The sequence below is a fragment of the Pelophylax lessonae genome, assembly GCF_965119305.1.
Source record: "Pelophylax lessonae genome assembly, chromosome: 13".
Classification (NCBI taxonomy): domain Eukaryota; kingdom Metazoa; phylum Chordata; class Amphibia; order Anura; family Ranidae; genus Pelophylax; species Pelophylax lessonae.
Genome location: NC_138780.1, coordinates 507361 through 568707, shown reverse-complemented (window position 1 = coordinate 568707; position 61347 = coordinate 507361). Strand labels below are relative to the sequence as shown.

The 61347-nt window shown below is 52.9% G+C and overlaps 2 protein-coding genes across 2 annotated transcripts; one reads left to right on the top strand and one right to left on the bottom strand.

The window, feature by feature from the left end:
• Positions 1 to 23672: 23672 nt before the first annotated feature.
• On the top strand, positions 23673 to 44416 carry KCNJ10 (potassium inwardly rectifying channel subfamily J member 10). Its single transcript, XM_082275003.1, has 2 exons — positions 23673 to 23928; positions 42878 to 44416. The coding sequence occupies exon 2, from the start codon at positions 42878 to 42880 to the stop codon at positions 44012 to 44014; it is 1137 nt and encodes a 378-aa protein (XP_082131129.1). The 5' UTR covers positions 23673 to 23928; the 3' UTR covers positions 44015 to 44416.
• A 4182-nt stretch (positions 44417 to 48598) lies between these two features.
• On the bottom strand, positions 48599 to 59156 carry F11R (F11 receptor; the record flags this gene model as incomplete). Its single annotated transcript, XM_082275872.1, has 9 exons — positions 48599 to 48746; positions 49925 to 50042; positions 50763 to 50772; positions 50997 to 51104; positions 51179 to 51278; positions 54323 to 54525; positions 54604 to 54759; positions 58471 to 58581; positions 59087 to 59156. The coding sequence occupies 9 exons, from the start codon at positions 59154 to 59156 to the stop codon at positions 48711 to 48713; spliced, it is 912 nt and encodes a 303-aa protein (XP_082131998.1). The 3' UTR covers positions 48599 to 48710.
• Between the last annotated feature and the right edge of the window lie 2191 nt (positions 59157 to 61347).

Below are 61347 nucleotides of genomic sequence, written 5' to 3'. Positions count from 1 at the left end.
ATATACATATATATATAGGTGATGGGTGTATACAGTATATATATATATATATATATATATATATATATATATAGGTGATGGGTGTATACAGTATATATATATATATCAGTGATGTGTATCCTATAGATGAGGATGGTGATGGGTGTATACAGTATATATATATATATATATATATATATTGGTGATGGGTGTATACAGTGTATATATATATATATATACTGTATACACCCATCACCAATATATATATATATATATATATATATATATATATATATATATACTGTATGCACCCATCACCATCCTCATCTATAGGATACACATCACTGATATATATATATATATTACACACACTATACACGCATCATCACTACATATATAAATATATATTTTTTTACATGTATCACCACTATATATATATATATATCTATATCACAATAAATGTCAGGGGTGTCCAGACACAGGAAGTGCAATGATATCAGGGGTGCATAGGCACAGGAAGTGCACTGATATCAGGGGTGTCCAGACACAGGAAGTGCACTGATATCAGGGGTGCCTAGCCACAGGAAGTGCACTGATATCAGGGATGCCTAGGCACAGGAAGTGCACTGATATCAGGGGTGCCTAGGCATGAGAGTGTGGTGCCCCCTTCCCAGTATATGACAGAATGACATCAGCAGAGGAGCGTCATGTGACTGAATGAATGGGAAGAACATAAACCCCAAATGTAAGAATAAGAGGCGGAGACTTCCATCGATAAATGGTGCCTGGCCCTTTATATTTCATTCTGACGTCACTCCGCCGCCCCCTGCTGGTCACACAGAAATACTGATATAGAGCAATGCTGCCATCTGGTGAACAGAGCCGAGAACTGCACCTGATCAGAAAATAAAGATGTCGCCATCTGCTGGACAAAACTTTATTATAATAAAATAATATTACCACAAAACTATACTGCCATCTTCTGGGATTAAACAGAAAGCAGAGCGATTCTGACATCTGGTGGGCAAAGCTGGGATTGCGCCACTCCAAAGAATAAATAGGCTTTAGAACAGCTTTTCCCATCCATTAAACCTCAGAGGGAACCCCAAAATATTCATCAGATTTCAGGGAAGCCTTCCAAAAACCATTGGTGGACAGCAGGAAAAATGCTGCTTACATTAGTGACCAATGGGAAGAATGCCACCATTACAAAGATAAAAAGATGATTGGCGTCACAGATGGCTCTTGTAAGTAGCACTGACCCATGACCTATGCCGGCTCCGTCAAGGAACCCCTACCAACTTCTGGAGAATCACCTACCAACCAACCTCTGGAGAACGCCTACCAACCAACCTCTGAAGAAACCCCTACCAACCAACCTCTGAAGAAACCCCTACCAACCTCCGGAGGAACGCCTACCAACCTGAGGAACGCCTACCAACCTCCGGAGGAACGCCTACCAACCTGAGGAACGCCTACCAACCTCCAGAGGAACGCCTACCAACCTCCGGAGAAACCCCTACCAACCTCCGGAGGAACGCCTACCAACCTCCGGAGGAACGCCTACCAACCTCCGGAGGAACGCTTACCAACCTCTAGACGAACCCCTATCAACCTCCAGAGGAACGCCTACCAACCTCCGGAGGAACCCCTACCAACCTCCAGAGGAACCCCTACCAACCTCCAGAGGAACCCCTACCAACCTCCAGAGGAACCCCTACCAACCTCCGGAGCAACGCCTACCAATCTCCGGAGGAATGCCTACCAACCTCCAGAGGATCGCCTACCAACCTGCAGAGGAACGCCTACCAACCTCTAGAGGAACGTCTACCAACCTCCGGAGGAACCCCTACCAACCTGTGGAGGAACCCCTACCAACCTCCGGAGGAACCCCTACCAACCTCCAGAGGAACCCCTACCAATCTCCGGAGGAACGCCTACCAACCTCCAGAGGAACGCCTACCAACCTCCAGAGAAACCCCTACCAACCTCCAGAGAAACCCCTACCAACCTCCAGAGAAACCCCTACCAACCTCCGGAGGAACGCCTACCAACCTCCAGAGGAACCCCTACCAACCTCCAGAGCAACCCCTACCAACCTCCGGAGCAACGCCTACCAACCTCCGAAGGAATGCCTACCAACCTCCGGTGGAACGCCTACCAACCTCCAGAGGAACCCCTACCAACCTCCAGAGGAACCCCTACCAACCTGTGGAGGAACCCCTACCAACCTGTGGAGGAACCCATACCAACCTCTGGAGGAACCCATACCAACCTCTGGAGGAACCCCTACTAACCTGTGGAGGAACCCCTACTAACCTCTGGAGGAACCCTTACCAACCTCTGGAGGAACCCCTACCAACCAAACTCTGGGGAAACCCCTACCAACCTCTAAAGGAATGCCTACCAACCTCAGGAGGAACTCCTACCAACCTCTGGAGGAACCCCTACCCACCTCTGGAGAAAACGCCTACCAACCTCTGGAGGAACCCAGGCTGAAAATGGCTGCTTTAACCAGGTATGTCCAGATTGCAGATTTCTGAACTGTCAGTAATTTGTTCATTTAATTCTGGACAATAAAATTATCTTGTTACCTTCACCATGCTAACCCCCACAGTAAGCATATGAACCCCATTATGCCCCATCATTGGTGTCAGTGAGAAGAATAGTGCCCAATCCTTGGTGTCAGTGGGAGGAATAGTGCCCCATCATTGGTATCAGTGGGAGGAATAGTGCCCCATCATTGGTGTCAGTAGGAGGAATAGTGCCCCATCATTGGTGTCAGTGGAGGAATAGTGCCCCATCATTGGTGTCATTGGGAGGAATAGTGCCCCATCATTGGTGTCAGTAGGAGGAATAGTGCCCCATCATTGGTGTCAGTGAGAGGAATAGTGCCCCATCATTGGTGTCAGTGGGAGGAATAGTGCCCCATCCTTGGTGTCAGTGGGAGGAATAGTGTCCCATCATTCAGCTTCGGGTGTGGCTGCAGGAAGGTTCTCTGGCTGTGTGTCTGGAGCTGCTCCAGGTGATCTGTTTGAGAGGGGAGTCTGGTAAAATCTCTCCCAGCTCTGCTGGCCCCTATCTGGGGAGGCCATGCAGGCCAGCAGGGCCTCTCCTGCTGGAGGCTCTCAGCCATCCCCTGGGCTGATGAATGACATACCTGCTCCTGGACAAGCCATGGCTGGGGATCTCTCTGCCCCTGGTGAGGATGAGGATACCGAGTCCATTCGGGAGCGAGTGGTGGCCGGGATCAAGGTCCTGAATAGGGAGAGAGACCAGCTCTACAAACTGAGAGCGGAGTTGAAGCGTCTGCGAAAGCAACGTGAAGGTTTGCACAGCCGCAGCCGTGGATCTATGGATCCGGAAATCCAGTTGGCAAAGGTCCGGGTTCAACACCAGGAAACCATTGTGGCCATGATGGAAGGTAAAGAGGGGCCCTTTAAGGAAAAGTTTTGCAATGACCGCAGATTTGCAAGGATGGCAAAGATGGAGGTGGACGAGGAGACCCCCAGTTCTGACCCCCTGACCCCCCAAGGTGAGGTAAGCAACCCGTTGCCTTCTCAGGGCTCAGGAGGCATGCTGACAGTGATCCAGGCAGTGGAGTCTCCATTACAGGCGGATCAGCTGGTGTTTGGTGAGGAGAACTTTCCTGATAATGTGCCTGATAAGGTAAAACCTAGCAAGTCCCAAGTGACTGATAAAACTATTTTTGTGCCATTTAACACCTTGGCTAATACTGATGTTTTGCCCAATGACACCCAGGCTGGTAATTCCATATCCAGCAATATTTCAGCTGCTGATGTTTCCACTGAGGAAAAATTGCGTTTAAAAAATGACATTGCAGCAAAGGAACTACAAGAGCCAGAACAACCCGTTAACCCCCCTTTTGCTGAGTCAAAGGCTGTTTGTCCAGTCACAGCTGCTGTCTCTATACTGCAGCATCAGGACACCTGTGGTACTACAGCAGAAACTGTGATAGTGAATACTGATTGTGACATTTCTTCCAGCACAGCTGTTCCTAATAATAATACTAATGTGTGTAATGGATAATCCTGCTGGCTCAGTACAAGCAATTAATAATAAGGATAATAATAATAATGTACCAGCTAAAGTTACATCGGTGTGGGGTCTTGGCCCTGATAAGCCCTCTTTTGCTCAGGTGGTACGCTCTGCGCCTGGTAATGTTATTAAGCCAGGGCTGCAGCCAATGAGGAACCCTGCTTCCAGGCAGAGATTTACACCACAAACTGCCACTTTGAGCACCCCTGGTTCCGGTCTTGGGTCTCTGGCTTCTGCTGGGGGTCCAAGACGTAATGTCGTTATACTTAAATGGGAAGGTGGTGCAGTCTCTCCAGCACGGCGTGTGGTGGTGGATATGATTTTGGAGATGGGCTTTGGGGCGAATGACCTTTATGCCCTAATACACGTAGCTGGGAGCCGGGAGTACACAATCAGCTTCACCAGGCCGGAGGGTCTTGACCTGTTCTGGGAACGATATGAAGCTCGGTGCAGGTCAAGACCCGAATGGGAAGATCTGGCACCAGTTGCTGTTTCGCAGAGATCAACGGTTAAAAAAATAACCATCATCCTCAATAATGAGAGTGTTCCTGCTCGGGACCTAGAGGTCTGGTTAAGGAACTATGGTGAGGTTTTGACAAGGCTAGAAAAAATCCTTGATGAACGTGACATCTGGACCGGGGGTTGGTCAGTAACGGTCAGGTTGGCCAGGGATGGGAATGTTGTCCGTCACCTGCCCTCCTCGGCTTTCATAGGGAGGGATAGGATGACTATTTTTTATCCTGGTCAGCCAAAGCTATGTCACCGCTGTGGAGAAAAGGGGCATTTTAGCTCCTCCTGTTCAGCCTTAATATGTTCAGTATGTCGGGGACAGGGTCATGTGGCCAGGGACTGTACCCAGGCGATAAGGTGCAACCTGTGCCTGCGCCTTGGCCACCCCTACAGCCGATGTCCGGAGGCCTGGCACAACATGGAGAAGGAGGTAGTAGATGAACTGTTGAGGCTGGACGGGATGGAGGATGAGGCCCCTGGTGTACCATCCTCCTCAGCGGTGACTGACCCCCCAGGTCCTGTTCAGGATCCCTCCCCAGTTTCTGTGGCCAACCCTCCTGTGTCTGTAGGTATTCCTTCTGTGACTGTCTCTGTGTCCCCCCAGCCTACTGTACCCGCTCCTCTTGTGTCAGAACCTTCTAAGTCTGTGCCCCCCGAGTCAGTCTTGCCCCATGAGTCATCCCCTCCTAGGTCTGACTTAAGGGAAGGTCCCCCCCCACCAGGAGTGGTAGAGGGTACCAAAAAGGGTGCTGCGGTTTCCTCTGTAAAGAAGTCTTCTGTGAAGACTTCAAAAAAGAAGAAAACAAGAGATAACATCTCTGAATCTGACCTGCAGTACCTGGAGGAGAGAAGGAGGGTTGTGAGGCGAAAGAGACAGGCGGTGAGGACGGGACAGGGACAGGATGCCCCAGTGTCTGTCCCCAACCGTTCTAGGGCTTCTGCATGGGATATCTCCACATCTGGAGCTTCTTCTGAGCAAAATTCTGATTCAGAAATGGAATTGGAGGAGGCCTCAAGAAAGAGAGAGGCTTCTGGTGATGAGCAGCAGAGGGGAGCTAAGAAGCAATCCACCCAATAACCCAAATGGCGGTTCCCCCTCCGTTAAAAGTGGTGACAATAAATGTTGCCAGCATTAAGTCGGTAAGAGCTCGTTCTATGGCCTTCTTTTTGTTCAGCCAATTAGATGCTGAAATGTTATTTTTGCAGGAGACTAGGCTCACCTCCTTGGCAGATATTCATATGGCCAAGAGAGAGTGGAGGTATGGTCCATCTTACTGGTCTCTTGCGGCCGAGCCTTACGGCGGGGTGGCGGTGTTGTTTAAAACCGGCATGGTAACTGTCCGGCGGGTTATTGAGGTGGAGATTGGGAGATGTATGGTCTTAGACGTTCTTGTGGGAGGGCAGGACCTGCGCCTAATTAATATTTATGGGCCACACACAAAGTGGGACAGGAAATGCCTTTTTACAAGGATCAAGCCATTTCTTTTTACATCCCGGCAAGTGGTTTTTGGAGGTGACTTTAATACTGTGACTAGGCCCAAGGACAGGAAGGACTTCAATGACAGGCTGGGATATGATAGCGTTTTTTTAAATAGTATGGTTAGGGATGCTGGTCTTGTGGATGTGCACATTAAGCACCTTCCGGATGACACAGGGTTCACATTTCATCGAGGTAATAGTCAGAGTAGAATAGATAGGTTTTTTTTGAAGGAGGCCTCTGCTTTCTCACCCCCAGTGGTGCAGGCAGTGGAGTTCTCTGATCACTGTATGCTATCTGTGGTCTTGAATGCTTCAGACTTCCCTCAGAGGGGCAAAGGCATCTGGAGATTAAATTCGACTCTCCTTGAGGAAGAACATGTTAGACAATCCTTTGAGGAATTCTTTCAGGCACAGGTGACCATCCTGGACTTTTGTAGCAGCAAGGCTGAGTGGTGGGAGCTGACCAAAAAGAGGATTGCTGGATTCTTCAGGGGCCTAGCCAATAAAAAACAGTTTAATAGATACATGACCTACCAACGTTTGCGGAGGAAGCTGGATATTCTTGTCTCAAGAGGAGGAGATCCTGGGGCAATCTCTGAAGTGAAAATCCTCCTCAGGAAGTGTCAATATGACCGGCATACCTCTTTGGTTCTGGAGAGGGACTATGGGAAATACCACTCGCCTGACCCTTACCAGAACTGCAAACAGGGTGTAGCTGTTAAGATGGTCGTTGGCCTTAAGGATAGTACAGGTTCCTTGACAAAGTCCAGGTCAGGGATCCTGGAGGTCGTGAGGTCTTTTTATGCTGAACTTCTTGGGAGGAAAGAGCTTGACCGAGACAAGATGGAAAGCTTTTTGGACTCTACTCCAGGTCTAAATTGTGGAGATGTCCTCTTGATGAATTTGACAGAAGAGATCACAGTTGAAGAGGTGACGAGGGCAATTGAACAGCTTGCCATCAAAAAGTCACCTGGACCGGATGGTCTGACGGCTGAGTTTTACAAAGCCTTTAAGTCTATTCTGGCCCCACATTTGGTAGAGATTTTTAACAGTTGTCTTGCTGAGGGGGTGCTTCCCCCTTCCATGAGACTCTCAGCTGTGATTCTTCTTTCAAAAGGTAAAGATCCTTCGATGATTGAGAATTGGCGCCCCATCAGCCTTCTCAATGTCGATAGAAAGGTGCTGGCGAAGATACTTTTCTGGCGCCTATCGGCAGTAGCAGAGTCTTTGCTTTCTCGCCATCAGCACTGTTCGATCCAGGGTAGGAGCACCTTCACAGCGGTTTTAGCTGTCCGGGAGGCCTTGGAGCAGTGCAGGGCTGCAGGCTGGGGAAAGTATTTACTGGCATTGGATCAGGCAAAGGCTTTCGATCGTGTCAACCATGAGTACCTGTGGTTGCTCTTTAGTAAGTACGGTCTGCCGGGTGGTTTTGTCGATTGGTTAAAAGTCTTGTATAAGGGGGCAGAAAGCTTCCCTCTTGTTAATGGTTGGGTTGGACAGTCCTTTGAGGTTGGTTCTGGGGTGCGCCAGGGTTGTCCCCTGAGTCCCCTGCTCTATGTGTTTGCAATCGACCCCTTCATCAGGAGGCTAGAGAGCAGCATGTTGTGTGGGGTACCAGTGGGAATCCCGGGTGAGCCGCCTTTGAGGGTTGTTGCCTATGCGGATGATGTGTCAGTGATTGTCACTGGGACAGATGAAGCGGAGGAGGTGGTCTCTCTGACATCACGGTACTCTGAAGCATCAGGCTCCAAGATCAATCAGGAAAAGAGTGAAGTTTTTTGGATGGGAAAGGAAGGTGAGGGGTTTGATCTCCCGGACACCTTTCCAGTGCCCCAGGAAAATATTAAGATATTAGGCATTGCATTTGGACCTGGCGATTATGGCCTCAAAAACTGGGAAGGCAGGCTGGAAGTTGCCAATACTAAGGTGGTCAACTGGAAGAGATGGAAGTTATCTCTGAGGGAAAGGGTTGATCTGATTAAGACTTACCTGATACCGATCTTCTTGTATGTCAGCCCTGTCTGCATCTTGCCAGTGTCTCTCTATGCTAGGATCTATAGTGTGTTCTTCCAGATGCTGTGGGGGAACAGACTGAACCCCATCAAGAGGAATGTCACCTATCTATCCAGGAGGGAGGGTGGCTTAGGTATGGTCAACCCCGTTCTTTTCTTTTCACTGCTATTTCTCAAGTTTAACATTGGTAGTATGCTTACAGTGGAACCTCCTGGATGGGCAGGCATGTTTAGATCTTGGTTTAGGCCTTTTCTGCGACTTTGGGAAGAAGGTGGCCAAGTGAAGAATCTCAGGGGTCATCGTGGTCAGCTCCCAGCCTATGTCGCTCCGTGTCTGAAGTTACTGCGGCAGTGGCGACTGTCGGCTGAAGATCTCAGATCCGCTCCGAGGAAAGTCCTTATGAGCCGAGTCTTGAGCGAAGTCTTTCATGACCCACTGGCCTTAAGGGATTGCCCAGGCCCAATTTTGAGGGAAGGGTTAAGACTGATTAATTTGGCTAGAGTCCCCCTTAAATTCAGGGATCTGGCCTGGTTGTGCTTCCACGGGAGGCTCTATGTTCGGGGCAATTTGAAATTCCGCAGTGGGATGGATCGTGGTTGTCCTCGGGAGGAATGTACAGGTGAGGAGGAGACTATGGACCATTTTTTGCTTCGTTGCCCTTTTAACATAGAGGTATACAAACAGGTTGGGCGGGCCCTCTGTGTTCCTTTCCTCTCCAGGCTGGGTTATGCTGAGTGGGTGTACGGAGCATTCAATACTGGTGGGGGCTTTTGTTTGGATACACTTTTTTTAGTTAGTTTAGTAGTCCGTTATTACACATGGAACGCACGGTGTCAGGTCACCCTTCGGCGTAAAATCCTTCCTGTTCAGGTGGTGGTGTGTGACATTCTGCATGAGGTGGGGAAGATTCGGGCGCTTGAGAGAGACAAGTGGGGTCAGAGGGCTTGGTTGAAGGCGTGGAGGGGTTTCAAGCCTCCCTGACTGCCAGGAGTCTCTTTCCCGGGTGTGGCTTTCTGTCTCTTATCACCCTAGATTTTTTCTTAATGCTCAGTTTTTGATAAATGGCTGCATACATAGGTGATGGGTTGTGCCTCTTAGGCCCTCTCTGCTGCTTTATGTAAATAGTTTTCTAAAAATGTTGGAAGTGGATTATGTATATATTGTATATATTCTGCACATGGATGTGTATTCCTTTGTTTTCTGTTGGAATATTGTACTATAGTTATTTTTTTACTTTTGTATAAAATATGTTGCTTGATTCTTTTCAATAAAAGATCAATAGTGCCCCATCATTGGTGTCAGTGGGAGGAATAGTGCCCCATCATTGGTGTCAGTGGGAGGAATAGTGCCCCATCATTGGTGTCCGTGAGGGGAATAGTGCCCCATCATTGGTGTCAGGAGGAGGAATAGTGTCCCATCATTGGTATCAGTGGGAGGAATAGTGCCCCATTATTGCTGTCAGTGGGAGGAGTAGTGTCCCATCATTCAGCTTCGGGTGTGGCTGCTGCAAGGTTCTCTGGCTGTGTGTCTGGAGCTGCTCCAGGTGATCTGTTTGAGAGGGGAGTGAGGTGAAATCCCTCCCAGCCCTGCTGGCTCCTTCCTGGGGAGGCCATGCAGGCCAGCGGGGCCTCTCCTGCTGGAGGCTCTCAGCCATCCCCTGGTCGGATGGATGGCACCCCTGCTTCTGGACAAGCCGTGGTTGGTGATCTCTCTGCACCTGGTGAGGATGAAGATGCTGGATCCATTCGGGAGCGAGTGGTGGCCGGGATCAAAGTCCTCAATAAGGAAAGAGACAAGCTCTACAAGCTTAGAGCGGATTTAAAGCGCCTGAGAAAGCAGCGTGAAGGCTTGTTCAGCAAGAACCGCGGATCCATGGATTCAGAGGTCCAATTAGCTAAGGTCCGTGTGGAACATCAGGAAACCATCGTGGCCATGATGGAAGGCAGGGATGGTCCCTTCAGGGAGAAGTTTAGCAACGACCGAAGGTTTGCAAAGATGGAGGTGGAGGAGGAGACCCCATGTTCTGACCCCCTTCCCCCTCAAGGTGAGGTAAGCAGCCCATTGCCATCTCAGGGCTCAGGAGGCATGCTAAAGGTAATCCAGGTAATGGAGTCTCCAGTACAGGGAGATAAGCTGGTGTTTGGTGATGTGGAGGACTTGCCGGATCATGTACCTGATAAGATAAAAGCTATCAAGTCTCAGGTAATAGACAAAACTGTTTTTGTGCCTTTTAGCACCTTGCCTAATAATGAGGGTTTTCCCAGTGACACCCAGGATGATACCCCTGTGCTCAGCAATGCTTTGCCTGCTGAGAAAATGTTACGTTTAAAAAATGACATTTCTGCTCAGGAACTACAAAACCCAGAAGAGCCGATTAACCCTGCTTCTGCTGAGCCCAAAACTGTCTCAGTAATAACTAACCAGGACTCTACAGCGCAGCAGCAGGAAGCATTTGGTACTGCATTAGAAACAGTAACTACACCTAATAACATTGCAGGTGTGGTGGGACCCACCATTGTATGTTTAACTGATAATGCTGCTGATTTAGGCCAAGCTGAAAATAATAATAGAAATGTACCTGATAATGTGACATCAGTGTGGGGTCTAGGCCCTAATAAGCCTACATTTGCACAGGTGGTAAGCTGTGCTCCTGGCAATATCATCAAGCCAGGAATACAATCAAGGAGGAGCTCCGCTTCCAATCGGGGTTTTCCCTTGCAGGCTGCCACTATGAGCACCATTGGATCTGGTCTTGGGTCTATGGCTCCTGCTGGGGGTCCAAGGCGGAACGTAGTCCTCCTTAAATGGGAAGGTGGTGCAGTCCCTGTAGCACGGCGTATGGTTGTGGACCTGATCTTGGATATGGGTTTTGGGGCTAATGACCTATATGCCTTGATACATGTGGCTGGAAGTCGGGAGTACACGGTTAGTTTCACCAGACCAGAGGGTCTTGACCTGTTCTGGGAACGATATATGGCTCGGTGCAGGTCAAGACCCGAATGGGAAGGTCTGGTGCCAGTGGCAGTTTCCCAAAGGTCAACAGTAAAGAAAATCACTATTATCCTCACAAATGAGAGTGTTCCTGCTCGGGACTTAGAGGTCTGGTTGAGAAATTATGGGGATGTTTTGACCAGGCCAGATAAAATTTATGATGAGCGTGGCATCTGAACCGGGGGTTGGTCGGTAACGGTCAGGTTGGCTAGGGATGGGAATGTTGTCCGTCACCTGCCCTCCTCTGCCTTTATAGGGAGGGATAGGATGACCATTTTTTATCCCGGTCAGCCAAAACTGTGTCACCGCTGTGGAGAAAAGGGGCATTTTAGCTCCTCTTGTTCAGCTCTGATCTGTTCAGTGTGTCGGGGGCAGGGTCATGTGGCCAGGGACTGCACCCAGGCGATAAGGTGCAACCTGTGCCTGCGCCTTGGCCACCCCTACAGCCGATGTCCTGAAGCCTTGCATAATATGGATAGAGAGGTGATAGATGACCTCTTAAGGCTGGACAGGATGGAGGATGAGGCCCCTGTTTTACCACCCTCCTCTGCGGTGACTGACCCCCCTGGTCTTGTTCAGGATCCCTCCCCAGTCCCTGTGCCCACCCCTCCTGTATCTGTAAGTATTCCTTCTGTGTCTGTCCCTGTGTCCCCCCAGCCTACTGTCCCTGCTCCTCTTGTGTCAGAACCTTCCAAGTCTGTGCCCCCCAAGTCAGTTATTCCCGATAAATCTTCCCTTCCTAAGTGTGACCTTAAAGAAGCCCCCCACCCACCAGGAGTGGTAGAGGGTACCAAAAAGGGTGCTGCTGCGGCTTCCTCTGTAAAGAAGTCCTCTGTGAATACTTCAAAGAAGAAGAAGAAAACAAGAGATGAAAGCATCTCTGAATCTGATCTGCAGTACCTGGAGGAGAGAAGGAAGGTTGTGAGGCGGAAGAGACAGACGGTGAGGACGGAACAGGGACAGGATGCCCCAGTGTCTGTCCCCAACTGTTCTAGGGCTTCTGCTTGGGATATCTCCTCATCTGGGGATTCTTCTGAGCAGAATTCAGAAATTGAAATGGAGTTGGAGGAGGCTTCAAGAAAGAGAGAGGCTTCTGGTGATGAGCAGCAGAGGGGAGCTAAGAAGCAATCCACTCAATAACCCAAATGGCGGTTCCCCCTCCGTTAAAAGTGGTGACAATAAATGTCGCCAGTATTAAGTCAGTAAGAGCTCGTTCTATGGCCTTCTTTTTGTTCAGCCAATTAGATGCTGAAATTTTATTTTTGCAGGAGACTAGGCTCACCTCCTTGGCAGATATTCATATGGCCAAGAGAGAGTGGAGGTATGGTCCATCTTACTGGTCTCTTGCGGCCGAGCCTTACGGCGGGGTGGCGGTGTTGTTTAAAACCGGCATGGTAACTGTCCGGCGGGTTATTGAGGTGGAGATTGGGAGATGTATGGTCTTAGACGTTCTTGTGGGAGGGCAGGACCTGCGCCTAATTAATATTTATGGGCCGCACACAAAGTGGGACAGGAAATGCCTTTTTACAAGGATCAAGCCATTTCTTTTTACATCCCGGCAAGTGGTTTTTGGAGGTGACTTTAATACTGTGACTAGGCCCAAGGACAGGAAGGACTTCAATGACCGGCTGGGATATGATAGCGTTTTTTTAAATAGTATGGTTAGGGATGCTGGTCTTGTGGATGTGCACATTAAGCACCTTCCGGATGACACAGGGTTCACATTTCATCGAGGTAATAGTCAGAGTAGAATAGATAGGTTTTTTTTGAAGGAGGCCTCTGCTTTCTCACCCCCAGTAGTGCAGGCAGTGGAGTTCTCTGATCACTGTATGCTATCTGTGGTCTTGAATGCTTCAGACTTCCCTCAGAGGGGCAAAGGCATCTGGAGATTAAATTCGACTCTCCTTGAGGAAGAACATGTTAGACAATCCTTTGAGGAATTCTTTCAGGCACAGGTGACCATCCTGGACTTTTGTAGCAGCAAGGCTGAGTGGTGGGAGCTGACCAAAAAGAGGATTGCTGGATTCTTCAGGGGCCTAGCCAATAAAAAACAGTTTAATAGATACATGACCTACCAACGTTTGCGGAGGAAGCTGGATATTCTTGTCTCGAGAGGAGGAGATCCTGGGGCAATCTCTGAAGTGAAAATCCTCCTCAGGAAGTGTCAATATGACCGGCATACCTCTTTGGTTCTGGAGCGGGACTATGGGAAATACCACTCGCCTGACCCTTACCAGAACTGCAAACAGGGTGTAGCTGTTAAGATGGTCGTTGGCCTTAAGGATAGTACAGGTTCCTTGACAAAGTCCAGGTCAGGGATCCTGGAGGTCGTGAGGTCTTTTTATGCTGAACTTCTTGGGCGGAAAGAGCTTGACCGAGACAAAATGGAAAGCTTTTTGGACTCTACTCCAGGTCTAAATGGTGGAGATGTCCCTTTGATGAATTTGACAGAAGAGATCACAGTTGAAGAGGTGACGAGGGCAATTGAACAGCTTGCCATCAAAAAGTCACCTGGACCGGATGGTCTGACGGCTGAGTTTTACAAAGCCTTTAAGTCTATTCTGGCCCCACATTTGGTAGAGGTTTTTAACAGTTGTCTTGCGGAGGGGGTGCTTCCCCCTTCCATGAGACACTCAGCTGTGATTCTTCTTTCAAAAGGTAAAGATCCTTCGATGATTGAGAATTGGCGCCCCATCAGCCTTCTCAATGTCGATAGAAAGGTGCTGGCGAAGATACTTTTCTGGCGCCTATCGGCAGTAGCAGAGTCTTTGCTTTCTCGCCATCAGCACTGTTCGATCCAGGGTAGGAGCACCTTCACAGCGGTTTTAGCTGTCCGGGAGGCCTTGGAGCAGTGCAGGGCTGCAGGCTGGGGAAAGTATCTACTGGCATTGGATCAGGCAAAGGCTTTCGATCGTGTCAACCATGAGTACCTGTGGTTGCTCTTTAGTAAGTACGGTCTGCCGGGTGGTTTTGTCGATTGGTTAAAAGTTTTGTATAAGGGGGCAGAAAGCTTCCCTCTTGTTAATGGTTGGGTTGAACAGTCCTTTGAGGTTGGTTCTGGGGTGCGCCAGGGTTGTCCGCTGAGTCCCCTGCTCTATGTGTTTGCAATCGATCCCTTCATCAGGAGGCTAGAGAGCAGCATGTTGTGTGGGGTACCAGTGGGAATCCCGGGTGAGCCGCCTTTGAGGGTTGTTGCCTATGCGGATGATGTGTCAGTGATTGTCACTGGGACAGATGAAGCGGAGGAGGTGGTCTCTCTGACATCACGGTACTCTGAAGCATCAGGCTCCAAGATCAATCAGGAAAAGAGTGAAGTTTTTTGGATGGGAAAGGAAGGTGAGGGGTTTGATCTCCCGGACACCTTTCCAGTGCCCCAGGAAAAAATTAAGATATTAGGCATTGAATTTGGACCTGGCGATTATGGCCTCAAAAACTGGGAAGGCAGGCTGGAAGTTGCCAATACTAAGGTGGTCAGCTGGAAGAGATGGAAGTTATCTCTGAGGGAAAGGGTTGATCTGATTAAGACTTACCTGATACCGATCTTCTTGTATGTCAGCCCTGTCTGCATCTTGCCAGTGTCTCTCTATGCTAGGATCTATAGTGTGTTCTTCCAGATGCTGTGGGGGAACAGACTGAACCCCATCAAGAGGAATGTCACCTATCTATCCAGGAGGGAGGGTGGCTTAGGTATGGTCAACCCCGTTCTTTTCTTTTCACTGCTATTTCTCAAGTTTAACATTGGTAGTATGCTTGCAGTGGAACCTCCTGGATGGGCAGGCATGTTTAGGCCTTTTCTGCGACTTTGGGAAGAAGGTGGCCAAGTGAAGAATCTCAGGGGTCATCGTGGTCAGCTCCCAGCCTATGTCGCTCCGTGTCTGAAGTTGCTGCGGCAGTGGCGACTGTCGGCTGAAGATCTCAGATCCGCTCCGAGGAAAGTCCTTATGAGCCGAGTCTTGAGCGAAGTCTTTCATGACCCACTGGCCTTAAGGGATTGCCCAGGCCCAATTTTGAGGGAAGGGTTAAGATTGATTAATTTGGCTAGAGTCCCCCTTAAATTCAGGGATCTGGCCTGGTTGTGCTTCCACGGGAGGCTCTATGTTCGGGGCAATTTGAAATTCCGCAGTGGGATGGATCGTGGTTGTCCTCGGGAGGAATGTGCAGGTGAGGAGGAGACTATGGACCATTTTCTGCTTCGTTGCCCTTTTAACATAGAGGTATACAAACAGGTTGGGCGGGCCCTCTGTGTTCCTTTCCTCTCCAGGCTGGGTTATGCTGAGTGGGTGTACGGAGCATTCAATACTGGTGGGGGCTTTTGTTTGGATACACTTTTTTTAGTTAGTTTAGTAGTCCGTTATTACACATGGAACGCACGGTGTCAGGTCACCCTTCGGCGTAAAATCCTTCCTGTTCAGGTGGTGGTGTGTGACATTCTGCATGAGGTGGGGAAGATTCGGGCGCTTGAGAGAGACAAGTGGGGTCAGAGGGCTTGGCTGAAGGCGTGGAGGGGTTTCAAGCCTCCCTGATTGCCAGGAGTCTCTTTCCCGGGTGTGGCTTTCTGTCTCTTATCACCCTAGATTTTTTCTTAATGTTCAGTTTTTGATAAATGGCTGCATACATAGGTGATGGGTTGTGCCTCTTAGGCCCTCTCTGCTGCTTTATGTAAATAGTTTTCTAAGAATGTTGGAAGTGGATTATGTATATATTGTATATATTCTGCACATGGATGTGTATTCCTTTGTTTTCTGTTGGAATATTGTACTATAGTTATTTTTTTACTTTTGTATAAAATATGTTGCTTGATTCTTTTCAATAAAAGATCAATAGTGCCCCATCATTGGTGTCAGTGGGAGGAATAGTGCCCCATCATTGGTGTCAGTGAGAGGAAAAGTGCCCCATCATTGGTGTCAGTAAGAGGAAAAGTGCCCCATCATTGGTATCAGTGGGAGGAATAGTGCCCCATCATTGGTGTCAGTAGGAGGAATAGTGCCCCATCATTGGTGTCAGTGAGAGGAAAAGTGCCTCATCGTTAGTGCCCCATCATTAGTGCCCCATCATTGGTGTCAGTGGGAGGAATAGTGCCCCATCATTAGTGTCAGTGGGAGGAATAGTGCCCCATCATTGGTGTCAGTGGGAGGAATAGTGCCCCATCATTGGTGTCAGTGGGGGCAATAGTACCCCATCATTGGTGTCAGTGGGAGGAATAGTGTCCCATCATTGGTGTCAGTGGAAGGAATAGTGCCCCATCATTGGTATCAGCGGGAGGAATAGTGTCCCATCATTGGTGTCAGTGGGAGGAATAGTGCCCCATCATTTGTCAGTGGGAGGAATAGTGCCCCATCATTGGTGTCAGTGGGGGGGGGGAATAGTGCCCCATCATTGGTGTCAGTGGGAGGAATAGTGCCCCATCATTGGTGTCAGTGGGAGGAATAGTGCCCCATCATTGGTGTCAGTGGGAGGAATGGTGCCCCATCATTGGTGTCAGTGGGAGGAATAGTGCCCCATCATTGGTGTCAGTGGGATGACTAGTGCCCCATCATTGGTGTCAGTGGGGGGGAATAGTGCCCCATCATTGGTGTCAGTGGGATGACTAGTGCCCCATCATTGGTGTCAGTGGGGGGGAATAGTATCCCATCATTGGTGTCAGTGGGGGGAATAGTGCCCCATCATTGGTGTCAGTGGGATGACTAGTGCCCCATCATTGGTGTCAGTGGGGGGGAATAGTGTCCCATCATTGGTGTCAGTGGGGAGGAATAGTGTCCCATCATTGGTGTCAGTGGAATGAATAGTGCCCCATCATTGGTGTCAGTAGGAGGAATAGTGCCCCATCATTGGTGTCAGTGGAGGAATAGTGCCCCATCATTGGTGTCATTGGGAGGAATAGTGCCCCATCATTGGTGTCAGTAGGAGGAATAGTGCCCCATCATTGGTGTCAGTGAGAGGAATAGTGCCCCATCATTGGTGTCAGTGGGAGGAATAGTGCCCCATCATTGGTGTCAGTGGGAGGAATAGTGCCCCATCATTGGTGTCAGTGGGAGGAATAGTGCCCCATCATTGGTGTCCGTGAGGGGAATAGTGCCCCATCATTGGTGTCAGGAGGAGGAATAGTGTCCCATCATTGGTATCAGTGGGAGGAATAGTGCCCCATTATTGGTGTCAGTGGGAGGAATAGTGCCCCATCATTGGTGTCAGTGGGAGGAATAGTGCCCCATCATTGGTGTCAGTGAGAGGAAAAGTGCCCCATCATTGGTGTCAGTAAGAGGAAAAGTGCCCCATCATTGGTATCAGTGGGAGGAATAGTGCCCCATCATTGGTGTCAGTGAGAGGAAAAGTGCCTCATCGTTAGTGCCCCATCATTAGTGCCCCATCATTGGTGTCAGTGGGAGGAATAGTGCCCCATCATTAGTGTCAGTGGGAGGAATAGTGCCCCATCATTGGTGTCAGTGGGAGGAATAGTGCCCCATCATTGGTGTCAGTGGGGGCAATAGTACCCCATCATTGGTGTCAGTGGGAGGAATAGTGTCCCATCATTGGTGTCAGTGGAAGGAATAGTGCCCCATCATTGGTATCAGCGGGAGGAATAGTGTCCCATCATTGGTGTCAGTGGGAGGAATAGTGCCCCATCATTTGTCAGTGGGAGGAATAGTGCCCCATCATTGGTGTCAGTGGGGGGGGGGAATAGTGCCCCATCATTGGTGTCAGTGGGAGGAATAGTGCCCCATCATTGGTGTCAGTGGGAGGAATAGTGCCCCATCATTGGTGTCAGTGGGAGGAATGGTGCCCCATCATTGGTGTCAGTGGGAGGAATAGTGCCCCATCATTGGTGTCAGTAGGATGACTAGTGCCCCATCATTGGTGTCAGTGGGGGGGAATAGTGCCCCATCATTGGTGTCAGTGGGATGACTAGTGCCCCATCATTGGTGTCAGTGGGGGGGAATAGTGTCCCATCATTGGTGTCAGTGGGGGGAATGGTGCCCCAAGTTTGGAGGCCCCTAGTTTAGGATGCTCAGTTCGGACAGCGGGGGGCGCAGTGTTTCAGAGTCAGTTTTCAGTTCTCTTTATTCTTTTTTTAATAAATTGATATAAATGGTGATATTATTTATAAATGGGGGCCAATTATTGGTGTGCCGCCCCCAACTGAACCTCAATGGCATTGCAGGGGAACAGAGGCGGTTCTCAGGCTGATAAGCGGTTGGTGTCACCCCCCCCTCCCCCTCCATTCTCAGGACATTAAACCACCAAAGAGCAGAGAGCTCGGCAAGGTGTCGGGGGATCTTTGAAGATCCGTTCTCTATCTGCGGGGGGATCTCTCATTCTGCCTGTGATGGAGTGTAATGTCGGTGGGCCCCCCCATCCCAGCACCCCCCCCCCCAAATCCCAGCAGCCACATCACAGCCCATAGAACAATATCCTGTGTGCACCACTTGTGGGTTTATATAGAGGAACAAAGAGCGTCTTGTGGCCAACAAATGGCCCCTGTTTCAGGACTCCGCCCCCAAGGCCCACGCCGCGCTGCCATTGGAGCCCTTCTCTTTACAAACACTCAGTGTAGTAAAAACGCAGCAACCATTCTAGTGCCGACGCCCACTCGCCCCGCCTACGAGACTTCACTATTCCTTGTACCAGAGCCAAATGGGAGACCCTGCCAGGGGTGGAGTTCTCCCTTATAAAGTCCAATGGTTACAAAGACTTCTGGAGACCCCCCGACGTAGAACAAGCATGTGCCAAGTGAAGGCAGACCTCCTGCATTCTCCATTTTGGGGGACACCAGCCAAGCATTAGGCATTTTCAGGAGGCGGCAATGGCGACTTCCATCCCCCGGAGAGTGAGCCCCCAGGTGCGGTGCAGCCAGAGCCAAGAGACCCCCAAAAACTGCTTCCCTTCCCTCATTACCCTCTTAAACTGCAAGCTCTGCAGACGAGGCTCCTCCGGTCCTGATTTCTATAGTGATAGAACAAAGCCAGGGAGATGAGGGGTGTCTCAGTGTCCCCCCCCCAGACAGCAGCACACCCCCATCACCCCACAAACTGCACCTCAGAAATCAACTTCTGCCCCCCTTCTCCCAGCAGAGATCGTCCACACCCAACTTTTCCTGGCTGCTGATTGGCTGTTTTGTGGCACAGTCACTATCGATCGTATCGGGATGGCATTTGGAAGCCGAGCTTGTTTCACATTTATTACATTGGTGATATAAATGATACACGGTGGACATGCCAGCCCCTATAGATAAAACACCCCCCCCCCCCCCCCGGAGACCCCTGGATGGTGCAGAGCTGTCAGCGCCGGGACAATGGTCTCAGTGTCCTCTGTGCAGATTACATCCGATACCTGAAATCTCCTCCATCTCTCACACCCTCCTGACCTCAATTATCTGTCATTTAGGAGCGGGTGCACAGGATGGCATTACCCGCTGGCACCGCTTTCCCAGATACTTCCGAGAGGACCATTGTTCCTCATAGAAGAACAGACCCCTTGTGTGCCGGAGAACCTGAAACCGGGCCAGAGAGCCCAAACTGGGCCGGAGACCCTGGGCCAGACCAGAGAACACGGGCCAGGCCAGAGAACACGGGCCAGGCCAGAGAACACGGACCAGGCCAGAGAACACGGACCAGGCCAGAGAACACAGACCAGGCTGAAAAACCTGAACCAGGCCAGAGAACACGGACCAGGCCAGAGAACACGGACCAGGCCAGAAAACACGGACCAGGCTGAAAAACCTGAACCAGGCCAGAGAACACGGGCCAGGCCAGAGAACACGGACCAGGCCAGAGAACGCGGACCAGGCTGAAAAACCTGAACCAGGCCAGAGAACGCACGGACCAGGCCAGAGAACGCACGGACCAGGCCAGAGAACGCACGGACCAGGCCAGAGAACGCACGGACCAGGCCAGAGAACACGGACCAGGCTGAAAAACCTGAACCAGGCCAGAAAACGCACGGACCAGGCCAGAACATAAAAATCAGACCAGGGGAACTTGAAATATAACAGGAGAGAACCTGGACCAGGTAAGAGAACCCAAACAAGACCAGAAAACTGTGACCAGGCTTAGAGAACCCAAAACAGGCTGGGAAACCTGAACCATACTAGAGAACAGACTCCTTGTGTGCCAGAGAACCTACCCAGAGTAGGGGATTGAAACTAGGCCAGAGAAGACGAACCAGGTCAGAGAACACAAACCATGTCAGAACGCATGGACCAGGCCAGAGAACCTGAACTGGACTACACATTTTAAACCGGGCCAGAGAATCTGAAGCAGGCCAGAGAACATAAAAACCAGACCGGGGGAACCTGAACCACAACAGAGATCCGGGACCAGGCAAGAGAACATCAAATAGACCAGAGAACTGTGACCAGGCTTAGAGAACCCAAAACAGACTGGGAAACCTGAACCATACTAGAGAACCTGAACCAGGCCAGAGAACACGGACCAGGCCAGAGAACACGGACCAGGCCAGAGAACACAAACCAGACCAGGGAATCTGAACCATACCAGATAACCAGGACCAGGCTAGAGTACCCAAACAAGACCAAAGAACCAAGACTAGACTGGATACCCTGAACCAGGCAGAACACAGAACCTATACCAGTCTGTGCGACATTGTACCTGGTAACAGGTTTCTGCAACCTATTTGCTCCAACTCTGTTTCTGCCCCATTCCCCCCCCCCCCCCCCCCCCGGCTTCTCCCATCTACTCTATTTCTCCCAGAAAACAAACGCTAACAGGTCCTCATAACAGACGGGTCTAGAAGGGTTTGATGGGTCTAGAAGGGCTTTATGGGTCTAGAAGGGTTTGATGGTTCTAGAAGGGCTTTATGGGTCTAGAAGGGTTTGATGGGTCTAGAAGGGTTTGAAAGAACAGCCTGGAGCTCCTTATGTCCAAGATTGGCATCAGAGGAGACCTTCTCATCCACCTCGGAGAACTCCGAGAAGGTGAGAACAGAAGAGCCGGTGAAACCCTCATCAGTCTGAGATGATAGAAAACCACAGCCTTTCTCAACCTTTTCAACCCAGAGGAACTCTTGAAATACATTTCTGGTCTTGGGGAACCCCGGCTAAAAATGAGAAATCTACAACTCATGATACATTAGTGTGACAGTCAGTGGGAAGAATTCTCCTTACTCTTCTCATTTGGAAGAATTACCCCCCTTACAGATAGCTAAAAGGGACAATGGTGTCACATTGGGAACTTATCTGAGAGGCAGAAATTGCCCATTGCTTAAGGAACCCCCAGCAACCTCAGGAGGAACTCTGGTTGAGAAACCCTGGTCTAGAAGATCTAACAGAACTGGCAGAGTGCCCCTTAACATGGAAGAAGATAATCTGATCCTTCAGACCATACGCTGGGATGATGACCGGTCCAATCCACCCAGGAATGATGGAGCGAGAAACAGGAGACCTCAGAGTACAAGGAGGGAGGTCGGAACTGAGGGGACTCCCACACCTCTCTATTTCTTCTCTTGGTCTCCCCTCTCTATCCATCCATCCTCCCTCTCCATCCTCTCTCTCTCCCCCTCATTCTCCATCCACCCCCCCTCCCTATTCTTCATGTTCTCTCTCTCCCATTCCTCCATCTTCATCCTCCTCTCCCCCCCTCTCCATCCTCTCTCTCTCCCCCTCATTCTCCATCCATCCCTCCATTTCTCTCCCCTCCCTCTCCATCCATCCCCCCCTCTCCCTATTCTTCATGTTCTCTCTCTCCCATCCCTCCCTCTTCATCCCTCTCTCCCCCCCTCTCCATCCTTCTCTCCCCCCATCCCTCTCTCTCTCCATCCTTCTTCTCTCTCTCCCTCATCCCTCTCTCCATCCTTCTCCCTCTCCAATCTCTTTCCATCCTTCTCTCCCCCCCCCCATCGCTCTCTCCACCCTTCTCTCCCCCCCTCATCCCTCTCTCCCTATCCTCTCCCCCCATATCCCTCTCTCCACCCTTCTTTTCCCCCCCCTCATCCCTCTCTCCCTATCCTCTCCCCCCATATCCCTCTCTCCATCCTTCTCACCCCCCCCCCTCATCCCTCTCTCCCTATCCTCTCCCCCCATATCCTCTCTCCATCCTTCTCTCTCCCGCCCGCCATCCCTCCTTCCCTCCCCCCCCCCTCCCATTCCTCTCTCCATCTTTCTCTCTCCCGTGTCCCTCTCTCCATCCTTCTCCCTCCCCAATCCCTTCTCCCCCCATTCCTTTCCCCATCCTGATCCCTCCCCATCCTTCTCTCTCTCTATTCCTCTCTCTTTCCCCCTTTCTCTCTCTCCATCCTATCCCCCCCTTCTCTCTCTTCCCCTCCATCCCGCTCTCCATCCTTCCCGCTCTCCATCTTTCTCTCTCCCCCCCCCCATCTCTCTCTTCCCCCATCCCTCTCTCCATCCTCTCTAACCCCCTCCATTCTTCTCTCCATCCTCTCTCCCCCTCCCTCCTCAATCTCCTCCCATCCTCTCTCTCCATCCCCCCCCCATCTCTCTCTCCCCCCACTTCCATCCCTCCCTCATCCTTCTTTCTATCCTCTCTCTCCCCATCCCTCTCTCCATCCTTCTCTCCCCCCCATCCATCTCTCCATCCTTCTCTCCCCCCCCCATCCCTCTCTCCATCCTTCTCTCCCCCCCCCCATCCCTCTCTCCATCCCTCTCTCCCCCCCCCCATCCCTCTCTCCATCCCTCTCTCCCCCCATCCCTCCTCTCACTCCCTCTTCATCCTCCTCTCCAAATCCCCTCTTCCTCCTTCATCCCTCTCTCCATCCTTCTCACTCTCTCTTTCTCTCTATTCCTTTCTCAATCCTTCTCTCCCTTCAACCCACATCTTTCTCTCCATCCATCCCTCTCTCCCCAGTCTCTCTCTCCATCCCGCTCTCCCCCCCCCCCCAGTCTCTCTCTCCATTCCTCTCTCCCCCCGTCCCTCTCCATCCCTCTCTTCCCATCTCTCTCTCTTTCTCCATCCATCCCTCCCTCTCTTCCCATCTCTCTCTCCATCCCTCCCTTCCCATCTCTCTCTCTCTCCATCCATCCCTCTCTCTCCCTTCCTCTCTCTCCATCCCTCCCTCTCTCCATCTCTCTCTCTCCCCATCTCCCTCTCTCTCCATCCATCCCTCCCGCTCTCTCCCCCCGTCTCTCTCCATCCCTCTCTTCATCCATCCCTCTCTTCCCATCTCTCTCTCTCCATCCCTCTCCCCCTGTCTCTCTCTCCATCCATCCCTCTCCCCCTGTCTCTCTCCATCCATCCATCCCTCTCTCTCTCCATCCCTCTCCCCCATCTCTCTCTCCATCCATCCCTCTCCCCCCGTCTCAGTCTCCATCCATCCCTCTCCCCCCGTCTCAGTCTCCATCCATCCATCCCTCTCCATCCCTCCCCGTCTCTCTCCAGCCCTCTCTTCCCATATCTCTCTCTCCATCCCTCTCTCTTCATCCCTCTCCCCCCGTCTATCTCTCCATCCATCCATCCCTCTCTCTCGCTCTCTGGAGGCTCTCTCCATCCCTCCCTCTCTTCCCATCCCTCTCTCTCCATTCATCCATCCCTCTCTCTCTCGGGAGGCTCTCTCCCTCCTCCCAGTAATGTGATGCGCGCTCTCCATTCATTTCCAGCTCATTAAATCTCTTCAGAAAGTTCCGCCATCTCCTCCCCACTTTTCCCACTTTTCTCCCCCCTCACCCCCCTTCCCCGGACTCTCCTCCAATCGCGGTGCCGGACGCTCGCCGTCTTTTCTCTCGGTGAAATAAAACTCTCCTTTCATCTCGGAGGGCGATGGGCCGGTGGCTACAGAATTAGGGGGTCTCTGTACCCCGTGTGACGGTGGTGTCTTATCTGATCAGACACCGATAAAAGAGCGCGGCGGACAGACGGAGGACGAGGCGCTCCACTCACCAAATCCTCCAACTGAAGAAGATTCTCCCGTCCGGCCAATCCGCCACCTGTCACGGTAAGAAGCTTTCATCTCTCTATGGGGCAATTCCCTTCCTGACAGCATCAGATTGTCGTACAGACCGCGGCAGATCAGATCGCTTTTTCCACCGATATCGGTGACAGACCGCGGCAGATCAGATCGCGTTTTCCACCAATATCGGTGACCGACCGCGGCAGATCAGATCGCTTTTTCAACCGATATCCGTGACCGACCGCGGCAGATCAGATCGCGTTTTCCACCAATATCGGTAACCGACCGCGGCAGATCAGATCGCCTTTTCTCCCGATATCAGTGACCGACCGCGGCAGATCAGATCGCCTTTTCCACCGATATCAGTGACAGACCGCGGCAGATCAGATCGCTTTTTCCACCGATATCGGTGACAGACCGTGGCAGATCAGATCGCGTTTTCCACCATTATCGGTGACAGACCGCAGCAGATCAGATCGCCTTTTCCACCGATATCAGTGACAGACCGCGGCAGATCAGATCGCCTTTACCATCAACATCGGTGAAGGCGGTGGATTGGCTGTCGGGTGGCGGCGGGCATTATTCCAGCTTTTCGGACAGTGACAACCTTCCACCAAATTTCTTCCTACTCTGACTGCCCCGCTTCCATCTGCCCTTTGTACACAGGACAATCTTTCTTCACTTCGCTAACGGCACGAACACCAACACTACCCAGAACGTTCCTAACACCGGAATCCACCCCGTGGTGGGGGGAGGGGGGGGGGTTATTATACAAAATAATTTCCACCAATCCATTTAGTGCATCGATGTTCTCCAAAGATTTGTAATAATGGATATTGCGGCGGGGCGATGACGGTGGGGGCGGGGGGGTTGTGTTTGGTGAATGTACAGGCGAGTGATTATGGAGGCCGGCGCCGATCTCATTTGGGGTCTTCAAAAAGTTTCTGCACTTTTAATTTAAGAGTTAAAAAAGTGCAGAAACTCTTTTGGAGAACCCTCATAGATAAAGGCCAATGATTATCCCATTGGGTGACTATAGAGGTGGGTGAATATTGCTGCAGCGGGTGAATATCATGGTGGGTGAATATGGCTGAGAGTGAATATCATGGTAGGTGAATGTGAAGAGCTAGAAGGGTAGAGAGAGCACACAGAACCCAATATGCGGGTGTTTATTGGGAGATTTGGGGGTACAGGAGGGGTAGCGTTGAGCCACAGCATAGATAATCAGACCGGGGGGGGGGGGGAGCAGTGAGGGACAGCACAGATCAGTCCAGGGGGGAGCAGTGAGGGACAGCACAGATCAGTCCAGGGGGGAGCAGTGGGGGGCACCACAGATCCTCAGTCCAGGGGGAGCAGTGGGGGGCACTACATATAATAAGTACAAGGGGGAGCACCACAGATAATCAGTACAGGGGGAGCACCACAGATAATCAGCACAGGTTGGATCACCACAGATCAGTACAGGGGGGAGCAGTGGTGGGCACTACAGATAAGTATGGGGGGGGGGGGCACCGGTGGCCACCACAGATAAGTACAGGGGGGGGAGCACCACAGATGATCAGTCCAGGGGGGGAGCACCACAAATAATCAGTCCGGGGGGGAGCACCACAGATAATCAGCCCAGGGGGGAACAGTGGGGGGAGCACCACAAATAATCAGTCCGGGGTGAGCAGTGGGGGGGCACCACAGGTAATCAGCCAAGGGGGGGCAGCACAGGTAATCATTTTGGGGGGGAGCAGTGGGGGGGGCACCACAGATAATAAGTACAGGGAGGGCAGTGGGGGGGGAGCAGTGGGGGGGGGGACCACAGATAAGTACAGTAGAGAGCAGTGGGGGGGAGCACCACAGAGAATCAGTCCAGGGGGGAGCAGTGGGGGGGGGGGGTACCACACGTAATCAGTCTGGGGGGGAAGCAGTGGGGGGCACCACAGGTAATCAGTCCGGGGGGGAAGCAGTGGGGGGCACCACAGGTAATCAGTCCAGGGGGGGAGCACCACAGAGAATCAGTCCGGGGGGGGGAGCAGTGGGGGGAGAACCACAGAGAATCAGTCCAGGGGGAGCACCACAGGCAATGAGTCCAGGGGGGGAGCAGGAGTTGGGGGCAGCACAGGTAATCAGTCCAGGGGGAAGCACCACAGAGAATCAGTCCAGGGGGGGAGCACTTAATCAGTCCGGGGGGGAAGCAGTGGGGGGGGGGGCACCACAGGTAATCAGTAAAGGGGAGAGCAGTGGGGGGGCACCACAGATAATAAGTACAGGGAGAGCAGTGGAGGGGGGAGCACCACAGGTAATCAGTCCAGGCGGGAGCAGTGGGGGGATCCACAGGTAATCAGTCCAGGCGGGAGCAGTGGGGGGATCCACAGGTAATCAGTCCAGGCGGGAGCAGTGGGGGCACCACAGGTAATCATTCCAGGGGGGGCACCACAGATAATAAGTACAGGAGAGAGCAGAGGGGGGGAGCACCACAGGCAATCATTCCAGGGGGGAGCAGTGGGGGGGGGGGGACCACAGATAAGCAGGTCAGGGAATGGGGGTGCCAGGGATGAACAGTTGAAGGTAAGGATAAGACATGACAAGGGAAGGTGATCCTCCAGGAAGTAGAACGACAGCTTGGGGACACAATCCACAGTAGGCATGGCCAGGGCAGCGATCCTGTGGTTAAAAAAAGGGGACTTTTGACTTACCGGAAAATCCATTTCTCTGATGTTCATTGACGGACACAGCTCCTGGTATTCATAACCATTGGGTTATACTGCCCCCTACAGGAGTAGGACACTAGGCAGAAAAAAAGTCTGGCTACACCTATGGGCGGTCCCAGGGGGTATACTCCCCCTCTCTGCTATAGGCACTCAGTTTAGTTACAAGCAGTGTGAGGAGAATTATAACCCCACAGAGGGGCGGGGGCTGTGTCCATCAATGAACATCAGAGAAATAGATTTTTACGGGAAGCCAAAAATCCCATTTTCTCCTTCATGCATTGACGGACACAGCTCCTGATCTTCATAACCATTGGGACGTCCCAAAGCAGTGTTAAACATGAGGGGTGGGAACAACAAAAAAGAAATTCCCAAGGCCAACTATAGCCAACAAGGCAACAGAAGCTCAACCAAGACAACTGGAGCTCACCAAAAAAAAAAACATCCACCCTCAGAGCCCATTCACACTAGCGCGGCACGACTCTGTACTACTTCGGGGGCGACTTGTGAAGTCCCGTGCACCACGACTTTGGCGTCACTTGCACGGACTTTATATAATGGAAGTCAAGTCGCTCCGAGGTCGCCCCAAAGTAGTACAGGACCCTTTTTATAAGTCGGAGCGACTTGTGTCGCTCCTATTAGAATGGGTCCTGTAGCAGCCAATGGACCGCGAGGGACCGCGACTTGTCAGACTGACAAGTCGCAGTAGTGTGAATGGGGGCTCAAAGAGGACCAGGTCCTCTAAACAGCAGCCTGCAAAACCTTGCGGCCAAAGGAAGCATCCACAGATGCCAACACATCCACTTTATAGAACTGTGTGAAAGTGTGCACCGACAACCAGGTGGCCGCCTTGCAAACCTGAGTCACTGACCCCTAATGACGGAAGGCCCAGGAGACACTGAGCGCCCGGGTACAGTGTGCGCCTTGACAGGGAAAGGAGGAACCTGACCCCTGATGGAATAGGCCTGAATCACCGTCTGATGATCCATCTGGAAATGGACGCAGAGAAAGCAGACAACCAGGGGCAGAACTACAGGGGTTGCGATTGCAACTGGGGCCCATGCTCCAGGGGGCCTGTGCGGCTCCTCAGTACACCTGGATATGAGGGGGGGGGGGGGCAGCATGTAGAGAAATCACTGTCCTCCAGGATCAGTGGGAAGAGCCCCAGGCTTGAAGGGAAGGGCCCCAGCCAGGGGTCCGGGGGGGCCCTTTATGGTTTCTTGCACTGGGGCCCTGAAGGTTCTAGTTACGCCTCTGCAGACAACCCTTTCCGAGGCCCATCTGTGAGCACAAATAGTGAGTCTGACTTTCTAAAAGACTCGGTAGCTGCCAGGTACATCATAATTGCCCGGACCACATCCAAGGCATGACAGGCAATTTCCTTCGGATGTTTTGGCCTTGAATTTATGATGTCTTTATTCAAATGAAAATCAGAGACAACCTTTGGAAGGAATGATGGACAGAGGCAAAAGCACCACCTTATCCCTGTCAATCACCAAGTAAGGTGAATAACAGGATAACCCCACCAATTCCAACACCCTGCGGGTTGAAGGAAGGTTAAGATTCGAGCCACCGAGAATGAACCACAAGCGACTCACACCACACAAAGTACGTTTTCCATGTACGATGATCGATCTTCCTAGAAGGAGATTTCCTAGCTTTTAACAGCGTTGGAATCGCTGACTCAGACAAACCTCTATCCATCAGCACCTAGCGTTCAACAGCCAAGCCGTCAAAGCCAGCCACTGTAAAGCAGGATGGAAGATTGGTCCTTGATACGGCAGATCCTCCCTGAGAGGAAGCTTCCAAGGAACATCGGCGCACCAAGCCCAGCAATCATGGCTGCCTTGTTCAATCTGGAAGTGGAAAAGTCCACTTCTTAATAAAGGACTCCTTATAGGGATATCACCTAGCAAATCTCTTAGGGACCCCAAGGGGAGGCTTTGGTCCTCCCCACTCTTTAGCGACAATTCTGTCAAAATAGTCGGGGAAAGGAAACACCTTTGCCGCTCTGGATGGCTTGTGAGTGCTGAAGGGAACCTGCGCCTCCGTCGCAGCAACGTCCTCCATTTTCAAGGTCTCACGCACAGATACAACCAGTGATTCCACCAGCGCCGTTTCATGTGCGGTTACAGACATGGAGGAATCACAATCAGAAGATTCCGGGCGCCTGGTCACAGATCTAGCAGGGAGACCCATGTCCGCGGCAGCCAAATCAGATTTAGGATCTTATGAGACAGATGAGGAAGGGGAAGGCGAGGGACCTTTATGCTAGCCCGTCACCCGAAAGCCACCTCCACCCGGGACACAAAGGACTCCAGAATGGCCGTCAGTGCATGGATGGATGGATGGGGCCCAGAGAGGGGATCAGGTGGGGAGATGTTCTCCAAGAAATGAGTCACCAGGGGGACCCCACAAAAAGTGTAAAACACTGCAAAGGGACAACCCCCACCGCACTGGCAGCACCACCCGATCCCCAGGCACAAAGCACTAAGTGATCCTCAGCAGAGAGGGAGAGAACCCCCACCAGACCCACCCAGCAGAAACCGGGCACCGCAGCCACCAGGATAATCTTTACTCCATGTGCGACGATCAGGAAGTGAAAAGATACAGGCCAAGGGATGAGGAGGGGCTTCGACCGCCAAAATCAGTCATGGTCGCCGCTATTTTCAATGGCAAACCACTGCAAAATGCCTGCCGGACTACACAAACATGGCCGCCGTGCATTGAGCACGCAGGCTACAGTAAAATGGCGCCACCACAAGGCTCCCAGTGACCCAGGAGGGATCCCTAGGCCTCAGAAAATGGCACAGGCAGAAAGGGGGGCCCCAGGCAGGAGCCCCCACTAGGTACAACGCCCCCAGCCGATCGTCCATTTGACGGCAGCACCCCCCCGCAGACAGTGGACCAGGCCACCCCACAGCCCCAGTGCCAGTAAAGGAGGTGAGGGGACGGATGGGGGGTGATCTTGCCCACAGGGACCACCAGATCGATGAGGGGGGTGCCTAATGGGAAGGAGGGGAACCCAGGGGTCCGATTATCCCATGGAGGGGCCCAAGTCCACCCCAAAACCCTCCAGGGGGAGACAGTGGTTTCCATACCAGGAACCAGGCAGACACCGCTCCAGACAGAGCCTACTCTCCATCAAAAATGGGGGGCTGTCGGCCAGGAGGAACACTGCGACTCGGGCCAAGACCCGGTCACATGCGACCTCACGAGGTGTTTGCAGGCCAGCCCCCGTCTGGTGGGGCCATGTCGCGGCCGACTTAGCGTGTAGCTGAGGTCTGCATGCGCTTACTGGCCAGACTGGGGTGACCACTGGATCTAGATTATCCAGCCCCTCCCCCAGTCCGTCAGGTGATTGTAGATCTCACAGGACAAAAAAAAAAAAAAGAGAAAAAAAATTCTATCCAAAAATAGAAAGAAATTGCCAGGAGCAGAGATCCCAGCAAGGAACGAGGTCCTTACTCCTGACTATAGCAGAGAGGGGGAGTTTACCCCTGGGACCGCCCATAGGCGTAGCCAGAATTTTTTTCTGCCTAGTGTTCTACTCCTGTAGGGGGCAGTATAACCCAATGGTTAAGAATATCAGGAGCTGTGTCCGTCAATGGGCACATCAAGAGTTATGCGGAAATATGGCGCAGCACAACAGGAACCCATCCACAGAGCCACAGGCAGACGCAGCACAACAAGAACCCATCCACAGAGCCACAGGCAGACGCAGCACAACAGGAACCCATCCACAGAGCCACAGGCAGACGCAGCACAACAGGAACCATCCACAGAGCCACAGGCAGACGCAGCACAACAGGAACCCATCCACAGAGCCACAGGCAGACGCAGCACAACAGGAACCCATCCACAGAGCCACAGGCAGACGCAGCACAACAGGAACCATCCACAGAGCCACAGGCAGACGCAGCACAACAGGAACCCATCCACAGAGCCACAGGCAGACGCAGCAAGGGGGGGAAGCCGATCCTCAGACCATGGGGTTCAGTGTCCAGGAGGATAGGGGGGTTCAGATGAGGGCAGGGGGGTTCAGGGACTCCAGGGAACCCTAGTTATTGGTGGAGTGGTCGGGGGGGGGGGGGGCTTGTCCTGATGTCTCAGGAGATGGCGTTGGATCCAGGGGAGAGCAGGCAGGGCAATTCTTAGAGGGTCTGGGCACACCGGCCTTGGGACCCCCACAGATTCCAGCAGCAAAAACATGGGGGAAAAGGGGCGTTCCAGTGTGTGGAAAGCAGCACAGACAATGGGGAACTACATGTTCCAGCAATCCCAAGGTCCAGAAAGTAGCACAGCATCCATACTGAACTATACTCAGCAGTTCCTTCCCCTCCTAGCGAGATCTGAGACCCACCTCCACCGCAGGAACTCACCGATTCACCTCATGTCCCTCCCCCTGCAGGGCGCAGGAACTCACCGATTCACCTCATGTCCCTCCCCCTGCAGGGCGCAGGAACTAACCGATTCACCTCATGTCCCTCCCCCTGCAGGGCGCAGGAACTAACCGATTCACCTCATGTCCCTCCCCCTGCAGGGCGCAGGAACTCACCGATTCATCTCATGTCCCTCCCCCTGCAGGGCGCAGGAACTCACCGATTCACCTCATGTCCCTCCCCCTGCAGGGCGCAGGAACTCACCGATTCACCTCATGTCCCTCCCCCTGCAGGGCGCAGGAACTAACCGATTCACCTCATGTCCCTCCCCCTGCAGGGCGCAGGAACTAACCGATTCACCTCATGTCCCTCCCCCTGCAGGGCGCAGGAACTAACCGATTCACCTCATGTCCCTCCCCCTGCAGGGCGCAGGAACTAACCGATTCACCTCATGTCCCTCCCCCTGCAGGGCGCAGGAACTCACCGATTCACCTCATGTCCCTCCCCCTGCAGGGCGCAGGAACTCACCGATTCACCTCATGTCCCTCCCCCTGCAGGGCGCAGGAACTCACCGATTCACCTCATGTCCCTCCCCCTGCAGGGCGCAGGAACTAACCGATTCACCTCATGTCCCTCCCCCTGCAGGGCGCAGGAACTAACCGATTCACCTCATGTCCCTCCCCCTGCAGGGTGCCAGAGCTCACACATCCATCTCATCTCCCACCCCCCGCGGGGCGCAGGAACTCACAGATCCACCTCATGTCCCTCCCCCTGCAGGGCGCAGGAACTAACCGATTCACCTCATGTCCCTCCCCCTGCAGGGTGCCAGAGCTCACACATCCATCTCATCTCCCACCCCCCGCAGGGCGCAGGAACTCACAGACCCACCTCACCTCCCGCCCCCCCCGCAGGAACTCACAGATGCACCTCTGAATATGGCTGTGGGTGAGAATCATGGTGGGTGAATATGGCTGTGGGTGAGAATCATGGTGGGTGAATATAGCTTTAGGTGAATATGGCTGTGGGTGAATACCATGGCAGGTGAATATAGCTGTGGGTGAATACCATAGCAGGTGAATATAGCTGCGGGTGAATATAGCTGTGGGTGAATACCATGGCGGGTGAATATAGCTTAGGGTGAATACCATGGCAGGTGAATATAGCTTCGGGTGAATATGGCTGTGGGTGAATACCATGGCAGGTGAATATAGCTGCGGGTGAATATAGCTGTGGGTGAATACCATGGCGGGTGACTATAGCTTTGGGTGAATAGCATGGCGGGTGACTATAGCTGTGGGTGAATACCATGGTGGGTGACTATAGCATTGGGTGAATACCATGGCGGGTGACTATAGCTGTGGGTGAATACCATGGTGGGTGACTATAGCATTGGGTGAATACCATGGCGGGTGACTATAGCTGTGGGTGAATACCATGGCGGGTGACTATAGCATTGGGTTAATACCATGGCAGGTGATTATAGCTGTGGGTGAATACCATGGCGGGTGACTATAGCTGTGGGTGAATACCATGGCGGGTGACTATAGCTGTGGGTGAATACCATGGCAGGTGATTATAGCTGTGGGTGAATACCATGGCGGGTGACTATAGCTTTGGGTGAATACCATGGCGGGTGACTATAGCTGTGGGTGAATACCATGGCGGGTGACTATAGATGTGGGTGAATACCATGGCGGGTGACTATAGCTGTGGGTGAATACCATGGCGGGTGACTATAGCTTTGGGTGAATACCATGGCGGGTGACTATAGCATTGGGTGAATACCATGGCGGGTGACTATAGATGTGGGTGAATACCATGGCGGGTGACTATAGCTGTGGGTAAATACCATGGCGGGTGACTATAGCTTTGGGTGAATACCATGGCGGGTGACTATAGCTTTGGGTGAATACCATGGCGGGTGAATATAGCTTTGGGTGAATACCATGGCGGGTGAATATAGCTTTGGGTGAATACCATGGCTGGTGAATATAGCTTTGGGTGAATACCATGGCAGGTGAATATAGCTTTGGGTGAATACCATGGCAGGTGACTATAGCTGTGGGTGAATACCATGGCTGGTGAATATAGCTTTGGGTGAATACCATGGCGGGTGAATTGGCATCCAATCAGCGCAGAGTTTCTGTGAGCAGTGACTGGTGGCCATGAATGTGTCAGAGTCGGTGCCCCCCGGTGGGGATATTTGGCAGCACATCCGATTCTCAGCCCTGCAGACGATACAGTGACAGTGGCGGAAGCAGAACAATGGCGCCATTCTATTCTCGCTCGCTGCGTCCAGACGACGGAACACAGCTGCAGGAACCAAATTCACAAACTGTTTATGTAAAGTCACAAAAGACAAACGGCCGTAAACCAACTGACACTGCGACCTTTATGTAAGCGGCAGGAAGTGCGGCAGCCAATCGGAGCACAGCGATCACCCTACCCTGAGAACAGGTGATGTCATTTGATGGGATGTAACCATAGTAACCAGGGTAACTTCCTCTGCTGAGAGTGATTGGTTGCTATGGGTTACTGCGCTCTGCTGACAGACATGAGATAGGGGGGGGGGGAGTGGGATCCTCGGGGGAGGGGAAAGCGGAAAATGTTGTCCTATCACATTTCCCCTCCACAGATAAGCAGGCTGGTGGGGGAGGGGCTCCCTGATTATACATACAGTATATCTGGCAGGACAGGAAGTCAGACCCCCCCCCCCCCAATATTTGTCACATTTCTCGGTTGGGGCCCTTTAAATGCCTTTGAATTACCCCAGCCTGTCTGTGTTGCTCCCAGCAGCCAATCAGATGTCAGCTTCCCAGCACAGGCAGTATTGGGCATGAAGGGGATAATGAGGGGAGCGTGGCCCCGGGACAGAGGACGGGGGAATTGGTGCGCGTCCCGCTCTCTGCATCCTAATGAGCTCCATTGTCAAAGCGTCTTTGTCATCGCCGGGGCCATTCAGAGCCCGGGTACAATGGTGCCAGTGTCCGCTCTGCGCCTTCCTCCTCCGCCGGCCAATCCAGGTGCAGTGCTGCTGGCAGAACACTGCGGATGGCATTCACCCCCCCGGGGAGGGGGTCCGGGGATGAGCACGGGGGAGGGGGAAGGGACAGCGCCGGGGCTCTTTAAATCAGTTTACATAACAGAGAATAATCCGACAACATCATCCCCATCCGCATCCTTGGGGGGCCCCAACATAGACACCGTCTTCCCCATCCGCATCCTTGGGGGGCCCCAACATAACTGACATCATCATCCCCATCCGCATCCTTGGGGGGCCCCAACATAGACACCGTCTTCCCCATCCGCATCCTTGGGGGGCCCCAACATAGTAGACACCGTCATCCCCATCCGCATCCTTGGGGGGCCCCAACATAGCAGGCACCATCATTCCCATCCACGTCTATGGGGGGCCCCGACATAACTGACACCATCATCCCCATCCGCATCCTTGGGGGGCCCCAACATAACTGACACCGTCATTCCCATCCACGTCTATGGGAGCCCCAACATAACTGACGCCATCATCCCCATCCACGTCTATGGGGGGCCCCAACATAGACACTGTCTTCCCCATCCCCATCCTTGGGGGGCCCCAACATAGCAGACACCGTCATCCCCATCCACGTCTATGGGGGGCCCCAACATAACTGACACCGCCATCCCCATCCACGTCTATGGGGGCCCCCGACATAACTGACACCGTCATCTCCATCCACGTCTATGGGGGGCCCAGACATAACTGACACCGTCATCCCCATCCACGTCTATGGGGGGCCCCGACATAACTGACACCATCTTTCCCATCCGCATCCTTGGGGGGCCCCAACATAGCAGACACCGTCATCCCCATCCGCATCCTTGGGGGGCCCCAACATAACTGACACCATCTTTCCCATCCGCATCCTTGGGGGGCCCCAACATAGCAGACACCGCCATCCCCATCCACGTCTATGGGGGGCCCCAACATAACTGACACCGTCATCCCCATCCGCATCCTTGGGGGGCCCCAACATAGCAGACACCGCCATCCCCATCCACGTCTATGGGGGCCCCCGACATAACTGACACCGTCATCCCCATCCACGTCTATGGGGGGCCCAGACATAACTGACACCGCCATCCCCATCCACGTCTATGGGGGGCCCCGACATAACTGACACCGTCATTCCCATCCACGTCTATGGGAGCCCCGACATAACTGACACCATCATCCCCATCCGCATCCTTGGGGGGCCACAACATAACTGACACCGTCATCCCCATCCACGTCTATGGGGGGCCCCGACATAACTGACAGTAATCTCCATCCTCGTCTATACTGGGCCCCAACGCCCTCATACTCTGTCCCCCCTCATGCAGGAGCAGAGCCAGAAGGTGGGGGGGGGGGCACACAGCACCCCCACTGGATGCTCAGTGTGACCCATCCCCCCTCTTACAGAGAATACAGCAGAGGGAGTGAGACTTCAGGGTAAGGCTCTCCACCCACACCTGAGATGTGAACTTGTCCTGTCCTCATTTATATGATGTTATAACACCTTTCCTCTCATTGGGTGAAATAAGCCCCAGGGGTAGGGGAGGGGGGGGGCATCCGATAATGGAGCCGGAGTCACTCCGCTCTGACATTCCAGTTCTGGGAGAATTTTACATTGAAGGGCAGTAAAGCATGAAGAGTGAGACTCTTCCCTCCAGGTTTCAGCCAATAAAGTGCAGACTGTGACAGCCAATCAGATGTCAGCATTCTTCTCCAGGCTATTTGTACCACGGAAGGGGACCTCCGATTGGCCGCACATACGGTACTGTGTGAAAGTCTTAGGCAGGTGTGACGCTGGACATGGAAGTGTTAATAGTTCATTTTTATCAGTGGAGAAAATGAAAGTAAATGAAGAGAAATCCAATCAATAAATCGGGGTGCCCCCCCATTGTCTACCAAATCCAATCAATATTTGGGGTGCCCCCCCATTGTCTTCTACCAAATCCAATCAATATTTGGGGTGCCCCCCATTGCCTTCTACCAAATCCAATCAATATTCGGGGTGCCCCCCATTGCCTTCTAGGTAGGCTTGCACCCAATGTATGAAAGCACACGGCAGGTAGGTAGCTCTATGGCAGGTAGATGGCTCTATGGCAGGTAGTTCTATGGTAGGTGGCTCTATAGCAGGTAGGTTGTTCTATGGCAGGTAGGTGGCTCTATGGCAGGTGGCTCTATGGCAGGTAGGTGGCTCTATGGCTGGTAGGTCTATGGCAGGTAGGTGGCTCTATGGCAGGTAGGTGGCTCTATGGCAGGTGGCTTTATGGCAGGTAGGTGGCTCTATGGCAGGTGGCTCTATGACAGGTGGCTTTATGGCAGGTAGGTGGCTCTATGGCTGGTAGGTCTATGGCAGGTAGGTGGCTCTATGGCAGGTAGGCGGCTCTATTGCAGGTAGGTTGTTCTATGGCAGGTGGCTCTTTGGCAGGTAGGTGGCTCTAGGGCAGGTAGGTGGCTCTATGTACATCTTGGAGAACTAAGAACAGATCTGTGAATGTCGGCTGCCTCCAATCCTTCATCCCAGACAGACTCCATAATGGGGAGATCCGGGCTCTGTGGGGGCCAAACCATCACTTCTAGGACTCCTTTACCCTGAAGATACTGAATGACATTGGCTGGATGTTTTGGGGGGGGGGGATTTTGGGGGACCATCCATCAACACGCCTCCCTGATGGTATGGCATGATGGGGAAGTATCTGCCTGCATTTCTCAGCATTGAGGTCATCATTCATCCGGATCAAATCTCCAACTCCATCTGCAGAAATGCAAGCAACCTCCATCATGCTTCACAGTTGACTGCAGACACTCATTATACTGCTCCCCCACCCTTCCCCCAACAAACTGCCTCCTGCTACAGCCAAATATTTCACATTGTGACTCCTCAGTGCAGAGCGCCTGCTGCCATTTTTCTGCCCCCCGGTTCCCATGATTTCCTGCATAGTGGAGTCACTTAGCCTTGTTTCCATGTCGGGGGCTTTTTAGTGGCTATTCGTCCATGAAGACCACTTCTGACCAGACATCTCCAGACAGTAGATGGGGTACCTGGATCCAACTGGTTTCCCTAGACATCTCCAGACAGTAGATGGGGTACCTGGATCCAACTAGTTTCTCCCAGAGTTCTCTGGACAGTAGATGGGGGCTGCTGGGTCCCATTGGTTTCCTCCAGACTACTCTGAACAGAAGATGGGGGTACCTGGGTCCCACTGCTTTCCTCCAGCCAATAGATGGGGGTACCAGGATCCCACTAATTTCCACCAGATGTCTCCGGACAGATGTCTCCAGAAAGTAGATATGGGTTCCTGGGTCCCACTGGTTACCTCCAGACTTCTCTGGACAGTAGATGGGGGTAGACACTCATTGTACCGCACCCCAACCCTTCCCCCAACAAACTGCCTCATGCTACAGTCAAATATTTCACATTGTGACTCCTCAGTACAGAGCGCCTGCTGCCATTTTCCTGCCCTACCTGACCACTGTGTCTATGCTCCTCGACGTTACCCGACCACTGCTTCTATGCTCCTCACTACCAAACCACTGTGTCTATGCTCCTCAACCTTACCCGACCACTGCGTCTATGCTCCTCGGTACCCGACCACTGTGTCTATGCTCCTCGACGTTACCCGACCACTGCTTCTATGCTCCTCACTACCAAACCACTGTGTCTATGCTCCTCAACCTTACCCGACCACTGCGTCTATGCTCCTCGGTACCCGACCACTGCGTCTATGCTCCTCGGTACCCGACCACTGCGTCTATGCTCCTCGGTACCCGACCACTGCGTCTATGCTCCTCAACGTTACCTGACCACTGCGTCTATGCTCCTCAACGTTACCTGACCACTGCGTCTATGCTCCTCGACGTTACCCGACCACTGCGTCTATTCTCCTCACTACCAAACCACTGCGTCTATGCTCCTCAACATTACCCGACCACTGCATCTATGCTCCTCAACGTTACCTGACCACTGCGTCTATGCTCCTCGGTACCCGACCACTGCGTCTATGCTCCTCAACATTACCCGACCACTGCATCTATGCTCCTCGGTACCCGACCACTGCGTCTATGCTCCCCGGTACCAGACCACTGCGTCTATGCTCCTCAACGTTACCTGACCACTGCGTCTATGCTCCTCAACGTTACCTGACCACTGCGTCTATGCTCCTCGGTACCCGACCACTGCGTCTATGCTCCTCGGTACCCGACCACTGCGTCTATGCTCCTCGTTATCAGACTACTGCGTCTATGCTCCTCAACGTTACCTGACCACTGCGTCTATGCTCCTCAACGTTACCTGACCACTGCGTCTATGCTCCTCAACGTTACCCGACCACTGCGTCTATGCTCCTCGGTACACGACCACTGCGTCTATGCTCCTCGGTACCCGACCACTGCGTCTATGCTCCTCGGTACCAGACCACTGCGTCTATGCTCCTCGGTACCAGACCACTGCGTCTATGCTCCTCGGTACCCGACCACTGCGTCTATGCTCCTCGGTACCCGACCAATGTGCCTATGCTCCTCGGTACCAGACCACTGCGCCTATGCTCCTCGGTACCAGACCACTGCGTCTATGCTCCTCGGTATCCCGACCACTGCGTCTATGCTCCTCGGTATCCCGACCACTGCGTCTATGCTCCTCGGTATCCCGACCACTGCGTCTATGCTCCTCGGTATCCCGACCACTGCGTCTATGCTCCTCAACGTTACCTGACCACTGCGTCTATGCTCGTTACCAGACCACTGCATCTATGCTCCTCGTTACCAGACCACTGCGTCTATGCTCCTCGTTACCAGACCACTGCGTCTATGCTCCTCGTTACCAGACCACTGCGTCTATGCTCCTTGGTACCCAACCACTGCGTCTATGCTCCTCGGTACCCGACCACTGCGTCTATGCTCCTCGGTACCCGACCAATGTGTCTATGCTCCTCGGTACCCGACCACTGCGTCTATGCACCTCGGTACCAGACCACTGCGTCTATGATCCTCGGTACCAGACCACTCATCTATGCTCCTCGGTATCCCGACCACTGCGTCTATGCTCCTCGGTATCCCGACCACTGCGTCTATGCTCCTCAACGTTACCTGACCACTGCGTCTATGCTCCTCGTTACCAGACCACTGCATCTATGCTCCTCGTTACCAGACCACTGCGTCTATGCTCCTTGGTACCCAACCACTGCGTCTATGCTCCACGGTACCCGACCACTGCGTCTATGCTCCTCAGTATCCCGACCACTGCGTCTATGCTCCTCGGTATCCCGACCACTCGTCTATGCTCCTCGGTATCCCGACCACTGCGTCTATGCTCCTCAACGTTACCTGACCACTGCGTCTATGCTCCTCGTTACCAGACCACTGCATCTATGCTCCTCGTTACCAGACCACTGCATCTATGCTCCTTGGTACCCAACCACTGCGTCTATGCTCCTCGGTATCCCGAACACTGCGTCTATGCTCCTCGGTATCCCGACCACTGCGTCTATGCTCCTCAACGTTACCTGACCACTGCGTCTATGCTCCTCGTTACCAGACCACTGCGTCTATGCTCCTCGTTACCAGACCACTGCGTCTATGCTCCTCGGTACCCAACCACTGCGTCTATGCTCCTCAACGTTACCCAACCACTGCGCCTACGCTCCCAAATGTTGCCCCGATCAATGGTGTCTTCAATGCTGAGAAATCCAGGCAGATACTTCATCATGCCAAACCATCAGGGAGGTGTGCGATTGGCCCAAAATTTGTTCTGCAGGACAACCACCCCCACTGAGCCCGGATCTCACCATCAAGGAGTCTACCTGGGATAAAGGATTGGAGGCAGCCAACATCCACAGAAGATCTGTGCTTAGTCCTCCAAGATAGAACAACCCACCTGCCAAGTTCCTTCACACACTGTGTGCAAGCCTACCTAGAAGAAGGAAAGGGGAGGGGGACCCCAAATATTGATTGGATCTCATTTCTAATTTTATTCATTGATAAAAATAAGCTATTTAACACTTCAATGTCTGAAAGACTTCATGTACAGCATCACACCTGCCTAAGACTTTTGCACAGATACGGGAAACCATGGCAGCACAACTCCAAATTCGCAAGCTGGCCATGTAGGGACCGTGCCCAAATCCCAAGTCGTCAGAGATTTCCACCATGAAAAGGGAGCTAACCTCTGGGGGTCGTGTGACCATGCCTGGCGAGAGCTTTGCAGTGTGCTGGGCTGGTGTACAATCACCGCCCCCCCCCCCCCCCCATCTCCATTCTATAACTCAGCAGCTGGTTGCTCGGATTCCATATTCCTAAGCTGACTCTGGGCCCCCAACACACAAAGGGCCACATTAATCACTCCCTGTCAGCCATTCATTCCCCCCTGGAGCTCATCACCCACCCCATTCCAACCCCTCAACCCCGGAGCCCATCACCCGCCCCATTCTGACCCTTCAACCCCAGTAAATACAATTTTTACTGCTGCACCTTCTAGGAAAATAGGAAGTGCGGCTCAACACAACAATCTCTCATCATCCCCAAACCAACCAATCCTTTATCAGTTTGGAGAAGATGGCGAGGGATCGAAGGTATGAGGGATCTGATGATAATGATCTTCCCTCTCCGTAATCTGCCACCGGCCAGGGGACCAGACCTCTGTTACAGAGCTGGGACCCCCAGTTTGTCAAAGTGCACCCATATTTTCTCAGAGGTGCTCCCCCCAATTTACCACCAAGCCCCATCTCAGAGAAGCTCCTCCCAATTCACCAACACCTCCCTCCCCATCTCTCAGGAGGGCCCCCCCTCAATTCACTAACCCTTCATTTTTTAGAGGCGCTCCCAATTTACCAGCCCCCAATTTCTCAGAGGGGCCCCAAATTCACCAACCTCCCTATTTCTCAGAGGGCCCCCCCCATACAACACCAACCTCCCCATCTCTCTCAAAGGCTCCCAATTTACCATTACTGCACATCCCTCAGAGGGGCCCCAATTCACCATCCCCCTCCCCCCTGCTTCTGCCCGAACACAGGGTCCCTGGGTATGGAGGACATTTCGGTGGACAGATTCGGATCAGAGCGGATTGTTCCGGAATGAAATGTCAGCTCCGGAGGGATCGCTGAGCGGGCATTGTACTCCGCCATCAATCTCCTCTTCTCTCTATTCCCTCTGGAGACGACCACAATATCTGGCGCCTCCGGAATGAACTCATCGCCCCCTTAACAATTACCACTGTCTGCCACCTATAACATCAGACTTCTCTCTCCACCAATCACCAACCAGCTCTGCTCTAATGGACACTCAATTCTGATTCGTTATCACCGCACATTGCAGTTTATTATAAGTCAACTCCACCCACAATTTAGTTTGGGAGACTATCACTTTACCACCATCTCTATCCCAAAACCGACTACTGGGGGGGGGGGATCTCCATATTGTGGGAGGGGCAAGGACACAAACTACTAGGGGACATCTCCCAATTTTTGGAGGGGCAGAGACAACTACTGGGGGGGGAAAATATCCCCATTGTGGGAGGAGCAAAGACAAACTACTGGAGCAAATCTCCCTATTGTGGGAGATGCAGAGACACAAACTACTGGGAGACATCTCCCCATTGTGGGAGGGGCAGACACTACTGCAGGAAATCCCCCCCCCCATTGTGGGAGGGGCAGAGCCACAAACTACTGCAGGAAATCCTATTGTGGGAGGGGCAGAGATACAAACACCCCCCCCCCCATTGTGGGAGGGGCAGAGCCACAAACTACTGCTGGAAATCCCCACATTGTGGGAGGGGCAGAGACACAAACTACTGCAGGAAATTCTATTGTGGGAGGGGCAGAGACACAAACTACTGCAAAGGCACTACTGGGGGGAAATGTCCCCATTGTGAAAAGGGGCAAAGGCTCCAATGATAGGGCACTACTCCTTCCACTGACACCAACAATGGGGCGCCATTCCTCCCCTACTGACCACAGGCAATATATTTTTTTAACTGCACTGACCACTGAGCTTAAGGTGTTGTCCCACTGATGCTGGGACATTTGTTTCTCCCATTGGCCACAGTCTGGCCCCCCTAAAGTCTGAAGGACAGCAAACTAGCCCTTTGTTTAGAAAGCTTTATATCAACCAGTTGGCACCTAGACAGGGTTAGTCATCCATACTGCAGACAGTGAACTACAACCAATAAAATGAAAGCCATCCACATCCTCATCCAATGGAGCCAGATTAAGTGACCATATTTGGGGGTGGACACCCAAAGCTGGTCCTTCAAAGGCCAACCAGCTATCAGCCAGGATGAAATGTTTTGGTCAGCCTGGCACCTGAGATAAAGGCAACACCTGGCATGTCTGCCACACTCCCCCCTCCCTCCGATCCATCTTAATGGGTTGCCCAGCCAACAGGCTGACTGAACTCTTGTGGAATCCCTGAAACGGTCTGATGTTTGTGCTGTTTTGGTGAATTTGGATTGGCTCCAGCCTAATATTACCGGTATCAGCATTTTCATTGGCTGTTGTGGACGGCAGACCTACGACATTGATAATTATGACTTTATATCTCCAGCTGTTCTAGAATGTAGAATAATCCCATTATAAAAAATCTCTTCCATAATGGCGGTTCTATGGTGACATCACACACTACAGAGTTGCACCATGAAAAGACGAGGGTTAGCCAATGGCTCGAGCGTTCATAGATCTGACCCATTCTAGAGTCATTATCACAGCAAACATTTCTCAGACATCAGGCGTTATCCCTGTAGGTCAACGGTAATGGTCACTGCATTCTCCTCATTTTATAGTGAGCAGAGGTCTAGGTTGCTATGGTTACTGCCCTTTGCACTCACTTTCACTGTCCTCTGCTGCAAGCAAGCCTCCATTGTGGCTAAACTAACATCTCTTCTCTTCTTCTCTCCACAGATGACGTCGCAAGTGAAGGTCTATTACAGCCAGACCACCCAGACAGACAGCCGGCCTCTGATTGGTTCTAGCCTGAGGCGGAGGCGTGTAATGACCAAGGATGGGCGAAGTAACGTGCGCATAGACCACATCACTGATAAGAGTTTCCTCTACCTCAAGGATCTATGGACGACGTTCATTGACATGCAATGGCGATACAAGCTGCTTCTATTCTCTGCCACATTTGCTGGAACTTGGTTTATTTTTGGGCTGATCTGGTACCTGGTGGCCTTAGTCCACGGCGATCTCCTGGAATTCAATGCACCGGCTAACCACACCCCCTGCGTCATGCAGGTCCACACTTTAACTGGAGCGTTCCTCTTCTCGCTGGAATCACAGACCACCATTGGCTACGGCTTTCGGTACATCAGCGAAGAATGTCCTCTGGCCATCATTCTACTCATCAGTCAGCTGGTTTTGACCACAATCCTGGAAATTTTCATCACTGGAACTTTTTTGGCAAAAATTGCTCGTCCAAAAAAAAGAGCGGAGACTATCAAATTTAGTCAGAATGCCGTGGTGGCCCAGAATGAAGGCAAGCTCTGCCTCATGATTCGAGTGGCCAACATGCGCAAAAGTCTACTCATCGGATGCCAAGTGACTGGAAAACTCCTTCAGACCCAGGCCACTAAAGAGGGTGAGAACATACACATGAACCAGATCAACGTGGACTTTCAGGTGGACACCTCGTCTGACAGTCCCTTTCTAATCCTTCCACTCACTTTCTATCATGTAGTCGATGATTCGAGTCCTCTTAAAGATGTAGCCATTCGCTCCGGTGAAGGGGACTTTGAACTGGTGGTCATTCTTAGTGGGACAGTGGAGTCCACCAGTGCCACCTGTCAGGTCAGAACGTCCTACCTTCCAGAGGAGATTTTATGGGGTTATGAGTTCTCCCCAATCATTTCTTTGACCTCCAGTGGAAAGTATGTAGCAGACTTTAGTTTATTTGATCAAGTCCTCAAAGTGTCTCCGCCATGCTGCTTTCATGAGACTGTTCGCTATGGAGACCCAGAAAAGCTGAAACTGGAAGAATCATTCAGGGATAAGTCAGAGAAAGAAGGAAGCCCATTAAGTGTCCGAATCAGCAACGTATGATCTCTAGAAGTCCTAGACATCATTCTATAGTAGAAGCCGGCTCAGCCCAGCCAGGCACACCATACACTGATGCCTTATATCCTAACTTCTAGGGGAATGTAGAAAACCCACCAGCTGAATGTTTTCCCTGGAACACTTTAATCTGTACTGTAGAATCTGATGGAAAAAGGGAGAATTGGCGGAGAAGTGCGATTTGTGTGATTTTATCTTAGCAGCTGAATTGTAATCTATTCTAGAGGTGTCATGATTGGCAATGAAGTCGGTTTCAGAAATTTCCCATCAGGACCTTCTCCTAGAGGAGTGTCGTTTATGTACATCCATCCAATCAATGAATCTAGAGACACCCTTCTTTCTGGATTCTGCCTCATCTGCCATGTCAATGGACCACAGGGGGGGAAGGGGTAGCCATCTTGACAGATACATGGGGCCATTATTTTTTAAGTTTTTGGCCAGAACACTTTTTTTTTGTTCCGGTTTGCACATCACCACTTCTGTTCTATAAGAAGTAAGCAGAATCTGAACCAAACTTCATCAAGCATCATCAGGGGAACGGACTTAATCCAAGACCGGAGGTAGAAAAGTGAATTGCTGCTATAGAGAGACACGAAAAGTCTGAAACGTTCTAGAGAATAAGTGATTAACTTCTCTTCTACTAACCCAGCACCTTATGTATGAATGTATGTGACAATGTCAATGTAGAGTCTACTGTAAGGGGACATCCCATGAAAGGGCAAACCCGATGTATTGTCTACTGAAACGGGCAGTCCATGTATAGTCTGTCTGGGGACATCCCATAAACCAGACAAAGCCCATGTGTAGTCTACTGTTAAGGGAACATCCCATCAGAGACAAAGCCAATGTAGAGTCTACTGCAAGGGCACATCCCATGAGGGACAAAGCCGATGTAGAGTCTACTGCAAGGGGACATCCCATGAGTGACAAAGCCGATGTAGAGTATACTGCAAGGGGACATCCCATGAGGGACAAAGCCGATGTAGAGTCTACTGCAAGGGGACATCCCATGAGGGGAAAAAGCCAATGTAGAGTCTACTGTAAAGGGACATCCCATAAGGGACAAAGCCAATTTATAGTCTACAGCAAGGGGCTTCCCACGAAATGGACAGACTCAATGTAGATACTACAGCTGGGGCGTCTGGCGGAAGAGACCAAGTCAATGGGCAGGTAGTCTACTACCAGGAGCAACTCATGGTAGGGAAAGAGTCACTGCACAGTCTACTGCCTAGGGGGGAATTAAGGGAAGGGTCATCCCATAAACATGACAGTCAATGTACAGTCCACTGCTAGGGACATGCCATGAAAGGGACAGAGTCAATGTAGAGCCTCCTACCCGGGGAGGAGTATCCCCTGAATGGGACAGAGTCAATACTTAATCAACTGTCAGGGACATTGAATGTAAGGGGACAGAGACAGCGAATGTAAGGGACAAAGTCAATATAAAAAAAAGTCTACTGCTGGTGACATCCCGCGGTATTGCAGGGACATCTCAAGAAAGGGACAGAATCAATGTAGAGTTTACAACCGGGGACATCCAAGGGGAAGGGGCCAAGTTAATAGACAGTCTACTGCTGGGAACATCTTGTGGTAGCAGTAGTCATTGTAATCTACTACCTTGAGGGATGGGGGCATCCTATTAAAAACGGGAGCGAGTCAATGTATAGTCCACTGCCAGGGACATCGAATGTAAGGGACAAAGTCAATGTGGGGTCCACTGCCAGGGACATCGAATGTAAGGGACAGAAGGTTTCCAATCTAATAGACATTGGTAGAAATTAAAAACATTAATAAAGAGTTTGATATCAATGTTCTGAGTGTGATTACTGGACACAATGTACAGAGCAGTAATACGAGAGTAAAACAATTCCATTCAGAAAACTGAAAACTGCCAGAGGGGCCAATTTACATTTCATGTGAGAAGAGCGGATGATCCTTCCACCCGTCACATCATCTCCCTCTGTATCTTCACTGAAGGCTGCATAGATATGGTGCCGTACCCTGCAGCTCAGTCCTGCTTTTCTGTAAGCCAGGTGGGCTCCCAAGTTACGCCGAACAAACTCCAGCTTAATGACTGGCGGGCAGAACGGGGGAAGGTGGAAGCGGGCAGAATGGGGACGGTGGAAGCGGGCAGAATAGGGACGGTGGAAGCGGGCAGGGTGCCCCCACTGGAGGTGGAAAAGGTGACACTGCACTAGCAGGGTGACACCCCCCCCCCCCCCCCTGGAGGTGGAAAGGTGGAAGCGGGACAGAACGGGGACCAGTGGAAGCGGGCAGAGATGGGCAGGCTGTTCTCACTGCACCAACTGTTGTGCTCAGGCCAAGTTTGGGCCGACCTCCCAGCCAACTGATGCAATCCCCCCACCTGCTCCGCCCATTAGAGGCCGACCTCCCAGCCCCCCCCACCCTTGCTTCTCCAAACCCCCCACCCATATAATAACACAACACAGATATTTCTTTCATTCAGGAGATTTATTCCCAAAATATGGATTTAAAATGGATAGAAAAACACAAGTTTAAAAAAAAAAAACAAACAAACATTTGAGACAGTACAAGAACCCCCCTCCCCTCCCTCCCCTCCCCTCCCCTCCCTCCCCTCCCCTCCCCCTCCCCCTCCCCCCAATCATCAACAACCCCACCCCTTGTGACAACACATGAGGACAATTCACATCCTGCAGATCAACCAACCTCTCCGACACCAGCATCAGGTTACCAACGCTCAGGACCAATCAAAAACACAGCCCCATACAAGCCCCCCCAATGTCCCTGCATCAGGACACGCAGCCCCATACCTGCCCCCCCCCCCCCCACACTGTCCCTGCATCAGGACCAGAGAGCACTTACAGATCAGGACTTCTGGCTGCACTGGCAGAGGGTCTGGATGGTAGTCGTGTGCCTAAAGACCATACACTACCTCTGCATGTGTCACATCAGTATGAGGGAATATTGTGGCCCTTGGGACAGTCCTCCGGGGCCCCATATGTGAGATGCTCTGCTCCCTTCTCTAACCTGGAATGCAACTCTTCCTGGGAGACCTTGAGACATTACACTCCGCCGGGTGACGCCCCAAGACATGGGGGGGGCTCCGCCGGGTGACACCCCAGCTTCTTTTTGCTGCTGTCATAACCTGTGCACTCCTGCCCTCTTGTGGTCATGTCAGAATATTGCAGTTCATCCATATCACTCTTGTAGTGTAAAATACTAAATTTCATTATGGTCAAAAAAAAAAAAAAAAAACAATCCCATGTCACATTTATACAGTAATAAGGCAACAGCCAGCGGTCACCACATGGAGTAATATTACTGCATGTGCTGCCCCAAACCGACCAATGAGTAAGTAGACAGTGTCACCCCCCCCCCCCCCCCCAGAGCCTGGACCCCCTACAGGTAACAGAAGCACGACATAGGATCCCAATCACTAATCAATAAATACCTAAAATATAAAAGATTTATGGGCATAATCTGGAAAGCATTGTTCCTGGCTCACTAGAGACCAACGATCAGCAGAAGGCACAAAGTCTGAGAATCATAAATAAACCACATAAAGCCGTCCCCATCCCTACACGAGCGGCGGCACGCACACAGCGTCACGCACGCAGTCACATACATACACACACGGCGTCACGCACGCAGTCACATACATACGGCGTCACGCACGCAGTCACATACATACACACACGGCGTCACGCACGCAGTCACATACATACGGCGTCACGCACGCAGTCACATACATACACACACACACACACATCATACACGCACACACGGCGTCACGCACGCAGTCACATACATACGGCGTCACGCACGCAGTCACATACATACGGCGTCACGCACGCAGTCACATACACACACACACACACACACACATCATACACGCACACACGGCGTCACGCACGCAGTCACATACATACACACACACACACACACACACACATCATACACGCACACACGGCGTCACGCACGCAGTCACATACACACAGCGTCACGCACGCAGTCACATACACACAGCGTCACGCACGCAGTCACATACACACACACACATCATACACGCACACACGGCGTCACGCACGCAGTCACATACATACGGCGTCACGCACGCAGTCACATACATACGGCGTCACGCACGCAGTCATAAACACACATCATACACGCACACACGGCGTCACGCACGCAGCCACATACACACAGCGTCACGCAGTCACATACATACGGCGTCACGCACGCAGTCACATACATAAGGCGTCACGCACGCAGTCATACACACACATCATACACGCACACACGGCGTCACGCACGCAGTCACATACACACAGCGTCACGCAGTCACATACACACAGCGTCACGCACGCAGTCACATACACACAGCGTCACGCAGTCACATACACACAGCGTCACGCACGCAGTCACATACACACAGCGTCACGCACGCAGTCACATACACACAGCGTCACGCAGTCACATACACACAGCGTCACGCACGCAGTCACATACACACAGCGTCACGCAGTCACATACACACAGCGTCACGCACGCAGTCACATACACACGGCGTCACGCACGCAGTCACATACACACAGCGTCACACCCCCGTGCGCCCCATCACCCCGCCCCAGGAGTCAGACATTTAGGGAGATGGTATTCCTCTGGCAGAGAAGAGGACGGGCGGCCCCCCCGCACCGGGGACTCAGACCAGGAATGAGGAAGTTTGCTGGAAGTTTTTCTGAAAAAGAAAATGTCGTCATTACATCACTGCGAGGTCAGAAGATAAGGAACTCCCCTACAATCCTTTTATTGGAGTCCATTGAAGGACACAGAAATTCTGATACTGTTAGGGTATACTGCCATCTACAGGAGGAGGACTGCACACCGAGTTATGCTGGGAGGAGGAGGGGTTATCCCAGGTGGATCTTTAATTTTTTGTTTGTCAAATTTGTTGGAGAGTCCTCAATCCACGCCAACCAGGTCCTCCCCACCTGTTCTGGATTAGCTAAAAATTGAGCCTCAGAAGAAATGGAAGAAAGTTCCTCCCAGCTGCCAAGGCTTACGGCGAGGGAGGCCCCTCCCCCCAAGGCTTCCGGCGAGAGAGGCCCCTCCCCCCAGCCGCCAAGGCTTCCGGCGAGGGAGGCCCCTCCCCCCAGCCGCCAAGGCTTCCGGCGAGGGAGGCCCCTCCCCCCCAACCGCCAAGGCTTCCGGCGAGGGAGGCCCCTCCCCCCCAACCGCCAAGGCTTCCGGCGAGGGAGGCCCCTCCCCCCCAACCGCCAAGGGTTCTGTAAGGTGGGGGGGGGGGGGGAATCTCTGATAAAGCAGAAATTCAAGGCTAAATCCTCCAGCCCAGCAGGGTCAGGCCTTCAGAGTCAAGCTGAGTAAATGCCTAACCCTAAGGCGAAGATCAGTTCAACTGTTCTCATGTCCATCCTCCATCCGTGTTGGGGGGGGGGGGTTGCTGTGATGAGAAGGCTTTTCTGTTTGTCAGTGTCCAATCCTCCTCTATGTGGCAGTATAACCCAACAGTATCTGAATTCCTGTGTCCCTCAATGGATGAGAGGAAAAGGTTTACAACCCCGGCCACCCATCAACCACGGCCGGCCACCAATCAACCACCAACCCCGGCCACCAATCAATCACCAACCCCGGCCGGCCACCAATCAACCACCAACCCCGGCCACCCATCAACCACCAACCCCGGCCAGCCACCAATCAACCACCAACCACACTACTCATATTACTATTCTGGGCGGGTATTAGCAGAGTCCAAGATGGACTGACCGCCAGCTTTGGCCACACAATGAGGGTCCCTCTGTCAGAGCATCTCAGTCTGCTGGACTCCGCCCAGAACTGGAAATCCACCCCATAATAAACCTTCCCCTTTACACACAATACAATTCCTGCTGTACTTACATCGCTCCGCGTCTCCGATGGCTGACTGTAGATGACTTTCTTACTGCAATAAACAGAGCAGAGCGTCAGCAGGGTGACCCCCTGGAGGTGGAAAGGTGACACTACACTAATGTGACTCCTGTCCATGGACACAATGGGCGGTGAAGAGGTCACACATGGACAATCTCTGGGAAAAGGAGGACACCCCCCCCCCCCCCACACACACACACTGGAGTAGATTGTAATGGGGGGGGGGGGGGGCACACAGAAGAGGACGGACAGTGGGGAGGGGCACACAGAAGAGGACGGACAGTGGGGAGGGGCACACAGAAGAGGACGGACAACGGGGAGGGGCACACAGAAGAGGACGGACAACGGGGAGGGGCACACAGAAGAGGACGGACAACGGGGAGGGGCACACAGAAGAGGACGGACAACGGGGAGGGGCACACAGAAGAGGACGGACAACGGGGAGGGGCACACAGAAGAGGACGGACAGTGGGGAGGGGCACACAGAAGAGGACGGACAACGGGGAGGGGCACACAGAAGAGGACGGACAACGGGGAGGGGCACACAGAAGAGGACGGACAACGGGGAGGGGCACACAGAAGAGGACGGACAACGGGGAGGGGCACACAGAAGAGGACGGACAACGGGGAGGGGCACACAGAAGAGGACGGACAACGGGGAGGGGCACACAGAAGAGGACGGACAACGGGGAGGGGCACACAGAAGAGGACGGACAACGGGGAGGGGCACACAGAAGAGGACGGACAACGGGGAGGGGCACACAGAAGAGGACGGACAACGGGGAGGGGCACACAGAAGAGGACGGCGCTCCAGTAGAAATCCACTTACTTGTTTTTCTCTGAAATAGAATAAAAATAAGAAGAAATTAGAAATTTGGCTCCTTACATCACAATCACCCCTCCCCCACCATAACTGCCCTCCTCTATACCACTACTGCCCCCCCCCCCCTCTGTAGGAGCTGGTAGTGTCACAGCCTCCTACCTAAAACTATTACCCCAAGTACCAATCACTACAGAGGAGCCCCCTCCCCCCCCCATAGAAGCTGCTGGCTCAGATACTCACTGCCGATGTATCCACGGTGATAGGCGAACCAGACAGCGAATGCGATGAGTCCGAGGATCAGGAGGCTGACGATAACGGCGGCGACAATTCCTCCAACATTCACATCCTCTGCGGGGGGAGAACGGTGTCAGAGAAGAGCTGGGATACAAATACAGCCCATCCCCCGCATCTCCCATACTTACTGATCTCCATCAGAACCGGCCCCGAGGTCTGCGAGCCCTGAGTATTGGTGGCCTGGCAGGAATATTGTCCGGCATCCGTCTTCATCACCGGACTGATCCGCTGCGGAACAAAACGTGTCATACGATCGATTATTACCGATTATTCTGTACACAGCGGCCGGCTACCCCCCCTTACACAGCGGCCTCAACCCCACCCCCCCACCCCTTACACAGGGGCCTCCAACCCCCCTCCCCCACACAGCGGCCTCCAACCCCACTTCCCCTACACTGTGGCCTGCAACCCCCCTCCCCCCACACAGCGGCCTGCAACCCCCCCCCCCACACAGACAACACCTGAGGGTCCTCCTCCTGTGTGTCCCCCCCCCCCACAGACAGAACACCTGAGGGTCCTCATCCTGTACCCCCCCCCACAGACAGAACACCTGAGGGTCCTCATCCTGTACCCCCCCCCCATAAGACAGAACACCTGAGGGTCCTCATCCTGTACCCCCCCCACAGACAGAACACCTGAGGGTCCTCATCCTGTACCCCCCCCACAAGACAGAACACCTGAGGGTCCTCATCCTGTACCCCCCCCCACAGACAGAACACCTGAGGGTCCTCATCCTGTACCCCCCCCCCCCACAGACAGAACACCTGAGGGTCCTCATCCTGTACCCCCCCCCCACAGACAGAACACCTGAGGGTCCTCATCCTGTACCCCCCCCCCCCCACAGACAGAACACCTGAGGGTCCTCATCCTGTACCCCCCCCCCCCCCCCACAGACAGAACACCTGAGGGTCCTCATCCTGTACCCCCCCCCACAGACAGAACACCTGAGGGTCCTCATCCTGTACCCCCCCCCCCCCCCACAGACAGAACACCTGAGGGTCCTCATCCTGTACCCCCCCCCCCCCCCACAGACAGAACACCTGAGGGTCCTCATCCTGTACCCCCCCCCACAGACAGAACACCTGAGGGTCCTCATCCTGTACCCCCCCCCACAGACAGAACATCTGAGGGTCCTCATCCTGTACCCCCCCCCCCACAGACAGAACACCTGAGGGTCCTCATCCTGTACCCCCCCCCCCACAGACAGAACACCTGAGGGTCCTCATCCTGTACCCCCCCCCCACAGACAGAACACCTGAGGGTCCTCATCCTGTACCCCCCCCCCATAAGACAGAACACCTGAGGGTCCTCATCCTGTAGCCCCCCCCACAGACAGAACATCTGAGGGTCCTCATCCTGTACCCCCCCCACAGACAGAACACCTGAGGGTCCTCATCCTGTACCCCCCCCCATAAGACAGAACACCTGAGGGTCCTCATCCTGTAGCCCCCCCCACAGACAGAACACCTGAGGGTCCTCATCCTGTACCCCCCCCCCACAGACAGAACACCTGAGGGTCCTCATCCTGTACCCCCCCCCCATAAGACAGAACACCTGAGGGTCCTCATCCTGTAGCCCCCCCCACAGACAGAACATCTGAGGGTCCTCATCCTGTACCCCCCCCCACAGACAGAACATCTGAGGGTCCTCATCCTGTACCCCCCCCCCCACAGACAGAACACCTGAGGGTCCTCATCCTGTACCCCCCCCCACAGACAGAACACCTGAGGGTCCTCATCCTGTACCCCCCCCACAGACAGAACACCTGAGGGTCCTCATCCTGTACCCCCCCCCACAGACAGAACACCTGAGGGTCCTCATCCTGTACCCCCCCCACAGACAGAACATCTGAGGGTCCTCATCCTGTACCCCCCCCCCCCCCCCCCACAGACAGAACACCTTCCATACATGCAGCTCTATGATCTTCCATACATGCAGCTCTATGATCTTCCATACATGCAGCTCTATGATCCTCCATACATGCAGCTCTATGATCTTCCATACATGCAACTCTATGATCTTCCATACATGCAACTCTATGATCTTCCATACATGCAACTCCATGACCTTCCATACATGCAACTCCATGACCTTCCATACATGCAACTCTATGATCTTCCATACATGCAACTCTATGATCTTCCATACATGCAACTCTATGATCTTCCATACATGCAACTCTATGATCTTCCATACATGCAACTCTATGATCTTCCATACATGCAACTCTATGATCTTCCATACATGCAACTCTATGATCTTCCATACATGCAACTCTATGATCTTCCATACATGCAACTCTATGATCTTCCATACATGCAACTCTATGATCTTCCATACATGCAACTCTATGATCTTCCATACATGCAGCTCTATGATCTTCCATACATGCAACTCTATGATCTTCCATACATGCAACTCTATGATCTTCCATACATGCAACTCTATGATCTTCCATACATGCAACTCCATGACCTTCCATACATGCAACTCTATGATCTTCCATACATGCAACTCTACGATCTTCCATACATGCAACTCTATGATCTTCCATACATGCAACTCTATGATCTTCCATACATGCAACTCTATGATCTTCCATACATGCAACTCTATGATCTTCCATACATGCAACTCTATGATCTTCCATACATGCAACTCTATGATCCTCCATACATGCAGCTCTATGATCTGGGCTGGCATCCCATTGGAGTGAGAGGTGATATCAGTGGCGGACTCTCCTTGAACAGTTGTGGCATTGGAGGGAAATCCTACAGGGAGGACCCCGGTAGCCACATTGACTATCACAGGAGATCAAATCCAGTCACTGCAGTAGAGAGCAGATCATCTAATCAGGGATCCTCAAACTACGGCCCTCCAGCTTTTGCAGAACTACAAGTCCCATGAAGCATTGGAAAACTGACATTCACATACCTGACTAGGCATGATGGGAGCTGTAGTTCCTGAACAACTGGAGGGCCATAGTTTGAAGACCCCCTGATCTAAAGGAATACACCGATCGTTTATCCTAGCAGATTACCGCTGTCTGCAGGCCCCCCACAGGATCCCAGAAAATGTAAAAGTCTATTCCCACGGGGTGTACTTACTTTTTCACATGACTGTACAATATTGACAACAGGGACTAGTGACCCATGAGGAATACAGCGGGTACTAACAGTTCAGGGGTGGGTATGGTGACCCATGGGTTAGTAACGGGCCACTATACCAATCCCTGGCCTATACCCAGCACAGCTGATGGGTGTGCAGCTTACCAGCTGTCCAGTTGTTTGATCGAGGGTGTAGCTGGAGTTCTGGAAGGTGGGACTGTCCTTCGGGTTTGGGGGCATCAGGACACCGTTCTTGTACCAGGCGAAGGTTGGCGGCGGTGAGGCGTCTTTCTCAATGCAGTAAAAGGTGGCGGTACTCCCGGTACTGACAGAAGTTGGTACCTGAGCGATGGGCACCGAGGGGGCAACTGAAGAAGAACAAAGAGTGAGAGACCAATCCAACCAATCCTAGAGAGTCCCAGTACTGAGGTCACCAATAATCTCACCCAACACCACCAGCTGAGTCTTATCCGAGAAATACTGCGGAACCCCGCCGGCATCCTTTCCAGTCGCCTCACAGGAATAGTCCCCATTGTCCTTCCTCGTCACCGAATTCAGCCGGAGGCCTTGGGGGAAGACCGTCGCCCGGTTCTTATAGGATGCTGAGAGAGAAACCAACAAATTCATGGAGAAAGCCCGTCTGATAGAGACGACCTGGGTGACACCTCACCTGTCCCAACTCCACCCCCAATACAACTTCTACCGCCCCCTCCCATCAATCTCCACCCCCAATACAACTACCGCCCCCTCCCATCAATCTCCACCACCAATACAACTTCTAACACCCACTCCGTCTCCTCCCATCAATATCCAACCACCAATACAACTTCTACCCCCCCCTTCCATCAATCTCCACCCCCAATACAACTACCGCCCCTCCCATCAATCTCCACCCCCAAGACAACTTCTACCACCCCCTCCGTCTCCTCCCATCAATCTCCACCCCCAATACAACTTCTACCGCCCCCTCCCATCAATCTCCACCCCCAATACAACTACCGCCCCTCCCATCAATCTCCACCCCCAAGACAACTTCTACCACCCCCTCCGTCTCCTCCCATCAATCTCCACCCCCAATACAACTTCTACCGCCCCCTCCCATCAATCTCCACCCCCAATACAACTTCTACCGCCCCCTCCGTCTCCTCCCATTAATCTCCACCCCCCAATACAACTTCTACCGCCCCCTCCCATCAATCTCCACCCCCAATACAACTTCTACCACCCCCTCTGTCTCCTCCCATCAATCTCCACCCCAATACAACTTCTACCGCCCCCTCCGTCTCCTCCCATCAATCTCCACCCCCAATACAACTTCTACCGCCCCCTCCCATCAATCTCCACCCCAATACAACTTCTACCGCCCCCTCCGTCTCCTCCCATCAATCTCCACCCCCAATACAACTTCTACCGCCTCCTCCATCAATCTCCACCCCCAATACAACTTCTACCGCCCCTTCCGTCTCCTCCCATCAATCTCCACCCCCAATACAACTTCTACCGCCCCCTCCCATCAATCTCCACCCCCAATACAACTTCTACCGCCCCCTCCGTCTCCTCCCATTAATCTCCACCCCCCAATACAACTTCTAACACCACCTCCGTCTCCTCCCATCAATATCCAACCACCAATACAACTTCTACCGCCCTCCATCTCCTCCCATTAATCTCCACCCCCAATACAACTTCTACCGCCCCCTCCCATCAATCTCCACCCCCAATACAACTTCTACCGCCCCTCCCATTAATCTCCACCCATTAATCTCCACCCCCCAATACAACTTCTACCGCCCCCTCCCATCAATCTCCACCACCAATACAACTTCTACCACCCCCTCTGTCTCCTCCCATCAATCTCCACCCCAATACAACTTCTACCGCCCCCTCCGTCTCCTCCCATTAATCTCCACCCCCAATAACACTTCTACCGCCCCCTCCATCAATCTCCACCCCCAATACAACTTCTACCGCCTCCTCCATCAATCTCCACCCCCAATACAACTTCTACCGCCCCCTCCGTCTCCTCCCATCAATCTCCACCCCCAATACAACTTCTACCGCCCCCTCCCATCAATCTCCACCCCCAATACAACTTCTACCGCCCCCTCCGTCTCCTCCCATTAATCTCCACCCCCCAATACAACTTCTAACACCACCTCCGTCTCCTCCCATCAATATCCAACCACCAATACAACTTCTACCGCCCTCCATCTCCTCCCATTAATCTCCACCCCCAATACAACTTCTACCGCCCCCTCCCATCAATCTCCACCCCCAATACAACTACCGCCCCCTCCCATCAATCTCCACCACCAATACAACTTCTAACACCCACTCCGTCTCCTCCCATCAATATCCAACCACCAATACAACTTCTACCCCCCCCTCCCATCAATCTCCACCCCCAATACAACTACCGCCCCTCCCATCAATCTCCACCCCCAAGACAACTTCTACCACCCCCTCCGTCTCCTCCCATCAATATCCAACCACCAATACAACTTCTACCCCCCCCCTCCCATCAATCTCCACCCCCAATACAACTACCGCCCCTCCCATCAATCTCCACCCCCAAGACAACTTCTACCACCCCCTCCGTCTCCTCCCATCAATCTCCACCCCCAATACAACTTCTACCGCCCCCTCCCATCAATCTCCACCCCCAATACAACTACCGCCCCTCCCATCAATCTCCACCCCCAAGACAACTTCTACCACCCCCTCCGTCTCCTCCCATCAATCTCCACCCCCAATACAACTTCTACCGCCCCCTCCCATCAATCTCCACCCCCAATACAACTTCTACCGCCCCCTCCGTCTCCTCTCATTAATCTCCACCCCCCAATACAACTTCTACCGCCCCCTCCCATCAATCTCCACCCCCAATACAACTTCTACCGCCCCCTCCGTCTCCTCCCATTAATCTCCACCCCCCAATACAACTTCTACCGCCCCCTCCCATCAATCTCCACCACCAATACAACTTCTACCACCCCCTCTGTCTCCTCCCATCAATCTCCACCCCAATACAACTTCTACCGCCCCCTCCGTCTCCTCCCATTAATCTCCACCCCCAATAACACTTCTACCGCCCCCTCCATCAATCTCCACCCCCAATACAACTTCTACCGCCTCCTCCATCAATCTCCACCCCCAATACAACTTCTACCGCCCCCTCCGTCTCCTCCCATCAATCTCCACCCCCAATACAACTTCTACCGCCCCCTCCCATCAATCTCCACCCCCAATACAACTTCTACCGCCCCCTCCGTCTCCTCCCATTAATCTCCACCCCCCAATACAACTTCTAACACCACCTCCGTCTCCTCCCATCAATATCCAACCACCAATACAACTTCTACCGCCCTCCATCTCCTCCCATTAATCTCCACCCCCAATACAACTTCTACCGCCCCCTCCCATCAATCTCCACCCCCAATACAACTTCTACCGCCCCCTCCGTCTCCTCCCATCAATCTCCACCCCCAATACAACTTCTACCGCCCCCTCCCATCAATCTCCACCCCCAATACAACTTCTACCGCCCCCTCCGTCTCCTCCCATTAATCTCCACCCCCCAATACAACTTCTAACACCCACTCCGTCTCCTCCCATCAATATCCAACCACCAATACAACTTCTACCGCCCTCCATCTCCTCCCATTAATCTCCACCCCCAATACAACTTCTACCGCCCCCTCCCATCAATCTCCACCCCCAATACAACTTCTACCGCCCCTCCCATTAATCTCCACCCCCCAATACAACTTCTAACACCCACTCCGTCTCCTCCCATCAATATCCAACCACCAATACAACTTCTACCGCCCTCCATCTCCTCCCATTAATCTCCACCCCCAATACAACTTCTACCGCCCCCTCCCATCAATCTCCACCCCCAATACAACTTCTAACCTCCCCTCCCATCAATCTCCACCCCCAAGACAACTTCTAACCTCCCCTCCCATCAATCTCCACCCCCAAGACAACTTCTAACCCCCCCTCCCAACAATCTCCACCCCCAAGACAACTTCTACCGCCCCCTCCCATCAATCTCCACCCCCAATACAACTACCGCCCCCTCCGTCTCCTCCCAACAATCTCCACCCCCAATACAACTTCAACCCCCCTCCCATCAATCTCCACCCCCAATACAACTTCTACCCCCCCCCTCAATGATTTACATCTGAGTCCTCACACATATAACCCCCCCCCCCCCCACAAAGTGATCTCTGCAACCCCACACCCAGATTTGTGTCTGTAAACTGAGGGCCATTTATTTGGGCAGGGGAGGGGGTTAATGGGTGACTCACCTGTCAGTTCTCCATCATAGTACACCAGGGTGGTGTCGGTGCCGGAAGTGAACTTCCACTCCACCCGGGGGTTCTGGTAGGAGGCGGGATAATTACACGGGAATTCCGCATCTGAGGAGGAAAAGAACAGTATGAGCGTCCTTCAGACTGACACCCCCAAGGACAACAACTGCCGACCGCCAGGGGCCCCCAATGCACCCGCCTGCCGATCCAGGGGCCCCCAATGCGCCCGCCTGCCGATCCAGGGGCCCCCAATGCGCCCGCCTGCCGACCCAGGGCCCCCAATGCACCCGCCTGCCGACCCAGGGGCCCCCAATGCACCCGCCGCCACTTTTCTCTGATTCTGGGGCCAGTCTTACTTTAGAAGAGAGTCATTGCGGCTCCTCCCACCCTTCACATCAGTATCAGCCTATCACTGACCAATAGGAATGTGCAGGAGATAGAGAGAATGCCATCTGCATTGTCTTCCCTCCCCCACCCCCCAATCGAGGTTCAGTAGCATAGTCTCCGCCCCCCAATCAAGGTTCAGCAGACGTCAGCTATAAACCCCGCCCCCCAATCACTGCACACAGACATCTGATTGGATGAATTTGTTATAAGAAAAGTCTTTACTTACTTTCTCCTTCCTTCAGGCTGACAGCCGGACTTCCCAGCACTGCGCTCCCTGCGGAGGAGAGAGAGAACATGGTGAGCGCAGGAGGAGCGAGGAGAGGAGAGAACATGGCGAGCGCAGGAGGAGGAGCGAGGAGAGGAGAGAACATGGTGAGCGCAGGAGGAGGAGGAGCGAGGAGAGAACATGGTGAGCGCAGGAGGAGCGAGGAGAGGAGAGAACATGGCGAGCGCAGGAGGAGGAGCGAGGAGAGGAGAGAACATGGTGAGCGCAGGAGGAGGAGGAGCGAGGAGAGAACATGGTGAGCGCAGGAGGAGGAGCGAGGAGAGGAGAGAACATGGTGAGCGCAGGAGGAGCGAGGAGAGGAGAGAACATGGTGAGCGCAGCAGGGGCGAGGAGAGGAGAGAACCTGGTGAGCGCAGGAGGAGGAGGAGCGAGAAGAGAACATGGTGAGCGCAGGAGGAGGAGGAGAAGGAGCGAGAAGAGAACATGGCGAGCGCAGGAGGAGCGAGAAGAGAACATGGCGAGCGCAGGAGGAGCGAGAAGAGAACATGGCGAGCGCAGGAGGAGGAGGAGGAGCGAGAAGAGAACATGGCGAGCGCAGGAGGAGGAGGAGCGAGAAGAGAACATGGTGAGCGCAGGAGGAGGAGCGAGAAGAGAACATGGCGAGCGCAGGAGGAGGAGCGAGAAGAGAACATGGTGAGCGCAGGAGGAGGAGGAGGAGCGAGGAGAGAACATGGTCAGTACAGGAGGAGGAGCGAGGAGAGAAGGGGAGGGCAGGAATCAGGGGGTGTGAGAAGGGGAGGGCACGAGGAGATTGGGGGGGGGGGGGGGGAGGGGACACGAGGAGTGGAAGGTGTAAGAACAGGAACCAGGGGTGAGAGGACAGACGAGTGTGAGGGCAGAGGCGGGGAGGAGTTTGGGGGGGGGGGGGGTATCCGGTCAGATGTACGGTGAACGAGTGTATATACGGTGACGAGAGGGGGGGGGGTTGTATATATGGAGGGGAGGGGAGGGTTCCAGTCAAGTGTACGGTGAGGGGGGTGTATATACAGTGAGGAGGGGGGGGGGGGGGAGGGGAGGGATCCGGTTGGACTGGCTGGGTGACATTCCTCACCAGTAGAGAAACTGTCAGTTTCTGGTGAAAGGAGATCCCATCCTCCGCTCATCACAGTAATGGTAACCCATAGCAAAAACATCCCTCCTCCCATCACATCACCGCAACCCCCCCATCCCTCCTCCCATCACATCACCGGAACCCCCCCCCCCCCCCCATCACCGGAACCCCCCCATCCCTCCTCCCATCACATCACCGGAACCCCCCCATCGCATCACCGCAACCCCCCATCCCTCCTCCCATCACATCACCGCAACCCCCCCATCCCTCCTCCCATCACATCACCGCAACCCCCCCATCGCATCACCGCAACCCCCCCATCCCTCCTCCCATCACATCACCGCAACCCCCCCATCCCTCCTCCCATCACATCACCGGAACCCCCCCCCCCCCCCATCACCGGAACCCCCCCATCCCTCCTCCCATCACATCACCGGAACCCCCCCATCCCTCCTCCCATCACATCACCGGAACCCCCCCATCCCTCCTCCCATCACATCACTGGAACCCCCCCATCCCTCCTCCCATCACATCACCGGAACCCCCCCATCCCTCCTCCCATCACATCACTGGAACCCCCCCATCCCTCCTCCCATCACATCACTGAACCCCCCCCATCACATCACCGGAACCCCCCCATCCCTCCTCCCATCACATCACTGGAACCCCCCCCCCCCATCACCGGAACCCCCCATCCCTCCTACCATCACATCACCGAAACCCCCCCATCCCTCCTCCCATCACATCACTGGAACCCCCTGTCACGATTCGACCACGCCCACGGCAACTAGCTAACCGAGACTGGCGATTATAAGGGGATAACGGAATAAAGAAAATTCCTACTAAGTAATAAGATTGTCTGACACTTTCACAGCCCGCACTGCCTTTGGTCACCACTAGAGGGAGACTCCACTCCAATTCAGCTGGCTGACCACACACAGGCAGATACAAATCTTACATACAATCTGGTGCACTCTAAGGGTTGGGGAGCAGTCTAGCAATTATCACACACTACTAGGATTCCTCCAGCTATCCTACAAGCTAGAACCCCGGTGTTAATCACTCTTCCCACTGTCCCCACCCCCACACACCACAAACGATAGCCTGCCACCACCCAACAGTTTGTCCGCAGACTGGTCTGCTGGGACAC

Coding starts and splice junctions, on each gene's coding strand:
- KCNJ10 (XM_082275003.1), top strand. CDS start 42,878: ATGACGTCGCAAGTGAAGGTCTATTACAGCCAGACCACCCAGACAGAC.